This window comes from Lolium perenne, chromosome 1, assembly GCF_019359855.2.
Source record: "Lolium perenne isolate Kyuss_39 chromosome 1, Kyuss_2.0, whole genome shotgun sequence".
Lineage (NCBI taxonomy): Eukaryota > Viridiplantae > Streptophyta > Magnoliopsida > Poales > Poaceae > Lolium > Lolium perenne.
The window spans coordinates 88628505-88700593 of record NC_067244.2 but is presented as its reverse complement, the minus strand read 5'-3'; positions in this window follow the sequence as shown (position 1 = coordinate 88700593).

Below are 72089 nucleotides of genomic sequence, written 5' to 3'. Positions count from 1 at the left end.
TTTAAAACGTTGAGGACGCTGCTGGCTCATGGGTCCCACATGTCAGCGTCTAACATTAAACGCTGAGGATTCTGCTGCCTCATGGGTCCCGCATGTTATCCTCTCAGAACGAAAATGTTTCTTTTCTTGGATTTTGTACCAACAGATTTTTGGTTTATTTTTTCTTTCCATCCCTGCCGCCTTTAAAATGTTGACGACACTGCTGGCGCATGGGTCCCCGATGTCAGCCTCCCCATATAAGAAACATGTGATATCTTGATTATTTTGCAGACAATAAACAGTGTATTTTGCTCTGAGCTATTGCAAAGGGATAAATTAAATCTTTATTTTTACATAAACAAACTTATATGCTGAATCTCCTTGTTTTTTTTGTCTTTGCGAGGCATAGGACTTTCCTGTTTTGGAATGGGCTGAAATTGTACGAATCAAAAGGCGTCCAATGATAGTTTGAAGGCCCGTATGGCTTAAGCAGCCCAATTGAAATATTCCTTTTCTTGGATTTTTTGACACCCTTATTTCTGGAAATTTCCTTTTTCTTTTGGTCATGTGCCGCCTTGGAAACATTGAGACCGCTGCTGCAAAATGGGACCCGCATGTCATCCTCTATGTACAATAGAAGTTTCTTTTCTTGGATTATTTTTGGCTCCTGATATTTGGCACTTGTCTTTTTCTTTCGATCTAATGCCGACTTTGAAACCTTCGGACCGGTCTTGCAAAATGGGACCCGCATGTCATTCTCTATGCACAATAAAGTTTCTTTTCTTAGATTATTTTTGGCTCTGATATTTGGTCACTTTCCTTTTCCTTTCGATCTCATGCCGCCTTTGAAACGTTGAGGAAGCTGCTGGCTCATGGGTCCCGCATGTCATACTCTATGAACAATAAAGTGTCCTTCATTGGATTTATTTTTTACCCCTAATTTCTGGCTATTTACCGTTTTCTTTTGATCCCCTGCCCCCTTTGAAACGATGAGGACGCTACTGGCAGGTCGGTCCCACATCCTCTATGAACAATAAAAGTTTCCTATGATGGATTTATTTTTGACCCCTTTTGATCCCCTCGCCACCTTGGAATCGTTGAGGATGCCGTCGCCTCATGGGTCCCGCATGTCACCTCTCGTAACGGTAAATGTTTCTTTTCTTGGATTTTTTACCAACTGATTTTTGGCCTTTGTCTTTCTATCTCCTGCCGCCTTTAACACGTTGGGGACGCTGCCGGCTCAGGGGTCCCACATGTCAGCCTCTATGAACAATAAACCTTTTGTTTGATTTATTATTGACCCATCATTTCTTGGTATTTGCCTTTTTCTTTCGATCTCATGCCGCCTCTGAAACGTTGAGACGCTGCTGGCTCCTGGGTCCCTCTCAGCCTCTATGAACAGAAAAAGTTTCCTGTGTTGGAGTTATTTTTGACCCTAATAACTCGCTATTTGCCTTTTTTTATCCCCTGCCGCCTTTGAAACTAAGAGGACGCTGCTGGCCCATGGGTCCCACATCTCAGCCTCTCTGAACGATAAACCTTTCCTTTCTTTTTTTTCGATCCCGTGCCGCCTTGGAAAATGTGAGACCGCTCCTGCAAAACGGGACCCATATGTCATCCTCTATGTACAATAAAAGTTTCTTTCCTTGGATTGTTTTTGGCACCTGATATATGGTCACTTGCCTTTTTTTTCGATCCCCTGCCGCCTTTGAAACGTTGAGGACGCTGCTGGCTCGTGGGTCCCACATGTTAGCCTCTATGAACAATAAACATTTCATTTCTTGGATTTATTTTTGACCGCTGATTTCTGGGAACTTTGCTTTTTCTTTCGATCCCCTGCCGCCTTTGTTAAAGTTGAGGACGCTGCTACAAAATGCGTCCAACATGTCAGCTTCTCTGTACGATAATTGTTTCCTTTCTTGGATTTTTTTCCACGGCTGGCCGATGGGTCCACGACGTCAGCCTCTATGTACAAGAAATATGTGATTTCTCGATATGTTTTAACCCGAGATATGTAGGATACTTGCTTTTTTCGATCCCTTTTGTTTGTATTTACCTTCAAATGTTGAGGGACGCTACTGGCAAATGGTTCCTGCTCTAGCATTCTCAACTGAAGGAAAAACTGAAATATTGCCTATTCATTTGTTTTTCGTACTCCATGCACATAATCCATACTAACTGTTGATCCGGGTTTTAGTTCAACTTAATTAGTTCAAATTTGATCTACAAGGAAGTATGTAATATATTTTGGGTTCACAACACTACACTTGTTAACAACAATCTGATGCAGAGGTTTTAAACTACAAATACACTCTAAGATCTTGCAAACTGATAGAATAAATCTTGGAACTTTAAATAATTTATGAAAATTTTGAAATCAACTATATGAATATATCAAAATATAGAGCCCATGTAGATGTGCATACTGGCCATGCGCATTTAAAAAAGAATCATAATCATAATTGATACGAAATAAAAATAACTTTATATTTAGAATCTCGGTTTCTTGAGGGCCAATCATAGGATCTCCGTGTTTAATTAGGAAGGGCCCCAATGGCATGAGTCGGAGGCCCATTAAATGTTTTTGGATTGTTATCAGCGAAGCAAGCAGGCTGACAGCAATCACCATGTACATGGCCGGCGGCAGCCCAAAAGTACAAACAATTGGCCCATGCAGGGAAGGTAGTACTTTTTTTTATTGGGAAGGTTGTCTGGGCTAACCCCAAAAAAAAAAGTGGTGCTACATGGGGTAGCACTTGAACCCGGAATGAGACCATGAACAGTACATATGCTACATGCTACAGTACTTAGTTCTTAGCTATCTATTTTCGATCCAACTTTCAAATCTACAAGTCAACTAACTGTTCATCTGTGCTTGCTGATGTCAAGGCACTGGATCCTGGACGCTTGAACCCATGATCGTTACTGAGGGTTGCCTATTTGCGCATAATATGTTTTGTCAGCGGGCACTTCACTAGTTTGTGCAAAACATATCCAGCGCAGGATTCGAAAAAACAACACGTTTTTTTCTTTACGGAAACAACCGAACATCTCATGTTCATCACAATCCAGCCAACATAAGCACATAATAATTAATAGTACAACTAGAGAGCTGTACATATAAATAAGGTTTGTCAAGCTTCATGCACTAGCCAACGCAACCAAAAAGTCTGAACTGATGGAAAGGGCTAGGCAATCCACTTATACATCTGAACACCCCTCCTCACGTGTGACCGGAAGAAGGGAAGAGGTCAACACAAGGAGACTCTCAAGAGGCATATACGTGGACTCCGAGGAGGGCAACGGAGGGCAGCACCAATTTTTAGGATAAATTACGAAAGCCAGGTCTCGAACTCGAGACCCTGGGCTCTGATACCATGCCAAGCTTCATACACAAGCCAACGCAACCAAAAGTCCGAACTAATGGAAAGGGCTAGGCAATCCACTTATACATATCAACATCCCCCCCCTCACATGTGACCACAATCCAGTAATGGTACCATCATGTTCACCACAATACATCATCATTATACTACAGAACATTTGTAAGACAACTTAATACAGCTGTGATTCATTTTGTTGCCCCAGCGATGGGTGATAACTTGAACACCATATAACCTTCTCACAGCAATTGTAACCAAATATGAGCACCTGCAATGATTTGGTGTCAATCTTCTTGAAGGTCAGGAGGTATCCTACCTTCAAGTCATGTGCTTTGACAAACTCTGGCCATCCTGCGTCCATTAAAACATTGCCATCTTGTTGCTTCAGGTCCACAATCCAGGTGCATGCAGTGGACATCTTCAGGTGATGGACTCTGGACACCCACCGTAAAACGAGGGTAGAACACGACTGGGGATTGTAATCACCTCTAACTCCGATGTACATAGTACCTTGCAGAAGCTGTCAGCGGTATTCTCCTCATCGATGCGCCTAAACACCTTGCACACTGGGGCTGGCTCTACAGATGTCTCCTTCCATGATAAGCTCTCTCCAAGCTTGAGCTTCTTGTTTGAACACTGCAAAAAAGAGGCCTCAATTAGATAATGCCTATAGCTTCTGACCGTAATTCCAAGCAAATGCATAATCAAAGGCACCTAGCAAAGTCAGCGGATCATTGTTCTTATCGAACACACAGTCTGAACAATAAGCTTCTGAATCTAGCTAGGCTGATATGTACAACCTTGTATCATCAAATTATTCAGCATAGTGTATCATTGTATCGCAGAAGCCAAATCGATATAAATAGTAGCTATGAGAATAGAAATCAAGCTAGCATGAGCCATGCATGCTTGCTGGCTAGGTCTAGCATCAGAGTAATGCATCTGCAGTTCATCATCCGCCAGTACAGATCGACCAAGCAAACAAAAAAAAAATCAGCGTCGGCCTAAAGAGTCCATAAGCCAGACATCCATGCTCGGTGTCCTCATATGTGATTATCGGCCGTGGATTGACCAATATCATATTTGAACGATTATTATTGCACACATTAGATCCAGTCCCAACCTAGCTAGCATGCGTGCATGTGTAGCCCGAGTCTTTACCAGAGGATTAATATATACACTGGATGCGAGAAATAGTCTATATCAAACAATGCTAAGCAACCGGCAATACAGCTTAGATATAATAAAGATGTGACCGGCAACCCTAGTGATTCGGGGGAAACATACCGCCATTGCAGCCATGGACCGAGAGAATCGGGGATGCCGCGCCGCCTTAGTGGAGTTTTTAGGTGCGACGTCGCCGCATCCGTAGAGGACGGAGTCCAAGCCGCGTAGTCCGAGCGGTGGTGGACGCCGGTGGTGTAGGGAGAGGACTCAGGGGAGATGGACGGCGAGGGATCTTGGGAGATCTGAACATGAGGGGGCTGTGAGAAACTGAGAATGATACATCAGCAAGGGAATAAATGCGCGTGTCCCCCCGGTCAAAAAAAATGCGCGTTTCTTGGAGGAACGAAGCCAGGTACGCAGGAATCCACACAGAAAACTTCACCCGGCGGGTCACCGGGCTTTATCAAGCATCTCGGTGGGGCCCGGACCTACATACCAGTGAGACTGGTCGTGTGGGTTATGATCGGATCAGTGTGCACACAGAAATGGCAGTCGAGCTAAGGGCCTCGTACTACGTTGTACTATACAAGATATCCGTTTCTTTTGGTAAAATGAAAACGATACTCCATCCGATCCTCATTACTTGATAATAAAATGGATGTCTCTACAACTAATATGTGTCTAGATACATCTATATGAGAGCGTCTGTGTTTGTACTGTGTATCTCAAAAAAATGGATCGGAGGGAGCATTAAGAGGTGTCAAAAAAAACTGCAAACAAACATGGATGTAAGCAGTTGAGTATTAAACCAGTGCGTAAAATACCTTTATATCTCGACCATGTAACAATGAATATGAGAAGTTTTGGGGGTTTGACCATCTGCACTTGTGTTCGCTACAATCGTTCGCTACAATCAGATCAAAAAATTGGTCACTTTTACACTTCCTAAAATAAAATGTATTTTTCCCTGAGATTTTACAAGCTCGTACAAGAAAGCATTGACTACATATGGGATATATCACATTTACACTTACAAATCTATGAATATTTCAAAATGTTGAGCTCCATGTAGCTAGGTATAATACAAATCATCAGACCGCACATTGAAACTACCGCAGCATATCACAGTAAATTAAAGTAAAATAAAAAATGTCAACTAATTACTCAATTAGATAATTAACAAAGTCTCATCACAAAGGTATCTGATCCCCAGTTCAGCTTAATACAAAAACCAAGTTCAAAGCATGAACATCGGCAGGGCACTACCCCAGGTCCAAAAAGCAAGCATCTAGTTAATTCAATAAAATATTAAGGTGTTTCGATCCCCTCTTCCTAAAAGCACCGCAGATCATGCATGCAACTAAGGGTGATCAAGACTAAATATTACCCTCTGGGTGGAGGTGTTACAGTCGTAGATCAACACATTCATCAAGGAAGTGTCTTTCACCTCGAAGACGAGAATGTCATCGAGCTGCAGTTCATGCGCCTCTGCAAACCCGAACCAACCATCCTTCAAGACCAGTTCACCCCGGTACTCATCGATGTGCACATACCGTGCGCAGCCTACGCTCGTCTTGAGCTTGATAGGCCTGGGAAGAATCCCTTTCAGACATTGCTTGAATTCTCCTGGGATGACCAACATATACATGTCATCGTTGCCATCCAGTTGCACATAGAAGCGCGAGGGCTGAGGAGGGTCCGCCGAGTGACCAACCCGTTTAGGGCGGCCTTTCCCTCGCCCTTTTAATATAAAACGTTGAATTGCTGCATCATGCCTGCCCGTCACCTTTGGCTTTTTGGCTAGTGAGTTTCTTTGAATTCTGAACTCGGGGGGTGCGAGAGGACATGTACAATCGACAGTCCTAAGACGTAGTTGCTCATTGACGTTGGAGCGAGTTTGCTTCGCATCTAGTTAAGCACGGTATATATCAATCAACAGATATAAATCAGAACGTAACATACATGGAGAAAATGCATCTAGCTATCTCTTTAATTAGTTTGCACAAAATCTAGCAGCAGCAAGACAATTTGATTTTACAGTATCGAGCAAGCTTTCGGACTTTCAAACAGGTAACATGGAGCATATATTTGTATGTTCAGACTGCCAAACCCTGCTCTGTGATGGATACTATTACTTAACATCTTTTTTTGCCAGAACTAGTACTTAACATCTACTGTTTCCCGTCATTAAAAAAACATTTGCAGAAGAATACTAGTTTCCCATCATTAAAGAAAAAAGAACTTGTTTAAAACCCCAACTATCATTGACTACTTACACCTGCATCCTAGTGAGTTCAGGACAACTTACAGCCACTTTTGGTGGTGCCGCCACCCGAGAAGACCGTGCCGCGGGGGTTGGGGTCGGCGCAGACGGAGAAGCTGGTGCCGCCGCCAGGGAAATCAGTGCGAGGCCGTATGGTGCTTCCAGCGGAGAAGAAAGTACCGCGAGAGATGGAACCGACGCTGCCAAAGGGTAAGAAACGGATGTACTCGTAGATCCTTCTCTAGTCACGATCTGGATAGAAGAGATCGGACGTCCATCAAGCTGCCGGAGGATGCGGTGGATCAAATCGGCTGAGTTCAGGAAATATCGGCGATGTTCATCCGTGTCGGCGATCGTTACGCTGTGCAGCTGCCGGTGGAGGGAGGAGGCGAGCCGTTCATGGCAGTCATTAGTGTAAAAGAGGTGAAGTAGGTGGGAGAGATAGAGGGTTCGGGACTGAAGTAATTGTAGTCTGCTCTCTCATTTTTACAAGCATGCGTCCTCAGGCAGATTTTTTTTAGATGCATACTCAGGCTGCTTTGTCAAACCAGGGCCTCAATGAAGCCCAGTTAACTATTTCTCCGCTAAAAGCGCACTATAGCATATCTAGAGGGTCCACGCTTAGTAATTTTGCACGCTGTGGCGCTATTTGCGAAACGAGATGCTATATCGCCCTACTTCATAGTGTTAGCGCGCTATTTTTTTCAGGCAAGTTGCTTTCACTTTTTCGTGGTGATGAACTACAATCTATTGGTTCCACTTCTAAGTCAGAAGATAATATCGCTCATGCTAATATGTTTTAATAAATAATTTATACTATGTTGTTGCCTTGTGAAATGTTGATGTTAGCCTTCTAAAATACTTGAGATCTATTTCTATATGTGGTTATGTATGTATGATTCAGTCACTTTTGGACTATATATATCTATTCGCTCTAGTAAAATTATTTATTTTTAGGCTATATTTAGTATTATTTTGAAAATGCTATTTAAAATATACCACACTATTACCACGATATAGCGTTCATATCGTTTGAAGGAGGCTGCCGCTAATTCATTTAACACGCTATTTTAAACATTGGTTAAGACGCGTTTGGCGGCTCGCATCCAGGCTGGTGGGGAAATACCGTACCCAAGTGCTTAAAAGATTGCAACTTTTAGCAGGAAAACATTAGGGCACGTCCAACACAAAGCGCTATCGCAAGGGGCGTGAAACTCTTTTCACCAGTCCTAGCTACAAGACCGGAACCAACAGAAGTCGATCGCCATCAAGAATTAGCGCTGTAAGGAGAGTACCTGGAGGATTTTACCATCTTTTCACATTCATTTGTTCTCGATTAGTGCCATATAGTCTATAGCAGTGTAATGCCCTTATACTCCTCTCAACAATAAAAAAAGGTGTGCATATACTAATAATAGTTGCTGAAATGAAACTAAAAATAAACAGACATGCACGGTTTACGAAGGATGGAAATACAGAGTTCATCACCATCCGTTTAAATAAGATTAGATTACTTCAATGTGGGCTACATACACACTAAAATGACTAAACAGACACACTGAAATGGGTCAAGGTATATAAGATTCGAAAAAAGGAAGAGCATATTAAGATACGGAACAGGTTACCGAATTGTTCAAATATATCGTACAAAAAGATTATTTTCTCCGTAAAGATTCATGGCTCAGTTTAGGGTTGCATCAACATGCGGATATTTTTCAGACTAGGCTTAAACCACATTGTCGCCTGTCGGGGAAATCCCCAACCTTCTTTTGGAAGGGTGATAACTCCCATGAGCTCATTTTCCCCTTGCTGCAGGTTACAACGACAAATACAACTAAATGCTGGTTCCCGAAATGCATAGTACGTGATGTACACACAATTTGACCTCATGAATGGAGTCAATGTTCCATCAGAGCATTGCCATCATTTATCTTCGTGTTCATTGGATAATTCAGTCCAATGAACAGAGAGTGTGTGCCAAGGCTGTCAACTCGACTCCAATTGGGTCCAATCAGGGATAGATCTTTCTCAAAAATATGTATGACAGGGGCAGGACACTCCCGCAGGATAAGGCCATTACCATCATGCGTAACTTCGCAGCTCAAGGTGATCATTGCTACGTATATACCGATCTTCATGGATGATCATCAAGCGCTTGCCATCGGCTGATCGAGCTAAAAACCATCTCGCCAAATGGATCCTCCATCGGTGATGGGATCACGAATGGCAGGGCAAGGTGTGCATCCGCATTGTAAACGGAGACCAAAAAAATTAGTGTTTGAATGGCTCAGAAGACAATAATACCAGTAGCTGCAACTTCACATTTGTAGGATCAAATGGAAGATGCAGTCATTATACTTGTATAAAAACTCGAAGAAATAAAATTGTTCCCATTTGAGATGTATGTTAATTACACTCATATTCATTGATGGTAGATACGTGTCTCAACCTTATCTGATCCATGATTGTAAAGCTTTGAGTACATCGAATATTCAAATAAATTGAAAGTTTGCATGCATCAATTGATGAAGAGGCCAGGGCTAAGCTCCTTATTCATATTCTCGACAAGAGCATGCAAGAACTAATTCAGAATGCATTCATATACTCGCAATAATCTGGTTTGGGTTGATGATTAGTGCACTGCATATAGTACTGTAATTCGTTTGTAGCAATGGTTGAGTCAGGTTTGGATAATTAAATGGTGCACAGTCATTTGAAAGGTGAAAAAAATCTTATTGAGCAATTAGTTAATTCAGTTACAATATATCATTAATGCGCTTGATATTAAAATTTATTGCGAAGTATATCATATGGATTGAAGAATTACCGGCCTGTGATTGATCCCAGCAATATGTGGTGCCGGTCCACCCATCCACCGCAACAATGAAGCCATTGTGCTCGATGGCGTCACTGTAATCTACACCCCAACTAGCAAGAGAGAATAACCTCCACTCCTGGCTACCATTAGCTAGGTAAGCGAGTCCAGAATTGAATAGAGCGATGAGCTTGTAATCTGAGTAATGTCCAGCTTTTGTGGGCACTTCGCAAATTACAATCTTCAACAAAAACATGGCACGCCCATACGTCATGTACCTTTCAGAGGCAAGTCGGGAAGCCAATCCATTCCTCCCGAAAAATGTTGCAAGTTTCCGACGATGGTAGGGAGATTTCTTGGTGCGTGTAGATGTTCGCGAGGAACCAGTTCCCACCATCGTCCACGCCGGCGATCCGTCAATGCTGTTGTTCATGCCAACCCAGAATCTATTGTCCATGAACGGCAGATGGATGGCTGTGCGCCGAGGATGGTCGAGGGCACAACGTGGTACACCGTGTGGTGCGCACTACTATCATCATAGTGCCAATGGGCAGAATCAGGCATCAGCAAGCGTGGTCCATCCCAATGGTGTAGATTCATGTTGTCGGCGACATGGCGGCACAAACGTTTTGGAGCATGCGGCCAGCCGGACGTAGACTGTATCGTCCAGTCTCTGGCCAATGAGATTGAACAGCTCGGCGGGGAGCTTCCCCCAGTCGCCATACAGCTGGTCGTCGTTCGATGCCGCCATGGAGACGAGATGGATTTAAGAGGGCGGAAGCAAGTATGTGTGATTGGAGATTTGTAGGAGAGTCGAGCGGGAAGGAGGAGTGCTGTGGTTCTGCGGAGGGGTGAGGAGAGAAAGCTATGCAAATGGGAGATCTAGAGGATGAAAAAATTTGCTAGCAGCGCTTGGCGAGTGGAGAACGATGATGGAAGTCGAGAGCCAAGGATGGAAACGATGGAGGTGAAGAGTAGGAGTGGATATGACTTTTTATTCTTCAAGCAGTGCATCGATGCGCCGAGTAAAACTTCGGCTAGGATAGCACGCCACTACGTCCTGGTGCGATTCTATTGTCTCCACAAATCAGTTTGACCACGTAAAATGGTTTCTTTGTTAGTACAATATAACTTAATTTTTTCGAACAATATATACTAATCCAATTAATATACTCACTCCGATTCATATTACTTGTCAAATGATATGGATGAATCTTGAACTAAAATGTGTCTAAATATATCCATATTATAGTCTACTAATATGAATCGGAGTTTGTTTGGTTCAAAGGATTTCTAAAGGTATCTTGTACGGAGTAGGATTTTTACACATAGGGCTTTTTCCTATAAAGCTTGCTTGATTCAAAGGATTGAGAACCCTCCAAAATACCTATGGATTGCTTTCTCTACAATCCTATCTCTTGGTAATATTGCTATGTGTCTATAACAACTATGAAATGAACTCAATCTCAATAGAAATTTCCTTTGTCTTTCCTAATCAAACAACTAGTTATTTTATGTCTTCGTTTACAAATTAAGATAATTTTTAGGTTATAGGTAATCATCGAGCTTATGTGATCATCTTTTATGATCAAACTTACTTGATCAGCCGCGGAGGTGCAAAGGACTAAAGGAGCAGTGGTGTGCATTAATACGGCCGCATGGGGAAGGCACAGCTAGCGACGATGAGACGTATCGCCAGCATTGGCCTAGGGAACCGTCGCCACCATTAATAAAAGCTATCCCTTTGGGCACCATGTCTCCCACTACTCGTGTCACGCGCGCATGTGGGTTACGGATGGATGGGCTGGGGAAGCCGGACAGAAAACATGACAACCAGGGGGGAAATGAATAAAAATAATACAAAGTCGAAAATATTTCAAAAAATAAACTTTGTAAGAAACTCCATGCGTTTAGAAAATGCGAAGGTAATATGTTGAAACACGTCTAGACCACGTCTAGAACCACCGTCCCAAAGCTTAAGGATTAAATTGATTTTTCAAAAGTCAAACTAAGTTAAGTTTGACTAAGTTTTTACCAAAAGCATTAATATGCAAGATACAAAATCAATATTATTAGATAGAAAATAAATTATATTTTCATATGGTGTCTACAAAATATTATATGTGCTGAAGATTCTTTTAAGAGTTTTGTCGAACTTTACTTGGTTTGACTTTTCAAGATAAATATACTAAGCTTTAAGCATTGGAACGGAGGTATTTTTCGAAGCACCTACATGTCTTTAGAAGACAAAAGAAAACATGGAGTAAGGTTGTTTTTTGTGCAAAAGTTTACGTAAAAATCTGGTTATTTGTGTAAAAAGAATCTCAAATTGTGTTATGTGCAAAAACTGCACCAACAAGTGGTGGTATGTGCAATTTCCTCCGTCACACAAATGGCAAGCCATTGATACATACTTAATTGTGAATAATTACAAAAGTAGTAGGCAACTAATAAGCGCACATGATTAAACTGCTATGCGAGATCTTCAGCCACCAGAAGTCGTTCCCGCGCCTCTCTAGCATTGAAAATCACGCGTTCTGCGACTTCCATCAAAGAGACAAGCTGAGCTTTGATCCGTTCTCCCAGATGAATGGCCTCGTCACAACTCCTACGAGCACAGGCCGTGATCTCATCCACTTCTAGGAAAGACACCGCCTGCCTGTACCGAAATATCTTGATCCCTAACTCTCTGTTCTCCTCCCGCATGCTGGCAAGATCCAACTTCATCCTTCGACAGGATAAGCAAGGGGAGTGATCCTGCCAAAGGTAACAACAAACATATCGAGCGTTACCGGCAAACGAAGGGCACAAATTGGCTGATTAACGAATGTGGTCACAAACATGTAGGACAGACTTAAGTGGTGTCTACATGTCAGTGACTCGAAGTACCCAAAAACCAGCAACCCAAAGTCAGCTAATATTAACCTCCGTCTTCAGCTCCTTCATCCTCTTGAACGGCGGGGAAGCTGGCAACTTATCTTCTTCTACGACCTCTCGCTGGAACCTGACGTCGAAGGATGAGAGATCCTGCGAACGGATGTGCTGCGCCTGCGCGTGCGATTCACCAGGGCGCTTCTGGCGTAACTCGGAGTTCTCGGCGCCGAGATGCGGAAGTTCCGCTCCCGGGGCCTTGTTGACCCTAAGCCGAGATAGCTCCTGTGTAAGCCGACGAAAAACGTTCAAAATGTTACAGATCAGGCATATCTTTACCAGTGCAAACAAGGTAAGTGAATCTCCAGGATCTCGCCCAACGACCGCGGTTGGTCCAATGCCACCACATCTTCTCCGAGATTGACTAACTCCTTTACATCATCTTCTCCGACATTGACTATCTCCTTTACATCATCTTCTGCTCCGAGCTTGACCATCTCCTTTACATCATCTTCTACTGCGAGCTTGACCTCACATCATCTTCTCTGGCGATATCGACACTCTCCTACGGAAGATAACAGATATAAGTCCGAGTATTAGCAGCAAAACGAAGGTAATTAAAAGAGGCGTAGTAACCCTTGTGTCCTGGCTCATCAACGGCGGGGACGCTGAGCCCGCATCGTCTCCTCCGAGATCTCCCTTCGGAGGCAGGATTGTTAGAGACAGTGTACTTCTGGTAGTAGTATTTATGCGTGGGGCGCCAAGGGGTCTAGAAGCTAGGACTGCATCTTCTCCTCCGAGCTCTTCCTTGGTAGACATGACAAATGAAACGAGGTGTGAGGGGCGTAAGGTATAAAAATGGCGGACGGCCGCCCCGCCTCGGCCCTCCAAGGCTTATTTTTTTTGCCTTACTAAACTAAAAAACATATTTTGCGTCTCACACGTCTGCCCTAAGAGCAAGTACAATAAGGTACAGTCAGCTGGCTATAAGAGATAAAATATTATAAGTTTGCTTAGTTGGAGGAGAGAGATTAGGAGAGAGAAGAGAAGTGGGCTCTTATCTTATAGCCAGCTCTAGCACGTGCTCCTAGGCACTATGTGAGACTAAAAAGTGGGCCATGTATTATAAAAGTACTACACTTTCATAGCTTACTATTGTACATGCTATCTATAAGTTGACTATAGATGATGTGGCAAATTGTTATGGCCGGCTGCTGGCTACACTATTGTTCTTGCTCTAAGAGGGTTGCAGGGTCCCATACATGCAGGTCCCACACTTTAGTGAGCACAAGTCATGTGCGGTAGGTAGGCAAACTTCCAACAATCTTCTTTGTCAAGTACTCAAGTGAAAACACGTCGTCAAGACTCTCTCTCTCTCTCTCCCCCCTTTTGTCATTGAAAAAAAAAGAATATTAGACGGGCGCGTAGCCTGCACTGCAGGGGGCGATTTTGACAAAGTAACCCTTTTGGCGAAGAAAAACACAGAATGAGCCACACAAAAAGGTTAGTCCAGTGAAATAGATTGCTCAGAGGCTCAGTCCGTGTTTTTCTTTGCCAAAAGGGTTATTTCTGTCAAAATCACCGCACTGCAGGTTTGCAGCACTGAAAAACCTTGCGTGCCAGTCAACATCACTTCCCGGAAAGGTTGAAGCATTTCGAGGCCGTGACTGCTCTCCCTTCCTCTTCTCCTTCCGTGTGACCCTCTTCCACCTTTTATCTTTTGCAACATTTGCAAAAAATTGTCCGTGACTTGTGCTCACTGAAGTGTGGGACCTCACGCATGGGAACCACACGTAAGTGACAGACCTATTGGTGTAATAATTCGGGTGATCATTATACTGTATTAGAACTCCGTACAAAGTTTCGTATGGATTCAAGGGTAGGAAAGCCAAGTTAACTCATTTACATGACATTATTTTTTCCATGAACCCAAGTTAACTCATCTAACACTTGGTACATTTTGGTTATATATTCGAAATTTTACTTGAAACTTGTTGGTCATGCCATTTTACTACTCGCCTAACACTTTTCCGCGCGTGAAGGGATGGTGGGACCCCAAAAAACTTGCAAATACGAGCTAAATTTGTGGGACCCCAAAAAACTTGCAAATACGAGCGCTTCATCCAAAAGAAACACACTCGTGTCCCCTACCACCACCACCACCCCCTGATTTTGACCTAAATTTGAAATCAAGCCAAAGGTGGTTCAAAACCGGCAATCGGAAAGCATGGATTGTGCGTCTTTTTTCTATATAGCTAGGGAAAATAGCAGACATGCCATACCAATGTTTTAGAAAAGAGAGCTTTTACTTGTGCATTTTGGGTTGTCGTGCATAAATGAGCTTTTACTTGTCTGCCACCAATTAATCCAATTCTCATTTGTGGGGAAACATGACACTAGATGGCCATTTCCAAAGTTTCATGAATTATCTCAATGTGAATCCATATATGTACCATTTTTGGGGGCTAAATTGCTTAAATGCAAATTTGAACAGTGCATAGATGAAGTACATATCAAACAAATAACTGAAAAAAATACAGAGGTGTGTGACCCGAATGTCTGGAGCCATGGTACAAGAGATATAATGGCTAACCACATGAGCCCCTTCGTCCAACTAGCTAGCACAAAACAAGGGTGAGCGTCATGAGATTGATCGACATCAATTTCAGAACATGCCAAAGTTATTGTGGGGCTCGATATAAAAAAGCTCGAAACAAAGCATGAATATTGAGTCATATCATTTGTGGTTTACATACTACCTCTATATATATATGACAATACCAAATGAACGTGTGGCATATATATACACACTTGTATATCCTCTTTTAGAGGAACCCCGCATGATTTCGGCACCACATGTGTGTTTGAGTACAAGTTCCACTCACTTCCCAAAAGTGTGTGAGCATTGTATTAAGTACTACAAGAAAACAATGGCAAACCTTTGAATCCCATGACTGATTTTTTGTTGTAGTGATATATAGATTTATAAGTGTTTAGGGTTAGGGGGTTAGGGTTTATAGAGATGATGCACATATTTTGATTTCACGCTTGTGATGTACAATACTACATAAGTAAGAAATTAATTAAACAAGCATGACCTTTGTTAGAATAACATTTAACATGTTCTCTCACCATTCATATATGTTGGAGTTTGCCTTGCTTCTTCAATTTCCCACGTGCACATGTTACTACGAGAACCAAGGCAAACTTTTAAATCATTGTTGGGACTGGCTAGATGCACCACCATGCCCAATTTGGGCACATTATAATAAAATATGTCACAAATATGGCCATATATAACTATATATATTATTCGGCTTGAAACCCATGAATCTTCATACACGATAGTCCATTTTGTGAAGAAAAAATGTTTTTTATTACCCTATCACGGGTTTCTTATTTTCCCTGTCCACTAGTACACCTATATATGAGCACTCAATGCGGAAGGGTTTCATTTTTTTATTTCAAAACCAGATCAAAATGGCCAACATGATTATCCATTCAAAGGGGTTGAATATTTCAGTACTATCACTGGTTTATGTATATAGTGTAAGTAATATGAATCTAAAAATGATTTTGGGGGATTTCTATGACCAAGTTATAACACACCTACATTTCAAATTTGAATTACTTCCAATAAATCAGCATATAGTCATTTAAATGTGTGAAACTGGCTAAAAACACTAAAAATCGTAAAGAGTTGGGAATTGGCACTAAAATATGGCCTAGTTTATCTTAAAAATGTAGAGGCGCCATTTTGACCCGTATCTTATGTACCCCACTCGAAAATGATAAACTATCATGAATTACCATTTATTGTAGGCATTGCTTTTCACGGTAAAATGATAAACTATATCACGAAGTTCCATTTCCGTCAAGATAGTCCGCATTACTTTTTTGTTGAGATATAAACCCCCACAACGGCGGACACAGATCATGTGACATGCACCTTTTGCATGTTAGTCTAAATTCAAATTTAAACATTGCGAAAAAATCTGGAAAAATCATGCATGTTCACAGCACATATTAAGATAACCCCTAAAAATTTCATATCAAAATTCGAAACATACATCGAGAAACAAAAAAGAGAAACTCAGATGTGAATAGTGTACAGAGAAACTTAGATTTCTCTTTTCTGTTTCTCGATGTATGTTTCGAATTTTGATCTGAAATTTGTAGGGGTTATCTTAATATGTGTTTTGAACATGCATGATTTTTTTCAGATTTTTTCGCAATGTTTAAATTTGGATTTAGGCCGCATGTCCCACGGGACATGCAAAAGGTGCATGTCACCTGATCTCTATCCCACAACGGCCATCTCCTCCTTAATTTATTGTGTAAAACCCCCACAACGGTCACCTCCTCCTTAATTTATTGTGTAAACCCCTACAACGGTCATCTCTTCCTTATAAACAACCACAACGGCCATCCCTTGTGTCAATAGGTTCTGCCTCTCTCTTCTTCGTTCACATACACTTGATCCATTGCCATGGCGTCGTCCACGTCTCGGACACCGACCAGAAGGGGAAGGGGAAGGGGAAAGGGAAGGGGAAGGGGCGGCCGGGGTGATGGATCATCATCATTGCCACCACCACCGTCAACACTGCCTTTGATTATAGAGGAGTTCTTCATCGTCGTCTATGAAGACCCTTTGGTCAAGAAGGTACGTACGCGTTCCCACATATATGATGCATGTGATTAATTATGGGCATGTTCTAAAAAGCATTTAATTTCAAACGATCGGCGCTCGATCTCTTTGCAGGCTCTCCCAAAAAAGTTTGCGGACTATCTTGATGGCCAGGAGCCAGCTAAGGTGTATCTGCGAGCAGCTGACTGCGGTCCTCGTCTCTGGACCGTGGAGGTCCTATTTGACGGACAAGGCCGGATGTACCTCGACAAGGGCTGGGAGAATTTCGCCATCGCGCACGGTGTGGATTTCGGCTGCTTCGTACACTTCAAATATGAAGGCGATGATGTGCTCACAGTGAAGGTGTTCGACGGAACAATATGCAGGAAGCACTACTACTCGGACGACGATGATACTGACGATGAAAGCGACGACGACATGAAGCCATGCATCCATCCTCTTTAGATAAGGGGATTATGACCAAGAATATATATGTAGCTTCATATGCATCGATTTTAGAAAGAGAGAGAGAGAGAGAGAGTCTTGATGCGTCTTCTCTTGACAAAGAAGATGGGAGTTTGCCTACCTACCGCACATGACTTGTGCTCACTGAAGTGTGGGACCTCACGCATGGGAACCACACGTAAGTGACAGACCTGTTGGTGTAATAACTCAGGTGATCATTATACTGTATTAGTACAAAGTTTCCTATGGATTCAAGGGTAGGAAAGCCAAGTTAACTCATTTACATGACATTATTTTTTCCATGAAGCCAAGTTAACTCATCTATCAATTGGTAAATTTTGGTTATATTCGAAATTTTACTTGAAACTTGTTGGTCATATATGCCATTTTACTACTCGCCTAACACTTTTTCCGCGCGTGAAGGGAGGGGGTGGGCATGATGCTACCCTGAATTTTTGTGACCCCCAAAAACTAGCAAATACGAGAGAGGCATCCAAAGAAACACACTCGTCCCCTACCCCCCCCCCCCAATTTGAAATCCAGCCAAAGGTGGATCAAAAAAGGCAATCGAAAAGCGTGGATTGTTCATCTTTTTCTATATAGTTAGGGTTAGGGTTTATGGTTTATAGAGATGCACATATTTTCATTTCACATTTGTGATGTACAATAATACATAGGTAAGATTCCAAGCATGACCTTTGTTAGAATAACCTTTAACGTGTTCTCTCACCTTTAGATTCAAATGGGCATAAACATTCAGAAAAAATCAAAAAAATGAAAAACCAAAGCACATAGTCTTCTTATGTCATATAGTAAAAATTGAAGTTGATAAACAAGGTCTAGACATATTCAAACCAGTCAAATCATGTATCTACACCTAACCCTAAACTTTATCTTATGAAGTCAAGCATGAAGAGAAATGGTTTTGGGTTTCAAACATGGAAATTTCAAAAACCTCCCAAAAGCTTCATTTTAGAGTGACTAAGAAGGATACAGGCTTACCTTTTCATTTTCATGTTTTAAACTTGTTTAAATCCTGGTCAAAACTAGGATTTGAACGAGATTCAAATGGGTATAAAAAAAATAAAAAACGCACATAGCCTTTTTATGTCATATAATGCATGAGCACTCAAGTTGATAAACATGGTCTAGACATATTCAAACTAGAAAAATCATGTATCTACCCTGGCCCTAACCTTAAACTTTGTATTATGGAGTCAAGCATGAAGAGAAGTGGGGTTTTGGGTTTCAAACATGGAAATTTCAAATTGATGAACAAGTTCTAGGCATATTCAAAATAGAAAAAGCATGTATCTACCCCCTAACCATAAAGTCGGTCGATCTTACGAAGTCTATTGGTTTCAAACATGGAAATTTCAAGAACCTCCCAAAAGCTTCATTTTAGAGTGACTAAAAAGATCCATGCTTGCCTTTTCATTTTCATGTTTTAAAATTGTTTAAATCTTGGTCGATCAAACCTAGCTAGTATTCAACCAAGATTCAAATGGGCATAAAATTAAAAAAAAACAGAAAATGAAAACCAAAGCACATAGCCTTCTTATGTCATATATAGTAAGAATTCAAGTTGATCAACAAGGTCTAGACATATTCAAAACAGAAAAAAGCATGTATCGATCTACCCCTAACCCTTAACTTTGTCTTATGAAGTCAAGCATGAAGAGAAGTGGTTTTGGGTTACAAACATTATATTGAGATTTCAAGATCGAACCCCCCAAAAGCTTCATTTTAGAATGACTAAGAAGGATCCAGGCTTGCCTTTTCATTTTCATGTGTTTTAAACTTGCTAAAATCTTGGTCAAACCTAGGACTTGACCAAGATTCAAATGGGCATAAACATTCAGAAAAAATCAAAAAATGAAAACCAAATCACATAGCCTTCTTATGTCATATATATATAGTAAGCATTCAAGTTGATCGATATGAACAAGGTCTAGACATATTCAAAACAGAAAAAGCATGTATCTACCCCTGGCCCTTAACTATATATGTCTTATGAAGTCAAGCATGAAGAGAAGTGGTTTTGGGTTTCAAACATGGAAATTTCAAAAACTTCCCGCCAAAAGCTTAATTTTAGAGTGAATAAGAAGGATCCAAGCTTAATTACCTTTTCATTTTCAGGATTTATGCTTGTTTAAATCTTGGTCAAACATAGGATTTGACCAACACACATATAGTCTTCTTATGTCATATAGTAAGCAATCAAGTTGATAAATAAGCATGCATGTCTAGACATATTCAAATTAACCCGACAAATCATGTATCTACCCCTAACACCCTAAACTCTATCTTATGAAGTCAACCATGAAGAGAAGTGGTTTTGGGTTTCAAACATTGAGATTTCAAGAACCCCCCAAAAGCTTCATTCTAGAATGACTAAGAAGGATCCAGGCTTACCTTTTCATTTTATGTTTTAAACTTGTTTAAATCTTGGTCAAACCTAGGATTTGACAAGATTCAAATGGGCATAAACATTAATTCAGAAAAAAACAAAAAAATGAAAATACAACACACATATAGTCTTCTTATGTCATATAGTAAGCATTCAAGTTGATAAATAAGCATGCATGTCTAGACATATTCAAATTAACCCGACAAATCATGTATCTACCCCTAACACCCTAAACTCTGTCTTATGAAGTCAACCATGAAGATAAGTGGTTTTGGGTTTCAAACATGGAAATTTCAAAAACATCCCAAAAGCTTAATTTTAGAGTGACTAAAAAGGATCGAAGCTTACCTTTTCATTTTCATGTTTATGCGTGTTTAAATCTTGGTCAAACATAGGATTTGACCAAGATTCAAATGGGCATAAACATTCAGAAAAAAATAAAAAATAAAAAACCAACGCACATTAGTAGCCCAAAATCGAACCAGTAGTTGGATATTTTTGAACTTGATCTGTAGTAGTGGGCAAAACCTTAGATTAACCTATTTAATCATAGATTTGTAGGTCGATTTTTCTACTTTTTTATTATTACTATGCAGCACATGTGTGTTTGCCCGTCGAGTGAAACTCGAAGGAAAAAGAGGGATCACTCGGAAGGAGTGAAGAAGGGAGTGCATTATGGTGTCTCCCCTTTTTCGGGTGATGAGGTTGACTGTTGTGCAGGTTTTGTCAGTGAGCAGGAGGTGCGAGCGAGCGAGCGAGCGAGTCGAGCGAGGCCGAGAATGAGAGAGGTTTTTTTTTGTGAGAGGGACAACCGAAGGATCCTGAAGGACCCAGAGACTTCCAATATGCATCCTGATGCGTCTTCTCTTGACAAAGAAGATGGCTGGGAGTTTGCGTACCTACTGCACGTGACTTGTGCTCACTGAAGTGTGGGACCTCACGCATGGGCACCACACGTAAGTGACAGACCTGTTGTGTAAAAACTCAGTTGATTATTATAGTGCATTAGAACAAAGTTACCTATGGACTAAAGGGTAGGAAATCCAAGTTAACTCATTTACATGACATTACTTTTTCCATGAAGCAAAGTTAACACATCTATCAATTGGTACATTTTGGAGTGACTAAGAAGGATCCATGCTTACTTATTCGTTTACACGTGTTAAACTTGTTAAAATCTTGCTCAAACCTAGGATTTCACCAAGATTCAAATGGGCGGGAAAATAAAAAAAGGAAAAAATGAAAAACCAATGCAGATAGTCTTCTTATGTCATATAGTAAGCATTCAAGATGATAAACAAGGTCTAGACATATTGAAACCAGACAAATCATGTATCTACTCCCTAACGACCCTAAACTATGTCTTATGAAGTAAGGCATGAAGAGAAGTGGTTTTGGGTTTCAACCATGGAATTTTCAAAAACCTCCCAAAAGCTTCATTTTAGAGTGACTAAGAAGGACCGAGGCTTACCTTTTCATTTTCATGTTTTAAACTTGTTTAAATCTTGGTCAAACCTAGCTAGTATTTGACCAAGATTCAAATGGGCATAAAATTCAAAAAAATCAGAAAAATGAAAGACCAAAGCACATAGCCTTCTTATGTCATAAAGTAAGAATTCAAGTTGATCAACAAGGTCTAGAAATATTCAAAACAGAAAAAAGCATGTATCGATCTACCCCTAACCCTTAACTCTGTCTTATGAAGTCAAGCATGAAGAGAAGTGGTTTTGGGTTACAAACATTATATTGAGATTTCAAGATCGAACCCCCCAAAAGCTGCTTCATTTTAGAGTGACTAAGAAGGATCCAGGCTTACCTTTTCGTTTTCATATTTTAAACTTGTTTAAATCCTGGTCAAACCTAGGATTTGACCAAGATTCAAATGGGCATAAAATTAAAAAAAAATAGAAGAATGAAAAATAAAAGCACATAGTCTAGCTTCTTATGTCATATAGATAGTAAGCATTCAAGTTGATAAACAAGGTTTAAACATGTATTCAAACCAGACAAATCATGTATCTACCCCCTAACCATAAACTCTCGGTCGATCTTATGAAGTCTAGCATGAAGAGAAGTCGTATTGGTTTCAAACATGGAAATTTCAAGAACCTCCCACGAGCTTCATTTTAGAGTGACTACAAAAGATCCAGGCTTGCCTTTTCATTTTCATGTTTTTAAATTGTTTAAATCTTGGTCAAACCTAGCTAGTATTTGACCAAGATTCAAATGGGCATAAAATTAAAAAAACCAGAAAAATGAAAAACCAAAGCACATAGCCTTCTTATGTCATATAAAATAAGCATTCAAGTTGATAAACAAGGTCTAGACATATTCAAAATAGAAAAAGCATGTATCTACCCCTAACCCTTAACTCTGTCTTATGAAGTCAAGCATGAAGAGAAGTGGTTTTGGGTTTCAAACATGGAAATTTCAAAAACTTCCCAAAAGCTTAATTTTAGAGTGACTAGGAAAGGATGCAGGCTTAACTTTTAATTTTCATGTTTCAAGTTTGTTTAAATCTTGGTCAAACCTAGGATTTGACCAACAAGATTCAAATGAGCATAATAATTCAGAAAAAAACAAAAAAAAAACCAAAGCACATAGTCTTCTTACGTCATATATATAGTAAGCATTCAAGATGATAAACAAGGTCTAGACATTTTCAAACCCGACAAATCATGTATCTACTCCTAACCCTAAACTCTGTCTTATGAAGTCAACCGTGAAGAGAAGTGGTTTTGGGTTTAAACATTGAGATTTCAAGAACACCCCAAAAGCTTCATTTTTAGAATGACTAAGAAGGATCCAGGCTTACCTTTTCATTTTCATGTCTTAAACTTGTTTAAATCCTGATCAAAACTAGGATTTGAACGAGATTCAAATGGGTATAAAAAATAAAAAAATGCACATAGCCTTTTTATGTCATATAATGCATGAGCACTCAAGTTGATAAACATGGTCTAGACATATTCAAACTAGAAAAATCATGTATCTACCCTGCTGGCCCTAACCCTAAGAAGGATCCAGGCTTACCCTTTTCATTTTCATGTGTTTTAAACTTGCTTAAGTCTTGGTCAAACCTAGGATTTGACCAAGACTCAAATGGGCATAAAAACTCAAACCCGATAAACATTCATCTTTTTCTATATAGTTAGGGTTAGGGTTTATGGTTTATAGAGATCGATGCACATATTTTCATTTCACATTTGTGATGTACAATAATACATAGGTAAGATTCCAAGCATGACCTTTGTTAGAATAACCTTTATAACGTGTTCTCTCACCTTTAGATTCAAATGGGCATAAACATTCAGAAAAAATCAAAAAAATGAAAAACCAAAGCACATAGTCTTCTTATGTCATATAGTAAGAATTGAAGTTCATAAACAAGGTCTAGACATATTCAAACCAGCCAAATCATGTATCTACACCTAACCCTAAACTTTATCTTATGAAGTCAAGCATGAAGAGAAATGGTTTTGGGTTTCAAACATGGAAATTTCAAAAACCTCCCAAAAGCTTCATTTTAGAGTGACTAAGAAGGATACAGGCTTACCTTTTCATTTTCATGTTTTAAGTTTGTTTAAATCTTGGTCAAACCTAGGATTTGACCAACAATATTCAAATGAGCATAAAAATTCAGAAAAAAATCAAAAAAAATAGAAAAGAAAAACCAAAGCACATAGTATTCTTAAGTCATATATATAGTAAGCATTCAAATTGATAAACAAGTTCTAGACATATTCAAACCCGACAAATCATGTATCTACCCTTAACCCTAAACTCTTTCTTATGAAGCCAACCATATGAAGAGAAGTGGTTTTGGGTTTCAAACATTGAGATTTCAAAAAAACCCCAAAAGCTTCATTTTAGAATGACTAAGAAGGATCCAGGCTTACCTTTTCATTTTCATGTGTTTTAAACTTGCTTAAATCTTGGTCAAACCTAGGATTTGACCAAGATTCAAATGGGCATAAACATTCAGAAAAAAATCAAAAATTGAAAACCAAAGCACATGAATCTTCATACACACTATAGTCCGTCTTGTGAAGACATTTTGTTTTTTACTACCCTATCACAAGTTTCTTATTTTCCCTGTCAACTAGTACACCTATAAGCACTCAATGCGGAAGGGTTTCATTTTTTAGGTTTTCTTCATTTTCATTTATTTATTTCAAAACCAGGTAAAAATGGTCGACATGATTATCCATGCAAAGGGGTCGAATATTTCAAGGCAGCACATGTGTTTGCCCGTCCAGTGAAACTCGGAGGAAGAGGGATCACACGGAAGGAGACGAAGGGAGAGAAGTGAGTGGGGCCCTCTTATTTATGGCGTCTGACCTTTTTCAGGGTTTGTCAATGCGCAGGAGGTGCGAGCGAGCGAGCGAGGCCGATAATGAGAGAGATGTTTTTTCTTTTTTTGAGAGAGAGAGGGACAACCGAAGGATCCTGAAGGACTCAGACTTCCAATACGCACCAGAGCACAGTTTACAACAAGACACAGAATAAACAGGAAATTTCATCTAAATCCCTAACTTTTACATGGAAGACCCCACGCTGAAAGCAAGAAATGCGATCGGGTCCTTAACAGCCACCGCCCAGATTGATCCTCATCGCAGCCGGGGACGAACCACTTAGCGCGACCAAATCGCCATGGCCTACTGTGCGTGCACACCATGGCCTCCGAGCTGAGGTAGAAACGCAATGCCAAAACCAGCAGCCAGCGGAGGTGGATAACTGGAGAGAGAGAGAGAGAGGGGGGGGGGAGTTTTGATGCGTCTTCTCTTGACAAAGAAGATGGGAGTTTGCCTACCGACCGCACATGACTTGTGCTCACTGAAGTGTGGGACCTCACGCATGGGAACCACACGTAAGTGACAGACCTGTTGGTGTAATAACTCGGGTGATCATTATACTGTATTAGTACAAAGTTTCCTATGGATTCAAGGGTAGGAAAGCCAAGTTAACTCATTTACATGACATTATTTTTTCCATGAAGCCATGTTAACTCATCTATCAATTGGTACATTCTGGTTATATTCGAAATTTTACTTGAAACTTGTTGTTCATGCCATTTTACTACTCGCCTACCACTTTTTCCGCGCGTGAAGGGAGGGGGTGGGCATGATGCTACCCTGAATTTTTGTGACCCCCAAAAACTAGCAAATACGAGAGAGGCATCCAAAGAAACACACTCGTCCCCTCCCCCCCCCCCAATTTGAAATCCAGCCAAAGGTGTATCAAAAAAGGCAATCGAAAAGCGTGGATTGTTCATCTTTTTATATATAGTTAGGGTTAGGGTTTATGGTTTATAGAGATGCACATATTTTCATTTCACATTTGTGATGTACAATAATACATAGGTAAGATTCCAAGCATGACCTTTGTTAGAATAACCTTTAACGTGTTCTCTCACCTTTAGATTCAAATGGGCATAAACATTCAGAAAAAAATAAAAAAAATGAAAAACCAAAGCACATAGTCTTCTTATGTCATATAGTAAGAATTGAAGTTGATAAACAAGGTCTAGACATATTCAAACCAGTCAAATCATGTATCAACACCTAACCCTAAACTTTATCTTATGAAGTCAAGCATGAAGAGAAATGGTTTTGGGTTTCAAACATGGAAATTTCAAAAACCTCCCAAAAGCTTCATTTTAGAGTGACTAAGAAGGATACAGGCTTACCTTTTCATTTTCATGTTTTAAACTTGTTTAAATCCTGGTCAAAACTAGGATTTGAACGAGATTCAAATGGGTATAAAAAAATAAAAAAACGCACATAGCCTTTTTATGTCATATAATGCATGAGCACTCAAGTTGATAAACATGGTCTAGACATATTCAAACTAGAAAAATCATGTATCTACCCTGGCCCTAACCTTAAACTCTGTATTATGGAGTCAAGCATGAAGAGAAGTGGGGTTTTGGGTTTCAAACATGGAAATTTCAAATTGATGAACAAGCATAAAGCATGTATCTACCCCCTAACCATAAAGTCGGTCGATCTTACGAAGTCTATTGGTTTCAAACATGGAAATTTCAAGAACCTCCCAAAAGCTTCATTTTAGAGTGACTAAAAAAGATCCATGCTTGCCTTTTCATTTTCATGTTTTAAAATTGTTTAAATCTTGGTCGATCAAACCTACTAGCTAGTATTCAACCAAGATTCAAATGGGCATAAAATTAAAAAAAAACAGAAAATGAAAACCAAAGCACATAGCCTTCTTATGTCATATATAGTAAGAATTCAAGTTGATCCACAAGGTCTAGACATATTCAAAACAGAAAAAAGCATGTATCGATCTACCCCTAACCCTTAACTTTGTCTTATGAAGTCAAGCATGAAGAGAAGTGGTTTTGGGTTACAAACATTATATTGAGATTTCAAGATCGAACCCCCCAAAAGCTTCATTTTAGAATGACTAAGAAGGATCCAGGCTTGCCTTTTCATTTTCATGTGTTTTAAACTTGCTAAAATCTTGGTCAAACCTAGGACTTGACCAAGATTCAAATGGGCATAAAAATTCAGAAAAAATCTAAAAATGAAAACCAAAGCACATAGCCTTCTTATGTCATATATATATAGTAAGCATTCAAGTTGATCGATATGAACAAGGTCTAGACATATTCAAAACAGAAAAAAGCATGTATCTACCCCTGGCCCTTAACTATATATGTCTTATGAAGTCAAGCATGAAGAGAAGTGGTTTTGGGTTTCAAACATGGAAATTTCAAAAACTTCCCGCCAAAAGCTTAATTTTAGAGTGAATAAGAAGGATCCAAGCTTAATTACCTTTTCATTTTCAGGATTTATGCTTGTTTAAATCTTGGTCAAACATAGGATTTGACCAACACACATATAGTCTTCTTATGTCATATAGTAAGCATTCAAGTTGATAAATAAGCATGCATGTCTATACATATTCAAATTAACCCGACAAATCATGTATCTACCCCTAACACCCTAAACTCTGTCTTATGAAGTCAACCATGAAGAGAAGTGGTTTTGGGTTTCAAACATTGAGATTTCAAGAACCCCCCAAAAGCTTCATTCTAGAATGACTAAGAAGTATCCAGGCTTACCTTTTCATTTTATGTTTTAAACTTGTTTAAATCTTGGTAAAACCTAGGATTTGACAAGATTCAAATGGGCATAAACATTAATTCAGAAAAAACAAAAAAATGAAAATACAACACACATATAGTCTTCTTATGTCATATAGTAAGCATTCAAGTTGATAAATAAGCATGCATGTCTAGACATATTCAAATTAACCCGACAAATCATGTATCTACCCCTAACACCCTAAACTCTGTCTTATGAAGTCAACCATGAAGATAAGTGGTTTTGGGTTTCAAACATGGAAATTTCAAAAACATCCCAAAAGCTTAATTTTAGAGTGACTAAAAAGGATCGAAGCTTACCTTTTCATTTTCATGTTTATGCGTGTTTAAATCTTGGTCAAACATAGGATTTGACCAAGATTCAAATGGGCATAAACATTCAGAAAAAAATAAAAAATAAAAAACCAACGCACATTAGTAGCCCAAAATCGAACCAGTAGTTGGATATTTTTGAACTTGATCTGTAGTAGTGGGCAAAACCCTAGATTAACCTATTTAATCATAGATTCGTAGGTCGATTTTTCTACTTTTTTATTATTACTATGCAGCACATGTGTGTTTGCCCGTCGAGTGAAACTCGAAGGAAAAAGAGGGATCACTCGGAAGGAGTGAAGAAGGGAGTGCATTATGGTGTCTCCCCTTTTTCGGGTGATGATGTTGACTGTTGTGCAGGTTTTGTCAGTGAGCAGGAGGTGCGAGCGAGCGAGCGAGCGAGTCGAGCGAGGCCGAGAATGAGAGAGGTTTTTTTTTGTGAGAGGGACAACCGAAGGATCCTGAAGGACCCAGAGACTTCCAATACGCATCCTGATGCGTCTTCTCTTGACAAAGAAGATGGCTGGGAGTTTGCGTACCTACTGCACGTGACTTGTGCTCACTGAAGTGTGGGACCTCACGCATGGGCACCACACGTAAGTGACAGACCTGTTGTGTAAAAACTCAGTTGATTATTATAGTGCATTAGAACAAAGTTACCTATGGACTAAAGGGTAGGAAATCCAAGTTAACTCATTTACATGACATTAATTTTTCCATGAAGCAAAGTTAACACATCTATCAATTGGTACATTTTGGAGTGACTAAGAAGGATCCATGCTTACTTATTCGTTTACACGTGTTAAACTTGTTTAAATCTTGCTCAAACCTAGGATTTCACCAAGATTCAAATGGGCAGGAAAATAAAAAAACGGAAAAAATGAAAAACCAATGCACATAGTCTTCTTATGTCATATAGTAAGCATTCAAGATGATAAACAAGGTCTAGACATATTCAAACCAGACAAATCATGTATCTACTCCCTAACGACCCTAAACTATGTCTTATGAAGTAAGGCATGAAGAGAAGTGGTTTTGGGTTTCAACCATGGAATTTTCAAAAACCTCCCAAAAGCTTCATTTTAGAGTGACTAAGAAGGACCGAGGCTTACCTTTTCATTTTCATGTTTTAAACTTGTTTAAATCGTGGTCAAACCTAGCTAGTATTTGACCAAGATTCAAATGGGCATAAAATTCAAAAAAATCAGAAAAATGAAAAACCAAAGCACATAGCCTTCTTATGTCATAAAGTAAGAATTCAAGTTGATCAACAAGGTCTAGACATATTCAAAACAGAAAAAGCATGTATCGATCTACCCCTAACCCTTAACTCTGTCTTATGAAGTCAAGCATGAAGAGAAGTGGTTTTGGGTTACAAACATTATATTGAGATTTCAAGATCGAACCCCCCAAAAGTTGCTTCATTTTAGAGTGACTAAGAAGGATCCAGGCTTACCTTTTCGTTTTCATATTTTAAACTTGTTTAAATCCTGGTCAAACCTAGGATTTGACCAAGATTCAAATGGGCATAAAATTCAAAAAAAATAGAAGAATGAAAAACAAAAGCACATAGTCTAGCTTCTTATGTCATATAGATAGTAAGCATTCAAGTTGATAAACAAGGTTTAAACATGTCTTCAAACCAGACAAATCATGTATCTACCCCCTAACCATAAACTCTCGGTCGATCTTATGAAGTCTAGCATGAAGAGAAGTCGTATTGGTTTCAAACATGGAAATTTCAAGAACCTCCCACGAGCTTCATTTTAGAGTGACTACAAAAGATCCAGGCTTGCCTTTTCATTTTCATGTTTTTAAATTGTTTAAATCTTGGTCAAACCTAGCTACTATTTGACCAAGATTCAAATGGGCATAAAATTAAAAAAAACAGAAAAATGAAAAACCAAAGCACATAGCCTTCTTATGTCATATAAAATAAGCATTCAAGTTGATAAACAAGGTCTAGACATATTCAAAATAGAAAAAGCATGTATCTACCCCTAACCCTTAACTCTGTCTTATGAAGTCAAGCATGAAGAGAAGTGGTTTTGGGTTTCAAACATGGAAATTTCAAAAACTTCCCAAAAGCTTAATTTTAGAGTGACTAGGAAAGGATCCAGGCTTAACTTTTAATTTTCATGTTTCAAGTTTGTTTAAATCTTGGTCAAACCTAGGATTTGACCAACAAGATTCAAATAAGCATAATAATTCAGAAAAAAACAAAAAAAAACCAAAGCACATAGTCTTCTTACGTCATATATATAGTAAGCATTCAAGATGATAAACAAGGTCTAGACATATTCAAACCCGACAAATCATGTATCTACTCCTAACCCTAAACTCTGTCTTATGAAGTCAACCGTGAAGAGAAGTGGTTTTGGGTTTAAACATTGAGATTTCAAGAACACCCCAAAAGCTTCATTTTTAGAATGACTAAGAAGGATCCAGGCTTACCTTTTCATTTTCATGTCTTAAACTTGTTTAAATCCTGATCAAAACTAGGATTTGAACGAGATTCAAATGGGTATAAAAAATAAAAAAACGCACATAGCCTTTTTATGTCATATAATGCATGAGCACTCAAGTTGATAAACATGGTCTAGACATATTCAAACTAGAAAAATCATGTATCTACCCTGCTGGCCCTAACCCTAAGAAGGATCCAAGCTTACCCTTTTCATTTTCATGTGTTTTAAACTTGCTTAAGTCTTGGTCAAACCTAGGATTTGACCAAGACTCAAATGGGCATAAAAACTCAAACCCGATAAACATTCACCTTTTTCTATATAGTTAGGGTTATGGTTTATGGTTTATAGAGATCGATGCACATATTTTCATTTCACATTTGTGATGTACAATAATACATAGGTAAGATTCCAAGCATGACCTTTGTTAGAATAACCTTTATAACGTGTTCTCTCACCTTTAGATTCAAATGGGCATAAACATTCAGAAAAAATCAAAAAAATGAAAAACCAAAGCACATAGTCTTCTTATGTCATATAGTAAGAATTGAAGTTGATAAACAAGGTCTAGACATATTCAAACCAGCCAAATCATGTATCTACACCTAACCCTAAACTTTATCTTATGAAGTCAAGCATGAAGAGAAATGGTTTTGGGTTTCAAACATGGAAATTTCAAAAACCTCCCAAAAGCTTCATTTTAGAGTGACTAAGAAGGATACAGGCTTACCTTTTCATTTTCATGTTTTAAGTTTGTTTAAATCTTGGTCAAACCTAGGATTTGACCAACAAGATTCAAATGAGCATAAAAATTCAGAAAAAAATCAAAAAAAAAAGAAAAGAAAAACCAAAGCACATAGTATTCTTAAGTCATATATATAGTAAGCATTCAGATTGATAAACAAGTTCTAGACATATTCAAACCCGACAAATCATGTATCTACCCCTAACCCTAAACTCTTTCTTATGAAGCCAACCATATGAAGAGAAGTGGTTTTGGGTTTCAAACATTGAGATTTCAAAAAAACCCCAAAAGCTTCATTTTAGAATGACTAAGAAGGATCCAGGCTTACCTTTTCATTTTCATGTGTTTTAAACTTGCTTAAATCTTGGTCAAACCTAGGATTTGACCAAGATTCAAATGGGCATAAACATTCGTAAAAATCAAAAATTGAAAACCAAAGCACATGAATCTTCATACACACTATAGTCCGTCTTGTGAAGACATTTTGTTTTTTACTACCCTATCACAGGTTTCTTATTTTCCCTGTCAACTAGTACACCTATAAGCACTCAATGCGGAAGGGTTTAATTTTTGAGGTTTTCTTCATTTTCATTTATTTATTTCAAAACCAGGTAAAAATGGTCGACATGTGTTGGGGGGATGACCCCCGGTATGCCAAAGGCATGCCAAACCGGATGGTTTGAGCCATCAGGATACCGGTTAGATGTTCATGCCGGAGTCTAAGATAGGCGTTTGGCTGAACGGGCTATGCCGGTATCCTCATAGGAGGGATACCGGGACCGGATAGAAAAGGTACCGGGCCACCGGAAGGAAGGGCTTGTCGGCAAGACTGGTCAAAGATCCTCTCCAGAGCTAGAGGACAAGGATGAGCTAAGCAAAGTAGCTTTAAACGAAGGGCTGACGATAAAGAAGAAGATGACGGAGAAAGAAGCCGGAGGACGTCAGCCTCCCTGATTAAAGAAGACCCCGGTGTCATCTATGATTAAAGTAGCTTTGTACAGTAGCCTGGTAAAGTAGTTTGTCTAGTCAAAGATGCCATTAGGGTTTCTTGCACTGTAAGCCACCCTCTCCCCTATATAAGGAGAGGGGGCAGCCCTTCTTCACGGGGATGCATGTATGTAGGTACGCGCGGAACACAGAGAGAGAAAAACCTGTAACTTGTGTGAATCAATGAACATGGTGATCTAGAGTGAGTTCTTCCTTGTGTCTTTCTTCTTCAACCTCTGGCCTTGGCCAAGTTCTTGAGGAAACCATCCGGAAGTTCGTCCCACCTGATCACAAACCCTCCCCCGAATCCTCTTGCGTCCATTCGGCCCCAATCTAAGCCATCCTATGGCATCTGCTCGTTCACCACGACGACAGTTGGCGCCCACCGTGGGGCATGAAGTGGCGCTTGATGGAGTTCACATTCGGGCGGGCGTCCTCGAGATCTCCGGCGAGCGTACGGTGTCCGCGTTGGTGCAGCGCATCTACGCCATGGACTTCATCAACGACAACGCGGGCTGCTTTGCCAACGGCGGCGTCTTCCCCAAGAACGGCCGCATCATCGAGTTTGGCAGCCACCGCGTCTACCTCGGCACCGTCCCCATGCGCCAGCGCCTCTCGCCGGTGCTGGTGGCACCGGACCCGCCAAGATGGCTCTGTGCTGGTCGCGCCGCCGGCAGCGTCGAGGTAATGATGACTGGTGTGGCTGGTGCAGGAAAGGAGGCCGTGGCTGAAGGTGCTGGTCGCGCGGTTTCGACCCGTGCGGCCAAGCCGCCGCTGGAGCGCGACGCAGGCGCAGCGGGAGCGTCATCAGCGCCACCGGAAACACCGCTTCAGGCGGCGATGAACGTCCTCGCCACCCCCATCGCACAGAACGTCGATCCGGCAGCAGCTCAGGCGGAGCTGGAGGCGCAGCGCCAAAAGGTGCTCGAGAGCGGCAAGGACATCGTCAGGGCGCAGCGCGAGCTGAACCTAACCGTACGTGAGTATAACGCTGCCCATGGCTTTGCTTCTGTTAGCGCGCATGCTGCTAGGATACCGGAAAACCGGCTAAAAGCTCGCAACCTAGATCAAGATTTGCGCAAAGAGATTCATGCCGGCAAAAGTACCTCTGCATCTATTAGCATCGTGGAAAAGCCTAAGTATAGCAGCCCGGATAAAACTATAAAAGCTGCTAAAGCTGCGGTAGAACTATGCGAGTCGCTTTCCGGAGATGCTTTGGCAAAACAGCAAGAGCGTGTTAGAGAGCTGCTGGAAACTATTGAGCAGCAAAATGCTGAGCAGCTGGCTAAGCTGAACAAGGCAGCGGCCTCAAAATCCGCGCGTTCAACAAAGAATGCCGGTAGCAAGTCCCATGGGCAGGCTTCGTCCCCCCATCCGGACAGGAGAAGAGAAAAAGAAGTGAATGCGCAGCAGATGACTGTGTACGATCCGGTTCTTGCCGGAAAGCAGCAAGCCGGGCAACATGATGCCGGTAGAAAAGGCCAAGGGGCAGAGCGAGGCTACGCCAGAGGCGGCTATGCCGGAAACAATCATGCCGGTAGATATGAGACCGGGCAAAACTATCGAGTTGCAAGGGCAGCGTACGATGAGGAGGAAATGGATCCCCCGAGGTACCGGCAGGCAAGGGCCGCGGTACCGGAATGTTATGATGAAGCTGACTCTGCAAGACCGGCAGCATACCGGAACCCATTGGGAGAACGCTTGGGAGAGAGATACTTACCGGAACGGGATGCAAGGCACCGTCTGGATAGAGTGTACTTGTCGGAAATGATCGAGGAGGAAGGTCCTCCAGGTCCAAAGTGCTTTGGCCCAAGGATCATGAAAGAAAAACCACCAGTTCGCAACTTTATGTTGCCCCGTGACACAAAGACATACGATGGCACCACGAAGCCGGAAGATTGGCTCGCGGATTACGTGACTGCGGTATACGTTGCAGGCGGTGGAGGAACCGTAGCAGGAGGAGGAAACCGGCGTTGGGCCGTGAGGATCATACCATCGTTTTTGGTTGGACCGGCAAGAATCTGGCTAAACAACTTGCCGGCAGGAAGCATAAATGGCTGGCTGGATTTTGAGGAGGCTTTTGTGAGCAATTTCAGCAGCACCTATCAAAGGCCGAACAGGCCGCAGCAACTTGCTCTGTGCGTACAGCGCCCGAACGAAACAGACCGGGATTATCTGGCCCGGTGGAACACTACAAGGAACTCCTGTGAAGGGGTAATCGAGGCACAAGCCATTGCTTGGTTTAGCAGTGGATGCAGAAGAGGTTCACCGCTATGGCAAAAGTTGCAGCGGAACATGCCGACAACGTTGGCAGAGATGATACGTGTGGCGGATAGCTATGCGTTGGGAGACCCAACGCAGCCGGCAGTGCAACCTGAGCCGGAACAGCTGCGCCACGAACAACACCGGGATAACCGGAATAACAAAAGAAGGGAAGATTTTCCGGATCGAAGGTATGGTCCGCAGCAAGTTGCTGCTGTGCAGGAAAACACTGAGGCCAGCGGCAGTTAGAGGCAAAAAACCGGATCGCAGCCATGGGCGGGTCCTAAGAAACAATGGGTGGAAAAGAAACCCTGGGTCCAGAAAAGAAACTGGCAAGAACCCGCAAAATACACCATGGAAGCTGCCATGGATCAACCTTGCCGGTGGCACACACCGAATCCGGCACACCCGTCAAACCATCTGACGAAGGATTGTACCTGGACCAAGTACTTGATGCAAAAGGGAACGGTAAAAGATGCGCAGCCACCACAAGACATGCCACGGCAGCAACAGCTACCACCACCACCGCCACTTACCGGGGCAAACGCATTACCGGTGCAGCCAAACCGGCAAGAAGATCAAAGAAGTTAACCGGGTGGAGCAAGATGATCAACCGCCTCCACCGGCACCTTTAGGCCGGAATGTTTACGAAGACCCGCATCTGTGCTGTGTTGTCTTTGTCACTGAGCCAACAGACAGGCAAAGTGTACACCGCCGCTCCATGGAGGTCAATGCTGTGATGCCGGCAGTCCCCAAGTACATGCTGTGGTCCAATCAGGAAATTACCTGGTCATTCAAGGATCACCCTAAGATCATGCCGAATCCGGGTGGATATGCTCTTGTTGTGGACCCAATCATGAAGGGGCCGCAAGCTCGAGTAAAATTCAGCAAGGTGCTGATAGACAATGGCAGCAGCATAAACATCATGTACAAGCACACCATGCGTACGTTGGGCATAACAGAAAACATGCTTCAGCCGACGCGCACAACGTTCCACGGGATCGTTCCTGGCTTGTCCTGTGCCCCGATAGGAAAAGTTCGGGTGGACGTGGCATTTGGAGGACGTGACAATTGCCGGGTTGAGAATGTTGAGTTTGAGGTGGTGGATCTAGACAGTCCCTACCATGCATTGCTGGGGAGACCGGCGTTGGCAGCCTTCATGGCCACAACTCATACGGCTTACCTCAAGATGAAGATGCCGGCACCTCGTGGACCATTGACTGTGGTGGGAAACTACAAAGTCTCACTGGAAACTGCGTCTGCCGGGTCAAACCTAGCGGAATCGCTGGTGATCGCGGAGGAAAAGAAAAGAATGCAAACAGCTGTTGCGCTGGCTCAGTCCTCGCAATTGAGCTTAGCGGCAATGAGTGAAAACATGGGCTCACCGGCATTCAAGCCAACAAATGAAACAAAGGACATCGTGCTGGATCCGGCTTACCCAGAGCGCACCGTTCGTATCGGTGCCGGACTTGATCAAGCATAGGAAAGCGCGCTCGTCAGCTTCCTCCGTGAGAATCGGAATATCTTTGCCTGGTCAACTGATGATTTGGTAGGTGTTCCGAGGGAGCTGGCTGAGCACTCCTTAAACGTCCGGAAAGATGCCAAGCCGGTGCGGCAACCACTGCGCCGGTTCGCTGAAGATAGAAGAAAAATCATAGGAGAAGAGGTGACCAAACTGCTTGTTGCCGGATTCATTGTGGAGGTCACGCACACAGAGTGGCTGGCCAATCCGGTAATGGTTGAAAAGAAGAAAGATGAGAACCTGGAGGCAAAGGCTCCGAAGGTGTGGCGCATGTGCATCGACTACACCAACCTAAACAAGGCTTGCCCAAGAGATCCTTTTCCTTTACCACGGATCGATCAAGTGATTGATTCAACTGCTGGGTGTGAGTTGTTGTCCTTCCTGGATGCCTATTCCGGTTTCCACCAAATTCCCTTGAAAAAGGAAGATCAAATAAAAACTGCGTTCATTACCCCGCACGGGGCTTATTGCTATGTCACTATGCCTTTTGGTTTGCGCAACGCTGGTGCAACGTACCAGCGCTGTATGCAAAAATGCTTGTTTGATCAAATCGGAAAGAATGTGCAAGTCTATGTGGATGACATTGTGATAAAAACTAAGGTAAAGAACACCTTAATCGATGACATCCGGCAAACATTCGACAACCTAAGACGGTTCCGAATGAAACTCAATCCGGCAAAATGCACCTTCGGTGTCCCTGCCGGCAAGCTGCTCGGTTTCCTGGTATCAAGCCGGGGCATAGAAGTTAATCCGGTAAAGATCCGGGCAATAGAAAGAATGGCTGTCCCTCGAGAGTTAAAAGATGTGCAAAAGTTTACCGGAAGCTTGGCATCGCTAAGCCGGTTCGTAAGCAGGTTGGGAGAAAAAGCTCTGCCACTCTACGCTCTAATGAAAAAATCTGACACGTTCGTCTGGACCCCTCAGGCAGACGCAGCGTTTAAAGAGCTGAAAACAATGCTAGCCACAGCACCCATACTGGCTTCACCTCTAGAAAGGGAGCCTATGCTGTTATACATAGCAGCAACAAACTGGGTTGTGAGTGTAGTGATTGTAGTTGAAAGAGAAGAGGAAGGAAAAACCGTCCAGAGGCCGGTATACTACCTGAGCGAGGTGCTCTCCCTCTCAAAACAGAACTACCCTCACTTCCAGAAAATGACTTATGGCGTGTACATGGCCGCCACGAAACTCAAACACTACTTTGAGGAGCACCCCATGAAGGTGGTAAGTGAAGCACCAATCTCCGACATCATGTGCAACAAAGACGCCAGCGGCCGGATTGCAAAATGGGCGATCCAGATATCACCATATGTGCCGGTGTATGAAAGAAGAGATGCCATAAAGTCACAGGCGTTGGCTGATTTCCTAGTTGATTGGGCGGAGATGCAATACAAACCGCCGGATCAGAGGATAGAGTACTGGAAGATGCACTTTGATGGATCCAAGCTCAAGGAGGGTCTAGGTGCCGGTGTGGTGCTTACTTCACCAAAAGGAGACCACCTCCGGTATGTTTTGCAGGTGCATTTCAGGGCATCGAATAATGTCGCTGAATATGAAGCTTTGATCCATGGGCTTAAGGTCGCAAAAGAAATCGGTGCGCATCGGATCATTTGCTATGGAGATTCAGACCTTGTGGTACAGCAGTGTTCAGGAGATTGGGATGCAAAAGATGCCAACATGGCCTCGTACCGGTTTCACGTGCAAAAGATTGCCGGATTCTTCGAAGGATGTGAGTTCCACCATGTGCCACGCGCAGAAAATGAAGCCGCGGATGCTTTGTCCAAGCTGGGCTCATCTAGGCAAGAAATTCCTCCCGGAATAGCTTTGGCTCACTTAAGAGTACCATCGATCAAACCAAGCCCGGAATCGGAATCAATTTTTGTACTAGAATCGCATGTCGTACCCATGGATATTGATGAAGGGAACCCGGGGACTGCTCCGGCAAGCTCGAGGACTGCTCCGGCAAGCTCGGGGACTGCTCCGGTAAGCTCGGGGACTGTTGTACCCATACCGGAAGAAATGATGCTGGTAGATAGCATGGAGATAGATGCACCAGTATTTCTGGTTCGAGAGATACCGTCATGGGTTAAACCTATTAAGGAATTCCTGATCAACGGCACCTTGCCGGCTGACGAAAATGAGTCAAGGAGGATACAAAGAAGGTCCAAAGCTTACACATTCATCAATGGCGAGGTGTACAAGAGAAGCGTTACCGGTGTCCTTCAAAGATGTGTGGAACCGGAGGAAGGGAAAGAAATGCTTGAGGAAATTCACCAAGGAGAATGTGGGCACCATGCTTCATCAAGGGCGCTAGTAGCAAAAGTATTCCGGCATGGGTTTTATTGGCCCACTGCTTTGGAGAACGCTGAGGATTTGGTAAGAAAATGCAACGGCTGCCAGAGGTACGCCAAGCAAAATCATACCCCAGCATCCGGTTTAAAGACAATACCGTTAACATGGCCATTCGCCGTTTGGTGCCTTGACATGGTTGGACCATTCAAAACTGCAAGAAGCAGCATGACTCATATCTTGGTCATGGTGGATAAGTTCACCAAATGGCTAGAAGTAAAACCTATCGCAAAATGTGATGGGCATACAGCGGTGAAATTCCTAAAAGATGTCATTTTGCGGTATGGATACCCGCATAGCATCATCACTGATAATGGAACCAACTTTGCTCAAGGTGAGTTCAAAAGGTTCTGTGAGGACAACAACATCCAGTTGGATTTGTGCTCAGTGGCACACCCACAAGGCAATGGCCAGGTGGAAAGAATGAATGCCTTGGTGCTTTCCGGTATTAAGCCTAGACTCATTGATGCAGTGGAAAAGTCACCGGGATGTTGGCTCGATGAGCTACCATCAGTTCTGTGGAGTATAAGAACGACTCCAAACCGGTCTACCGGATACACTCCGTTCTTCATGGTTTACGGAGCGTGCGGTCATACCAACCGACATCATTCATGATTCACCAAGGGTACAGCTCTATACTGAGCAAGAGGTCAAAGAGGCCAGAGAAAATGATGTGGACTTGCTAGAAGAGGCAAGAGAGCTAGCTTTGGCAAGAACAGCCATTTATCAGCAAAACCTAAGACGCTATCATAACCGGAAGGTTAACCCGAGAGTTTTCCGGGAAGGAGATCTTGTACTTCGCCTGGTGCAGCGCACTGAAGGCCGGCATAAGCTTTTGCCACCATGGGAAGGTCCCTTCATTGTAAGCAAGGTGCTTCACAATGATGCATATTACCTGATCGATGCACAGGAGTGGAAAAAAGGAAAGGCGGACAGGTCCGGAGAGGAGAGCAAGCGTCCATGGAACGTAGCTCTGTTGCGTCCTTTCTACTCTTGAAGTGGTGGTGTAAGAAGTTCCTTTTTGTACCTTATATGCTATGAATAAAAGATGCCGGAACCTTGAATGAATCTCGGGGACTACCCCAATAAGGTTGCATGTAACTTGTTTATTTTTTCAGTTTACCGGTTGCTTATTGAATGTTTTTTCTTTCCGGTTTAGTAGTGTGCTAAATCCTACCGGAGTCTTCGACTCTGCTGCTGTCCGCAAACCGGCTTCATGGCAAGCAAGATAAACCGGTAGGGGATAAGCACATGAACTGCGGAGAGGGACAGCAGGAAAGAACAATCCGGAAAATTTAACTAACCCCGGTTAAACCGGTTTTTTGCAAAATTTCAAAGTTATTTCTAAGTTCAAGAAGATGCTTGTTTGGTGAAAGAACCTTGTGCTCATACGCCAAAGAACGCCCAGAGAAGGCAGGCAGAGCCAAGGCAAAAGAACCAAGTATGCATCAAATTGGATGCGGAAACAATTGGGAAATCTTTGCAGTGCAGGATAAAAGCAGAACCAAAAGCAAATATGCTAAGGCAAACTTAGAAATACTTAGCTACCGGTATAACTTACCGGCATAAAATGATGTGCGGCAACCACAAACAAACTTAAGGTTTTACATCATAAGCCCCGGCATACCGGGGTAGAATTTAACAAGCATTGTCTTGAGGCAAACAGGGCCAACAAATAGATCACAGGCAAACATTTGATAGAGGGTCATCAGGCAGCAGGGGCATCGGGTGGAGCAGCACCGGCCTCAGCATCTTCAGGAGGAGCAGCGCCGGTTTCGGGAGCTTCCGGCGGCACGTCCTCGGCAGCCTCATCTTCATCTCCCTCGTCTTCTTCTTCCTCATCGCTGAGGTAGTCCTTGACACCAGGAGGGGGAGGGATGAAGGTGCGGACCTCGGCATACTCAGCAAGCCGGTATGCCCGGTCCCGCCGCTTCGCGGCGAGCGCCGGATCCGTATCCGTGGGAGCATCTGCGCGTACGCCTTGGAGAGCATCCAGATCTAGATCAGGGTACCACGAGCACGCGGAGCGCAGCGCCGTGTCAGCTCCGGCACGAGCCGCGGAGCATTGCCACTCTCGAATCCGGTGCCCGGCATCATTGAGCCGCGCGGCAGTCAGCGTGATGTTCCCCGGCAGCTCCTCCTCAGGCCACAGCACCTTGAAGACTTGGATGGCGGCGGCTGGCAGGTCGGCAAGAAGCCGGTCGACGGAGCGCATATGTTGGACTCGCGCGGAGAGGGCGACAAGATGGTCGTACCCATCCCAGTGCGCGTCCAGATTGGGAAATTCCCGCGCAATCCGATCCTCCCTCACCTTCTTCAAGGCATAGACCTGGGATTCCGGGAAATGCTCTACAGGAAGAAGGAAAAAGCATAAACACAAAACACTGGAAAAAGCATGTCGGAAGAACAAGGAACGAGGGTACATTTTCAAAAGGAGAAAGCTTATAAGCGAAAGAAGGGGCAAGGCAGGAACTTACGGAGAGCTAGCGCGTCTATCTTCATAACCAACCGATCGTATTCCCGGTGATCAGTGGTCATGGTGTCAATGAGGCGCTCCGCTGCTTTCCGCGATTTCCTCTCCTCCTCCAGCTCTGCCGTCAAGACGGTGTTGGAGTTCGTGGAGTCCTCCATGACCTCCGCCAACCTGGCCTCAGCTGCAACCCGGGCGTCCTTCAAGGCTTGCTCATGCCGGAGCGCGGCTTGTATAGCCTGTTCCTTAAGCTCCCCCAAGGCGGTCTTCTGGGCCTCCAGTGCCTCGTTGTGCTCCTTGAGGAGCTGCTCCTTCTCGCCTAAGTACCGGAAAGAAAGGTCTTAGCAAGCAACAATAGATGAAATAAAAAAAAAAGAGGAACGGGTTAGCAGAAAAAGAAAGGATGGTACCTTGAAGCTTGGTAACCTGGGCCTTCAGGGCCTCGATGGCAGCTTCCGGAACAACTGTTAAACAAAAGAATGCGTAAGTATCAAAGAAGGAAACATTCCGGTGAAAAGATGCCGGAGGGAAAAGAAACAAAACAAACCTTGGCAGTGGCTGTGGGCCTCAGCAAGGTCCCGATGCTCCCACAGAAGCTCCTCAAAGAGTTGCTTCCGGGCGTCAGCAGTGCTCTGTTCAAAGGAAGATGGGTGTGAGAAAGAAAGAAACAAGGTTTCAACCCGATACTCGGGGACTGGCTATGCCGGTTTCACATGCCTCTAGTTAAAGTTTCGCGCTGAAAACTGCGTTTTCACCACGAAACTCGGGGACTGGGAGAATAGACAAGATCCGGAAGGAAAAGAAACCGGCATCAACAAAAATACAAGAGGTTTAGCAGAACTTACCACCACGTTGTTGGTAGCATCGTACCAGGCACTGTCGAACTCTTTCACGGCGTGTTTAAGCCGCGTGAAGTGTTCTTCAGTGGACCGAGGCCCAGCAGGGTCTGGTGCCGGAAGGCGGTCCTTCCCCAGGCCGCGGGTAGAGGCAGAGATATCCGCCTTGTTCCACTTTTGGGCGTAGGGGAGGAGGTGCCCCAGGTCCTTGCCCGCGCGTTTCAGCTCAACGATCCGGCCTAGGAGGCCGGTAGGCTTGTCATGTACAGCGACAGCAGCGGGACCGACATGCAGCACCACGTCCCCTGAGCCGCCTGAGGCGGCGCCCTCCACAGCCTTGCCGCGGGAAGCCCCGGGCTTGAGGAACTTGGTGATCTTGGGGGTCTCGGATGGCGCCGGTTGCTTGGCCGCGGAAGGTCCTTGGCTGGGCGGCGGTGTCGGCGTGGCCTCGGGAGGAGGAGAAGATACCGGCGCGGAAGTATCCGGCGCGGTAGGGGAAGAGCTTGATGGCTTCTTCTTTTTCTTCGGGGGAGGAGGAACCAGAGGTTCCGCCTGCCCGGCATCTGTCTGGCCGGCGCCGATGTTGCTGGCGCCGGTGTCTTGGGTCTCTGGAGGGGAGGTGAAGTCCTCCTCCACGCGGTGATCAGGAGGTGTTGGGGCCGCGCGCCCCGAACTTGTAGTGCCTCCCGAGGGGGAGGCAGAGTTGTTGCCGGCACCAGATGGTACCGGACTTGAGTGAGGAGGAGGAGTTGAGGTCCTTGCGGAGCCGGCAGAGCCAAGCTCAAGCGCAGGGCTGAAAGAAAGGAAAAAGAGAGCGAGTTGGAAAAAAGCAACCGGAAAAGAACTCGGTGGAAACAAAGAGAGCATAAAAAGAGATAAAAACTTACCCGGAAGACATCGGCATCCGCTTCTGCTTGTAGCGCTTGGTGCTAACCTGCTTCCCTCCAATGACCTCAGTCCGAGGGCATTTGGCAGAGGGAACATGGCTGGGGCCGGCGCCGGCAGCTGGAGGATCACTCTTCTGGCCTTCGGCCATGAGTTTATCCAGGAACTCATCCCCAACCTCGGCTTGCAGGGGGGGCTCATGCTCATGGACCTGTGGGTTGTTGCTGGCTGAGGGAATGTCTACAGAATGGAAGTAACAAAAAGAATATAAGAAAACGAACGGAAAGGCTACCTCAAGCAAGGTCAAGTCATCAGACGAACCAGCTGGTTCCGGCGGAGACTTGCCGAGGCGAGAAGATGGAGTCCGGCCCATCCTTAGATCCAGCCAATGAATGACGGGATCCGGATCGTATTTGTCCAGAGGCCTCTTCCGGCAAGGGCCTCGTCGGTCTGAGTCTATCCGGGGGAAGCGGGCCTTAGCCTGAAAACAAAGGAAAAAAGGGAGATTAGACACAAGTACAAAAGTTACCGGTAATACGACCCAAGCCGCATATCTTCTTACTTCTTTGGACGGAGGATTCCTGGCGCTGAGAGGGCAAAGGCCCCACTCCCAGTCATCCGGCATGTCCGTTTGGCAGATTTGGCTAGCCTTAAGGACCACATCCTCTTTGCTTAAGGCCAGGCCGGTGATCTTGGTGGGATCGCCAGGGCCGTACATCTCACTAATCTTGTGAGCGCGCTGCTGAAGGGGAAGCACCCGGCGACTGATGAAGGCGCGGATGATATCGTCGGAGCAGATGTTGGTGTCCTTCATCAACTTCATCATGAAGCGCACCACCCGGTTCGTCTCGGCATGATCCGTACCGGGGTTGTATTGCCAGTTGGTCTTGGCGGGCGGCGCCGGGTTGAACGCCGGCAAGTTGATGAGGTCGACGTCGCCCGCGTTCTTCACATAGAAGAACGTCGTCTGCCACAACCGGCAAGACTCAAGGCCGTTGAACTTAAAAAAGGGGCTCCCTTGGCGGGAGCCGATGATGCAGGACCCGCATTGAACGGGGGGTTTGGGCTTGGGAATGTCCTTGCCCTGGACCGAATTGATCCGGAGGGAGAAAAAGCGGGCAAACGTCTCGCGAGCGGGACGGATGCCAATGTAGCCCTCCATGAAGGCCAAAAAACAAGAAAGATAGAAAACGGCATTGCCGGGAAGGTGGTGAGGTTGGAGACGATAGAAGTTAAGGAATTGGCGAAAGAAATCAGAGGCAGGAAGGCCGAAGCCACGCTCAAAATGAGCAAGGAAAACGACGACTTCACCGGGTTCGAGCACCGGTTGGATCTCGTCGCCTGGAAGCCGGCAGATGACTCCTTCCGGAATCCTCCTAGACCGGTAGAGCCAGTCGATCTCGAATTGAGTCATGTCGGAGCCCCTCCAAGCTCCGCGTGTCTTATCTTTTCCGGAGGCCCGGCTAGACGTGCCGGCCTCTTGGCCCCGGCTAGATGCCAGATCCATCCGGGCAAGATCTTCGGTTAGCCCGTCGGAACTACTACCTTGGTTGCTAGATGTGGCAGCGGGGAGAGACCCTTCGCTAGACATAAGAATCTAGGCGACACCGGAATCTATCGAAAAACAGTTTTCCCCAAACAGACCGTCGCGCGAAGATCTACGAGTAAGAGGAAAAGCAAAATAAAGAAGGGATAAATACTCTACCGCCCCCAAGATCCGAAGTGCAAGAAGGAAAGGGGTAAAGGCGCATCGGGCCTAACCTGAGGCGGCGGAGTCGCGGAGGAAAAGGTTCGCTGGAGGTACGGTGAGCCTGCGGCCGGCGAGGAAGTCCGTCGACGGCGAGGCGAGGAAGTTCTCGAGGAAGCACGAATGCAGCGGACGCGGTGAGCGCGCTGCAGAAGGTTCCCGCACGAAGAGGTCCGGCGGAACGGCGGCGTGAGTTCGCCGGGCGACGGGCTCGAGCGAGCGGCGGCGGACGGAGAACGGTGAAGGCACGGAGGCGAAGAGCACTGTGCGCGAGGAAGTGGAGAATGCGAGAAGAGGAAGAAGGGGCGGCGGTTGCGCTTATAAAGAAGAAGGGGAGTGGGCTGAAAACCGCTGGGCCGTGGCGGTTCGCCTCGCGGCCCGCGGCGGTTCGCACCATGGGCCGCCACGTGTCGGAGAGGTACACGCGAAAGGATAGGAGGCCACACAGAGGCACACAGGAGATCCAGAACGGCTAGTGGGATCCGCAGCGGTGCATTAAATGGGCGCGCGGGAGTCGAAGCGAGATGACAACTGACACTGGCGCGTCAGTCACAGTGCGCATGTCTCTGTCAGGCGCAGGGCCCGAGATATTCTCGACTTCGCCGAGGAAGTATTTAATGACTAAGGTACCGGAAGAAAAGATACCGGGGAATGACTTGAAAAGAAAGATAATGAAAATCTGGGCAAAGATGCCGGATCCAAGCCTCAAGCCGGAAGGATCAAACCGGTATCCAAAGACGTAAGAACCTGGCATGGTCTGTTGGATAGGATCCGCCAGACTATACCAGCTTCGGGGACTAATGTTGGGGGGATGACCCCCGGTATGCCAAAGGCATGCCAAACCGGATGGTTTGAGCCATCAGGATACCGGTTAGATGTTCATACACACTATAGTCCGTCTTGTGAAGACATTTTGTTTTTTACTACCCTATCACAGGTTTCTTATTTTCCCTGTCAACTAGTACACCTATAAGCACTCAATGCGGAAGGGTTTAATTTTTGAGGTTTTCTTCATTTTCATTTATTTATTTCAAAACCAGGTAAAAATGGTCGACATGTGTTGGGGGGATGACCCCCGGTATGCCAAAGGCATGCCAAACCGGATGGTTTGAGCCATCAGGATACCGGTTAGATGTTCATGCCGGAGTCTAAGATAGGCGTTTGGCTGAACGGGCTATGCCGGTATCCTCATAGGAGGGATACCGGGACCGGATAGAAAAGGTACCGGGCCACCGGAAGGAAGGGCTTGTCGGCAAGACTGGTCAAAGATCCTCTCCAGAGCTAGAGGATAAGGATGAGCTAAGCAAAGTAGCTTTAAACGAAGGGCTGACGATAAAGAAGAAGATGACGGAGAAAGAAGCCGGAGGACGTCAGCCTCCCTGATTAAAGAAGACCCCGGTGTCATCTATGATTAAAGTAGCTTTGTACAGTAGCCTGGTAAAGTAGTTTGTCTAGTCAAAGATGCCATTAGGGTTTCTTGCACTGTAAGCCACCCTCTCCCCTATATAAGGAGAGGGGGCAGCCCTTCTTCACGGGGATGCATGTATGTAGGTACGCGCGGAACACAGAGAGAGAAAAACCTGTAACTTGTGTGAATCAATGAACATGGTGATCTAGAGTGAGTTCTTCCTTGTGTCTTTCTTCTTCAACGTCTGGCCTTGGCCAAGTTCTTGAGGAAACCATCCGGAAGTTCGTCCCACCTGATCACAAACCCTCCCCCGAATCCTCTTGCGTCCATTCGGCCCCAATCTAAGCCATCCTATGGCATCTGCTCGTTCACCACGACGACAACATGATTATCCATGCAAAGGGGTCGAATATTTCTAGGCAGCACATGTGTTTGCCCGTCCAGTGAAACTCGGAGGAAGAGGGATCACACGGAAGGAGACGAAGGGAGAGAAGTGAGTGGGGCCCTCTTATTTATGGTGTCTGACCTTTTTCAGGGTTTGTCAGTGCGCAGGAGGTGCGAGCGAGCGAGCGAGGCCGATAATGAGAGAGATGTTTTTCTTTTTTTGAGAGAGAGAGGGACAACCGAAGGATCCTGAAGGACTCAGACTTCCAATACGCACCAGAGCACAGTTTACAACAAGACACAGAATAAACAGGAAATTTCATCTAAATCCCTAACTTTTACATGGAAGACCCCACGCTGAAAGCAAGAAATGCGATCGGGTCCTTAACAGCCACCGCCCAGATTGATCCTCGTCGCAGCCGGGGACGAACCACTTAGCGCGACCAAATCGCCATGGCGTACTGTGCGTGCACACCATGGCCTCCGAGCTGAGGTAGAAACGCAATGCCAAAACCAGCAGCCAGCGGAGGTGGATAACTGGAGAGAGAGAGAGGGGGGAGTTTTGATGCGTCTTCTCTTGACAAAGAAGATGGGAGTTTGCCTACCGACCGCACATGACTTGTACTCACTGAAGTGTGGGACCTCACGCATGGGAACCACACGTAAGTGACAGACCTGTTGGTGTAATAACTCGGGTGATCATTATACTGTATTAGTACAAAGTTTCCTATGGATTCAAGGGTAGGAAAGCCAAGTTAACTCATTTACATGACATTATTTTTTCCATGAAGCCAAGTTAACTCATCTATCAATTGGTACATTCTGGTTATATTCGAAATTTTACTTGAAACTTGTTGTTCATGCCATTTTACTACTCGCCTACTGTAACACCCCAAATTTCAATGAAAAGAAAGTTAGAGAATTCCAGAGAAACAAATTTTCAAACCAACAAAAACTTTTCTTTTGCATCTAGTACCATGCATAGGACTTGTGCATTTGAGTGATATGCCATGATGATTGTTATTACTTGTATTTGAATTGCTCTAAAACCCTAAAGTGATCATGTGAAGATCACCAACCAAATAAATCAAAGTGGAAGAAATTCCCATAATTGAAAAACCCTAAAAACCCTCACTTATGCCCTATGGCATTTTTATAAATTTTGACCCTAGACCTATTTGGTCTTCACCATTAGTTGAATAATGTTATCAAACACTTATTACAACTTTTGGAATCAAGAGTTCACAATTCAAATGAATTTCCAACACTTTTCCCACTCACATGTGATGATGACCAAATCTGCCAATTTTAGTCTGATCACCACTTTGAGCCCCTGCAATTCAATTTTCTCAAATCCATTCTTGCTAACTCCTTGCACCATTTCAAAGTCAACATCAAGATGAACAACTTTGATGAAGACCACCCTGCCAAATTCATCTTGGATCACTAGCTATGCTCATCCAAAGTTGCAACTTTTTAACAAGTTCAACAATCTTCACTTAGCCATTTTGGCCAAATTTTGAAATCTAAATTTTCTACCACCACCTCAATTCATCTCTGGTCAATTACAACTTATCTCCACCTTCACATATCACAAACTTTCACCTTTTGAATTATTTCCAATTTGGATAATTTTGTATTTTCCAAATTTGAACACTATTCACACACTATAGCAAATAGTGATCTACTCAAACTAACCTACCCCAACTTGCACCAAATGGTTCCCCTGCCCCCTCTAACCCTAAATGAAACATAGTGGAGCTAAGGAGGAGGAGCTAGCTTGCATGGCATGGCCATGCCGGCCATGGCATCACCATGCCGAGCCTCCCCTCTCCCCCTTGCTCGCCAACCCTGGCCACCATGTCCTTGACCTCCACCTCACTCTACTGGACCACCTAGCACCAGCCATTGTCGAGGAGGAGCCCTGCATCGGCCAGACCAGCACGCGCCCATGGCGCCCTGGACGCCGCTCGCGTCGCACGTGAGCACACCGCGGGCACGCACTGGCCACGCGCCGCGCCACGACCTCGAGCACCCCCTGGACCCCCTGGGAGCACGTTGAGCATCACCGTGACACCGCAACGCTCCCAGACACGCCCTCGACCACGACCCGCAACCGCCGTCGCCGGAGAAGAGAACCCTGGTCCGCCGCGGACGCGACGGACACGGAAGCAATGCGACCTAACCCAACCTCCCCCGACCGCGCTGTCGCCGCCAAACGCATCGCCTGGAAGAGGAGAACCCGACAGCACCCTTGCCTAGCCCAACACCTCGCCGGAATCACCGCGAGCATGTCGACTTCGCCGCAGCCCCCACGGTCGCTCGCTCGCCTATAAAAGGAGAGCTCCGCTCGTCGATCTGAGCACACCATCGCCTTCCCCTCTTCTCACTTGACCGCCTGAGCCACTCCACCGTCGACATTCCCCACCGCAGCCACCCAATCGCCACCTCACTACCGCCGGACGCCGCGGAAGATCGCCGTCGATTGAAGCCGATCCAGGAGACGCCGCCGATGCCAGGAGCTTCGCAGTCGTCCACATCTACATCACGCACACTGCCAGCCACCGCGGGAGCCCTGGTTAGCTCTCCCACCCCCTAGGCTCGCCGCCAGAACCTCTGCTTCTCGCCGGAGAAGACGACGACCGTGTGCCGTCGGATCACCTTCTAATCCAACGCGCCACGTCGCTCGTACCGTTTCGGGTTTTAAACGCCGCTGACAGGCGGGACCCCCCCTGTCAGGCAGCCCACGCGGGCACAGACGCGTGGTGGGCTGGAGTGGGCCGTTTTAATTCAAATCGGCCCAGTTTCGTTTCCCGCCGGCCTGTTTAATTCAAATTCGATTTAAACTTTTCCAAACATTTCCAATACTGCCCAAACTTTGAAATTAAATAGTTTCAAATTGGCTAAACCAAAGTTAGGGAATTTTATATGGTTAGAAAGCCACTGAAATTCTCTACAACATGCCACTGGCCTCTTGGTCAATTTCTTTGTAGAATTAATGTGACAAAAATAACAAGCCAGGGACTTTTCCCTATTCAAATAATTCTTAAAAATCAACCAAAAGATATATTAAGTTAATTCCAACTCTAATAGCTCACATTTGACTTACACTAATTGTTTATGCAATAAAATGGTGTGGTCACTTTGCATGATCATGCCATGATTTAGTGAATGGATATTTTGACTAGTTTAACTAGTTGGTATTATCCAAAACTATTAGAAATAAATGGTGTGAAGTATTACACTTCATTTAAACCTGTCTCACATGAATTCATGGGATGTTTGGACCCCTGGTCCCAAACTCTCTTATATGAATTACTTGAGATTTAAATCAAAGGTAGAGTTTTTAAATGGTATGAGGTGATCCACCTCATTTAAATCATTCTCCCAAATGATGATGATGATGAACAGTTGACTTAGGTGAAGATGAGTTCATCCATGATTGTTGGAGAAATTAAATTTTAAGAAGATTTCAATGAGAGGAAATTATTTCTCAAGAACCCTATGGAAACTATCATTTACATATGGAATACAAATCCTAGTTAAATCCCACCACCCATGCACCCTAGTCTATTTATGTGTGTGCATAGAGTAGTTTGTGTGTTTATTGGTGATGTGTGGAATAGCCATTGAATTAGTGAGTAATTATACTCGTATTCAAATTTAGACGGTAGCACCGGAGAGTACGCCGAAGAAGAAGGTTGCTACCAGGAGGAGGAGGAGGAACAGTTTGAGAACTACCAAGGCAAGCTAAATTACTATGCAAGCTTTTACCCTTGCAAAGTGCAAAGCCCCTTGGGGCATGGCACCATGTTTCTTATCTTTTCTTATGTGAACCCATCCCAAGTTTTTACTTGTTTTCTAAACGATTTACTTTTATAGTTAACTTTGGTCGAAGTACAAGTTGGGTACTAGAGTAGTGAGTTAGTCTCTTCCAAGCAAGGCAAGATAGCACCCCTCATGAATTAGAGCTAGTGCTAATAAACTAAATTTGACTACTCTAGATGGGAGCCTTGTGATTTTGAAAGGATTTTGAAACCTTGGAATGAAGATGCATTCCATTGAATGATTTTTGAAGGTGAATATGACCAAGAGAAGATGGTGATTTTTGCTAAAACATGATGTTGGTTTGAATGCGATACCTTTCCAATTTTCAAGTACCCCCACAATACCTGATTATGGGTAGGGCTTAACTAGAAGTTTATGCGTCTTAGTATGGGTTCCCTCTAAACAAGCGTCATCGGGGTTATGCCGAAAGCTGCCTCTACCACAAAAGAAACGATACGATATGATGCGAAATGAGGTGAATGTCTGGCCCAAGCCCTGTGCAGTTCCCGGAGTTGACGGTTGGTCTTCACCGGGAGGCCAAGCTCATGGGGAGAGGTGCTCATACTAGGGTTCGTAAGTGAAAGGTTATGGTTGATGATCCGCGTGCGTGTTACGATTATTCGGGGAAATCCCGACGGATGAAATCAAATGTTGTGGCACAAGTGTGCAACCTCTGCAGAGTGTAAACCTATTCGAATAGCCGCGTCCACGGTTACGGACGGTTGGAAAGGCCATACAGTTTCCGATGTCATATCTTTGAAAATGATGTTGAAAGGTGATGGTGAAATGATTTGTGGTGGATTGAATTGAAATCACCACTTGAATGGTGGGGATGACACTAATGTTCCCACTTGAGTTAGTTAGCACTTGAGTAAGCTTTTCTCAAAACTTTGTGAACTAAAATTAGCTTTATGCAAATAAACTAGAGCTTAGCAAACCCTACTAGATTGTCTAGCACTTACATTAGATTGAGTTTGCGAGTACTCAACGTACTCACGGCTTTGTCCCTGGCTATTCAAATGGCCAGAGTATGAAGATGAACAAGGAGATGACCAGCAGGACGCCTACGACAACTAAGCGCCTTCCGACGTCAAGCGTTGGCCTGTGGACTCGAGAGTCCTTGTATCTTACGCTTCCGCTATGTTGAACTATGAACTTGTGTTTGTTCGTTGATCAATAGATCAACTATTCGTGTAATATGGATCATGTGATTCCAATTTGTAAGACTTATGGTTTGTAATGAATGATGACTGTGATACTTAACTATTATGCCTCGCAACAACAATATTCCTGGGATTGCGATGTATGACATAATAGGCATTCGGACTTAAAAATCCGGGTGTTGACAAGTTGGTATCAGAGCCATTGTTTGACCTTAGAAGACCTTAGTTAGAATGGGCGTTCTGAAAAATTTAACTTTGAAATCAAATGAAAGAACTTATTTGTGAAAATTTACTACACTCTTGTCTTGAGACTTTGCCAAAATTTGATGAATCATGTTCCATCTTATTTGAATCAACTTAAAACTTTGCCACACTTTGCACTCTCTAACTTACTCATCCAATTCTCTTTCAGATGGAGCCGAATGAACCCCTCAACACCAAGTTTTATCAGCTTGGAAACGGAGGAAGCTTGATCTTCGAGCATGACCTCGACTCCCTGTCGGATCACCTTGGCCGCCCACACCCCGAGTTTCACGGGATTCAGGTGGACGACCAGCCGGGAGGGGAACTGCAGTGGATTATCACTGCCGACTTGAGGGGCAAGCTGGAGCCTCCCACCTCGGAGAGGATCCTTTTCTCTTTCAGTGAAAGCAACTGGCTCGACGGGCTTGCACGTGCTCTTCAGGAAGCACTTGCTCGTCTGTGCGGACAGAATACCGAAGCCCTTCGTGAGGAACGCTTTGCGCATCTCGCAAGGCGTAACTCTGACGGAAGACCCATGGATGTGCCACTCCACCCCCAGTTGAGGCACCATGTGGATCACTTGGACTTCATGCTCTACCAGACTCAGAGGGACCTCAACGCCTCTCGCGCTTACGCGAACCAGACCCATGCTCACATCATCGAGCAGGGTGAGGCGATCAAGCTACTCAACAACGACCGCAGGAACCTTCGCCAGCAGCGTGCCAAGAAGGACGCTACGATTTGCCGCCTTCGCGACCGGATCGCGTCACTTGAGGCCACTGTCAAGGCCCAGGAGGATCAGATTCTTCAGCTGGAGGATGACGATGAAGGCATCGACATTCAGGGAGGAGACGCCTTTCTGAGCGATGACGACGACTTTGAGGAGGACGAGAACACCGAGGAGGAGGACTACGAGTTCCTGGAGGCCGGACAGGATGACTACGTCCCGATCGATATAGATGATGAGGAGTAGTTGCACTAGTATCACTTATAGTAGGTGTGAGTTGTATCCCGTCCTTTGTATCGTAGCATGTGAATGGTTCTTAAAACCATTGGAGTATGTGTGTAGTTTGTACTATGTGTTGCATGAATGAATGAATGTTATGTTTGCCATGAAAAGTTTACAAGTTTTCAAATGTTTTGCAAACTTAACCAAAATGAACCATAGAATGTTCCCTCTTATCTCATGATCTTCTATATCCTCAGATGGCCCCTCCGAATCGCACCAACGACGCGATGATGCAACTTCTGCAAACCTTGCTTGCAGACCGGGAAACCGAGAGAGCCGAGCGACAAGCCAACATCATCGCTTTGCAGAACATCGCCAACCAAGGCCATGGAAATCATGACCACCCCGGATCCAAGCTCAAGAACTTCCAGAACACCAACCCTCCGGTGTTTAGCAAGACCGAGGAGCCCCTCGACGCCGACGATTGGCTCCAGACTATGGAGAACAATCTGGAAGTAGCTGGAGTGGAAGCCAACGAGAAGGTGTTGTTCGCCACTCACTATCTCGCTGGACCAGCTCGCGCTTGGTGGACAAGTACCCGTGCCATGAACGGAGGTCAATTCATGACTTGGGAGGATTTCAAACTCAAGTTCAGCAAGTACCATGTACCCCCGGGTCTTATCAAGAAGATGAGGGATGAGTTCCGTGAACTGAAACAAGGTCGCATGACGGTGGTTGAGTACCGCGACAAGTTTCTCACTTTGTCAAGGTATGCCCCTGATGAGACTGACACCGTTGAGAAGAGGAAGGAGAGATTCCTGAACGGACTGCATGATGAGATGCATCGTCCTCGTCAACATCCCCTTCGCCGACCTCGAAGCCCTTGTTGACTCCGCCATCCAGATGGAGGGCAAGTTAAACCAAGCCAATGAGAACCGCAAGCGCCGCATGGCAAATCAGAGTGGATCAAGCCACCCCCAAAAGTTTCGCCCTAGCTCAAGCGGAGGATTCCCTCCAAGAAACAACAAACCCCCGATGCAGAACTCTCGCCCCGGTTACCAGAACCGGAGTGGAGGAAACTCCAAGCCAGGAGGCTACAACAACAACAACTACAACCGCGCTCCACCCCGAGCCCCGAACACCAACAACACCAACACCAACACCAACACCAACCCCAGAACCGGGAGCAATGCCATTCCCGTTGCGAACAAGCAGGACAAGAGCACTATCACTTGTTATGAGTGTGGTGTAGTGGGGCACTACTCCAACGAGTGTCCCAAGCGTCTTGCCAAGCTCGCCGGCAACACCGCTGCTCCTGCTCAGCAGCAACGCCGTGTCTCCACCGGCAAGAAGTTCGTCCCCAACAACCCCAACAACCGCAACGGCCGCCTCTACCACATGAACGCCGAAGAAGCCCAGGAAGCACCAGATGTTGTGTTGGGTATGTTTTCTGTCAACCACACCCCTGCTAGAGTGTTGTTTGATTCCGGAGCATCGCATTCCTTTGTCACCGAAGATTTTGCATCAACAAGTAAAATTCAACCCCTAGTTTGAAGCATGTTATGATAGTTCAAATCCCCGGATCAACCACCAAAGCCAGAAAATTTTGCAAAAATGTGCCAATCAAAATCCATGATGTAGATTTCTTTGCAAATCTAATCATACTTGGAACCAAAGGTTTGGAAGTTGTCCTAGGAATGGACTGGATGTCCAAGCACAATGGGTTGATAGACTGCGCCAAGAAAGCCATAACCATGACTAGCAGCACCGGTATCGTCGTTGAGCACGTCTCTGAAAAACTACCCAGAAAATTTACCTGCAACCAAAGTGTATCCAAGCCAACTCTGGATCAAATCAGGGTCGTTTGTCGCTACCCTGATGTGTTTCCAGATGATCTACCCGGTATGCCCCCGGACCGGGATATCGAGTTTATCATCGAGTTAATCCCCGGAACTGGACCCATCGCCCAGAGAGCCTACAGCATGAACGCAGCCGAACTTGTGGAGCTGAAGAAGCAAATAGATGACATGTTAGCCAAAGGTTTGATTAGACCAAGTGCATCCCCCTGGAGATCCCCCGTCTTGTTTGTCGACAAGAAGGATGGTGCAAATCGTTTATGCACGGACTATCGTAAACTTAACGATGTCACCATCAAAAACAAATACCCCCTACCCAAGATCGAAGACTTGTTTGACCAACTCACCGGATCCCGAGTTTTCTCGAAGATTGATCTTAGAACTGGATACCACCAACTGAAGATCCGAGCCACCGACATTCCAAAAACTGCCTTTACCACCAGATATGGGTTGTACGAGTACAACGTCATGTCGTTTGGATTGACCAATGCCCCTGCTTATTTCATGAATCTCATGAATAAGATCTTCATGAACTTCTTGGACAAATTTGTCGTTGTTTTCATCGATGACATTTTGGTCTACTCCAAGTCCGAAGAGGAACATGAACAGCACTTGGAGATTGTCCTAGAAACCCTTAGACAGCACCAATTGTATGCCAAGTTTAGCAAGTGTGAGTTTTGGCTGGAGGAAGTTGGATTCCTCGGACACATCTTGTCTGCAGGAGGAATTGCCGTCGATCCCGCCAAGATTAAAACTGTTATGGAATGGAAAGCCCCAACCACACAAACTGAGGTCCGCGCTTTTCTTGGATTAGCCGGATATTACCGCAGATTTGTAGAAGGTTTTTCGAGCATCGCTCGACCAATGACCCAACTGCTGAAAAAGGACAGAAAGTTTGAGTGGACCGACAAGTGCGAAGAGAGTTTTCAACAGCTCAAGAGTAGACTGACAACAGCCCCAATCCTGATCATGCCAGATATCGCAAAACCCTTTGACGTATATTGCGACGCCTCCAAGACTGGACTTGGATGCGTGCTTATGCAAGAAGGAAAGGTTGTATCCTACCTTTCTAGACAACTCAAGCAACATGAGCAGAACTACCCAACCCATGATCTCGAGCTTGCAGCCGTGGTCTTAGCCTTGAAAGTTTGGCGTCATTACCTCATGGGTAATCGATGCGAGATCTACTCCGACCACAAAAGCCTCAAATATATATTCACCCAGAAGGAGTTGAACATGAGACAACGCCGATGGATCGAATTGATCAAGGATTACGACATGGAGATTCACTACCACCCCGGCAAGGCCAATGTGGTAGCGGATGCTTTGAGTCGACTGCCGTGCCAGTTGAACTCCATGCTCGCAACCGAACGGCCCAGTTTGCACCAAGAGTTTGAACAGTTCAGGCTTGAACTTGTTAGTGAAGGATTCCTAGCCAGCATAGAACTACAACCCACCTTGATTGGTCAGATCAAGGAAGCCCAGAAGGACAACGCTAGCATTGACGGAATCAAGAAACAAATAGCCGCAGGAAAAGCCCCCGGATTCACCATTGACGAAGCCGGAGTGCTTTGGTATAAAGAACGTCTCTGCGTACCATCGGACTCTGACTTGAAACAAGTCATCCTGCAAGAAGCCCATGACACCCTTTACTCAATCCACCCCGGAGGTACCAAGATGTACCAGGACCTCAAAGAACAATTTTGGTGGCACGGAATGAAAAGAGAGATCGGTAGCTATATCGCTAAGTGTGACATTTGTCAGAGAGTCAAGGCAGAACACCAAAGACCCGCTGAACTGTTGCAACCCCTTCAGATTCCAGAATGGAAATGGGACTCCGTAGGAATGGACTTTATCACCGGACTGCCTAAATCTAGCAAAGGCAATGATTCCATATGGGTAGTGGTCGATAGATTGACCAAAGTCGCCCATTTCATCGCCGTCAAAACCACCTATCAAGGCCCCAAGTTAGCTGAACTCTACATCTCCAGAATAGTCGCTTTGCACGGAACCCCCAAATCGATAGTGTCTGATAGAGGATCGCAGTTCACCTCAAGGTTCTGGCAGAAGGTGCATGAAGGACTAGGCACTCGCCTAAATTTCAGCACCGCCTATCACCCTCAGACCGACGGACAGACTGAGAGAGTAAACCAGATACTGGAAGACATGCTTAGAGCATGCGTACTGGAATACGGATCCAAGTGGGAAGACTGCCTACCTTACGCAGAATTCTCATACAACAATAGTTATCAAGCCAGCCTACAGATGGCCCCCTTTGAAGCCTTGTACGGAAGGAAGTGCCGTACCCCCCTGAACTGGTCAGAAGTCGGAGAGAGTCAAGTTTTCGGCCCAGACGTTCTTCGTGAAGCAGAAGAGAAGGTTCACAAGATCCGCGAGTATCTCAAGACTGCGCAATCCAGACAGAAGAGCTACGTCGACAAAAGACGTCGGGAGATGACCTTTGAGATCGGAGATTTCGTCTATCTCAAAGTATCCCCCTTGAAAGGGATGCAAAGGTTTCAGCTGAAAGGAAAGCTTGCACCTCGCTATGTGGGACCTTTCCAAGTCCTCAGCCGCCGAGGTGAAGTATCTTATCAACTGGAGTTGCCTGAAGAAATGTCGGCTGTGCACGACGTTTTTCACATCTCACTTCTCCGGAAATGTCTTGAAGTCCCTGAGAAGACCGAAGTGTTCAAGAACATCGATCACCGATCGGTGGATATCAACCAGGATCTGACTTACCGCGAAGTGCCGATTCGCATCCTAGAGGAAGCTTACAGAACCACCCGCACCCGAAGCATCAAGTTTCTAAAGATCCAATGGAGTAATCATACCGAGGATGAAGCCACACAGGAACGCGAAGACTTCATGAAGAAGGAATACCCAGATCTCTTTAGTACCTAACTTTCTTTTTGATCTCGGGACGAGATCTTTTGTAAGGGGGAAGGGTTTGTAACACCCCAAATTTCAATGAAAAGAAAGTTAGAGAATTCCAGAGAAACAAATTTTCAAACCAACAAAAACTTTTCTTTTGCATCTAGTACCATGCATAGGACTTGTGCATTTGAGTGATATGCCATGATGATTGTTATTACTTGTATTTGAATTGCTCTAAAACCCTAAAGTGATCATGTGAAGATCACCAACCAAATGAATCAAAGTGGAAGAAATTCCCATAATTGAAAAACCCTAAAAACCCTCACTTATGCCCTATGGCATTTTTATAAATTTTGACCCTAGACCTATTTGGTCTTCACCATTAGTTGAATAATGTTATCAAACACTTATTACAACTTTTGGAATCAAGAGTTCACAATTCAAATGAATTTCCAACACTTTTCCCACTCACATGTGATGATGACCAAATCTGCCAATTTTAGTCTGATCACCACTTTGAGCCCCTGCAATTCAATTTTCTCAAATCCATTCTTGCTAACTCCTTGCACCATTTCAATGTCAACATCAAGATGAACAACTTTGATGAAGACCACCCTGCCAAATTCATCTTGGATCACTAGCTATGCTCATCCAAAGTTGCAACTTTTTAACAAGTTCAACAATCTTCACTTAGCCATTTTGGCCAAATTTTGAAATCTAAATTTTCTACCACCACCTCAATTCATCTCTGGTCAATTACAACTTATCTCCACCTTCACATATCACAAACTTTCACCTTTTGAATTATTTCCAATTTGGATAATTTTGTATTTTCCAAATTTGAACACTATTCACACACTATAGCAAATAGTGATCTACTCAAACTAACCTACCCCAACTTGCACCAAATGGTTCCCCTGCCCCCTCTAACCCTAAATGAAACATAGTGGAGCTAAGGAGGAGGAGCTAGCTTGCATGGCATGGCCATGCCGGCCATGGCCTCCCCCTGCCGAGCCTCCCTCCCCCTTGCTCGCCAACCCTGGCCACCATGTCCTTGACCTCCACCTCACTCTACTGGACCACCTAGCACCAGCCATTGTCGAGGAGGAGCCCTGCATCGGCCAGACCAGCACGCGCCCATGGCACCCTGGACGCCGCTCGCGTCGCACGTGAGCACACCGCGGGCACGCACTGGCCACGCGCCGCGCCACGACCTCGAGCACCCCCTGGACCCCCTGGGAGCACGTTGAGCATCACCGTGACACCGCAACGCTCCCAGACACGCCCTCGACCACGACCCGCAACCGCCGTCGCCGGAGAAGAGAACCCTGGTCCGCCGCGGACGCGACGGACACGGAAGCAATGCGACCTAACCCAACCTCCCCCGACCGCGCTGTCGCCGCCAAACGCATCGCCTGGAAGAGGAGAACCCGACAGCACCCTTGCCTAGCCCAACACCTCGCCGGAATCACCGCGAGCATGTCGACTTCGCCGCAGCCCCCACGGTCGCTCGCTCGCCTATAAAAGGAGAGCTCCGCTCGTCGATCTGAGCACACCATCGCCTTCCCCTCTTCTCACTTGACCGCCTGAGCCACTCCACCGTCGACATTCCCCACCGCAGCCACCCAATCGCCACCTCACTGCCGCCGGACGCCGCGGAAGATCGCCGTCGATTGAAGCCGATCCAGGAGACGCCGCCGGTGCCAGGAGCTTCGCAGTCGTCCACATCTACATCACGCACACTGCCAGCCACCGCGGGAGCCCTGGTTAGCTCTCCCACCCCCTAGGCTCGCCGCCAGAACCTCTGCTTCTCGCCAGAGAAGACGACGACCGTGTGTCGTCGGATCACCTTCTAATCCAACGCGCCACGTCGCTCGTACCGTTTCGGGTTTTAAACGCCGCTGACAGGCGGGACCCCCCCTGTCAGGCAGCCCACGCGGGCACAGATGCGTGGTGGGCTGGAGTGGGCCGTTTTAATTCAAATCGGCCCAGTTTCGTTTCCACTTGGCTTTGTTTAATTCAAATTCGATTTAAACTTTTCCAAACATTTCCAATACTGCCCAAACTTTGAAATTAAATAGTTTCAAATTGGCTAAACCAAAGTTAGGGAATTTTATATGGTTAGAAAGCCACTGAAATTCTCTACAACATGCCACTGGATTCTTGGTCAATTTCTTTGTAGAATTAATGTGACAAAAATAACAAGCCAGGGACTTTTCCCTATTCAAATAATTCTTAAAAATCAACCAAAAGATATATTAAGTTAATTCCAACTCTAATAGCTCACATTTGACTTACACTAATTGTTTATGCAATAAAATGGTGTGGTCACTTTGCATGATCATGCCATGATTTAGTGAATGGATATTTTGACTAGTTTAACTAGTTGGTATTATCCAAAACTATTAGAAATAAATGGTGTGAAGTATTACACTTCATTTAAACCTGTCTCACATGAATTCATGGGATGTTTGGACCCCTGGTCCCAAACTCTCTTATATGAATTACTTGAGATTTAAATCAAAGGTAGAGTTTTTAAATGGTATGAGGTGATCCACCTCATTTAAATCATTCTCCCAAATGATGATGATGATGAACAGTTGACTTAGGTCAAGATGAGTTCATCCATGATTGTTGGAGAAATTAAATTTTAAGAAGATTTCAATGAGAGGAAATTATTTCTCAAGAACCCTATGGAAACTATCATTTACATATGGAATACAAATCCTAGTTAAATCCCACCACCCATGCACCCTAGTCTATTTATGTGTGTGCATAGAGTAGTTTGTGTGTTTATTGGTGATGTGTGGAATAGCCATTGAATTAGTGAGTAATTATACTCGTATTCAAATTTAGACGGTAGCACCGGAGAGTACGCCGAAGAAGAAGGTTGCTACCAGGAGGAGGAGGAGGAACAGTTTGAGAACTACCAAGGCAAGCTAAATTACTATGCAAGCTTTTACCCTTGCAAAGTGCAAAGCCCCTTGGGGCATGGCACCATGTTTCTTATCTTTTCTTATGTGAACCCATCCCAAGTTTTTACTTGTTTTCTAAACGATTTACTTTTATAGTTAACTTTGGTCGAAGTACAAGTTGGGTACTAGAGTAGTGAGTTAGTCTCTTCCAAGCAAGGCAAGATAGCACCCCTCATGAATTAGAGCTAGTGCTAATAAACTAAATTTGACTACTCTAGATGGGAGCCTTGTGATTTTGAAAGGATTTTGAAACCTTGGAATGAAGATGCATTCCATTGAATGATTTTTGAAGGTGAATATGACCAAGAGAAGATGGTGATTTTTGCTAAAACATGATGTTGGTTTGAATGCGATACCTTTCCAATTTTCAAGTACCCCCACAATACCTGATTATGGGTAGGGCTTAACTGGAAGTTTATGCGTCTTAGTATGGGTTCCCTCTAAACAAGCGTCATCGGGGTTATGCCGAAAGCTGCCTCTACCACAAAAGAAACGATACGATATGATGCGAAATGAGGTGAATGTCCGGCAAAAGCCCTGTGCAGTTCCCAGGTTGACAGTTGGTCTTCACTGGGAGGCCAAGCTCATGGGGAGAGGTGCTCATACTAGGGTTCGTAAGTGAAAGGTTATGGTTGATGATCCGCGTACTGTGTTACGATTATTCGGGGAAATCCCGACGGATGAAATCAAATGTTGTGGCACAAGTGTGCAACCTCTGCAGAGTGTAAACCTATTCGAATAGCCGCGTCCACGGTTACGGACGGTTGGAAAGGCCATACAGTTTCCGATGTCATATCTTTGAAAATGATGTTGAAAGGTGATGGTGAAATGATTTGTGGTGGATTGAATTGAAATCACCACTTGAATGGTGGGGATGACACTAATGTTCCCACTTGAGTTAGTTAGCACTTGAGTAAGCTTTTCTCAAAACTTTGTGAACTAAAATTAGCTTTATGCAAATAAACTAGAGCTTAGCAAACCCTACTAGATTGTCTAGCACTTACATTAGATTGAGTTTGCGAGTACTCAACGTACTCACGGCTTTGTCCCTGGCTATTCAAATGGCCAGAGTATGAAGATGAACAAGGAGATGACCAGCAGGACGCCTACGACAACTAAGCACCTTCCGACGTCAAGCGTTGGCCTGTGGACTCGAGAGTCCTTGTATCTTACGCTTCCGCTATGTTGAACTATGAACTTGTGTTTGTTCGTTGATCAATAGATCAACTATTCGTGTAATATGGATCATGTGATTCCAATTTGTAAGACTTATGGTTTGTAATGAATGATGACTGTGATACTTAACTATTATGCCTCGCAACAACAATATTCCTGGGATTGCGATGTATGACATAATAGGCATTCGGACTTAAAAATCCGGGTGTTGACACCTACCACTTTTTCCGCGCGTGAAGGGAGGGGGTGGGCATGATGCTACCCTGAATTTTTGTGACCCCCAAAAACTAGCAAATACGAGAGAGGCATCCAAAGAAACACACTCGTCCCCTCCCCCCCCCAATTTGAAATCCAGCCAAAGGTGTATCAAAAAAGGCAATCGAAAAGCATGGATTGTTCATCTTTTTCTATATAGTTAGGGTTAGGGTTTATGGTTTATAGAGATGCACATATTTTCATTTCACATTTGTGATGTACAATAATACATAGGTAAGATTCCAAGCATGACCTTTGTTAGAATAACCTTTAACGTGTTCTCTCACCTTTAGATTCAAATGGGCATAAACATTCAGAAAAAAATCAAAAAAATGAAAAACCAAAGCACATTGTCTTCTTATGTCATATAGTAAGAATTGAAGTTGATAAACAAGGTCTAGACATATTCAAACCAGTCAAATCATGTATCAACACCTAACCCTAAACTTTATCTTATGAAGTCAAGCATGAAGAGAAATGGTTTTGGGTTTCAAACATGGAAATTTCAAAAACCTCCCAAAAGCTTCATTTTAGAGTGACTAAGAAGGATACAGGCTTACCTTTTCATTTTCATGTTTTAAACTTGTTTAAATCCTGGTCAAAACTAGGATTTGAACGAGATTCAAATGGGTATAAAAAAATAAAAAAACGCACATAGCCTTTTTATGTCATATAATGCATGAGCACTCAAGTTGATAAACATGGTCTAGACATATTCAAACTAGAAAAATCATGTATCTACCCTGGCCCTAACCTTAAACTCTGTATTATGGAGTCAAGCATGAAGAGAAGTGGGGTTTTGGGTTTCAAACATGGAAATTTCAAATTGATGAACAAGTTCTAGGCATATTCAAAACAGAAAAAGCATGTATCTACCCCCTAACCATAAAATCGGTCGATCTTACGAAGTCTATTGGTTTCAAACATGGAAATTTCAAGAACCTCCCAAAAGCTTCATTTTAGAGTGACTAAAAAAGATCCATGCTTGGCTTTTCATTTTCATGTTTTAAAATTGTTTAAATCTTGGTCGATCAAACCTACTAGCTAGTATTCAACCAAGATTCAAATGGGCATAAAACTAAAAAAAAACAGAAAATGAAAACCAAAGCACATAGCCTTCTTATGTCATATATAGTAAGAATTCAAGTTGATCCACAATGTCTAGACATATTCAAAACAGAAAAAAGCATGTATCGATCTACCCCTAACCCTTAACTTTGTCTTATGAAGTCAAGCATGAAGAGAAGTGGTTTTGGGTTACAGACATTATATTGAGATTTCAAGATCGAACCCCCCAAAAGCTTCATTTTAGAATGACTAAGAAGGATCCAGGCTTGCCTTTTCATTTTCATGTGTTTTAAACTTGCTAAAATCTTGGTCAAACCTAGGACTTGACCAAGATTCAAATGGGCATAAACATTCAGAAAAAATCAAAAAATGAAAACCAAAGCACATAGCCTTCTTATGTCATATATATATAGTAAGCATTCAAGTTGATCGATATGTACAAGGTCTAGACATATTCAAAACAGAAAAAGCATGTATCTACCCCTGGCCCTTAACTATATATGTCTTATGAAGTCAAGCATGAAGAGAAGTGGTTTTGGGTTTCAAACATGGAAATTTCAAAAACTTCCCGCCAAAAGCTTAATTTTAGAGTGAATAAGAAGGATCCAAGCTTAATTACCTTTTCATTTTCAGGATTTATGCTTGTTTAAATCTTGGTCAAACATAGGATTTGACCAACACACATATAGTTTTCTTATGTCATATAGTAAGCATTCAAGTTGATAAATAAGCATGCATGTCTAGACATATTCAAATTAACCCGACAAATCATGTATCTACCCCTAACACCCTAAACTCTGTCTTATGAAGTCAACCATGAAGAGAAGTGGTTTTGGGTTTCAAACATTGAGATTTCAAGAACCCCCCAAAAGCTTCATTCTAGAATGACTAAGAAGGATCCAGGCTTACCTTTTCATTTTATGTTTTAAACTTGTTTAAATCTTGGTCAAACCTAGGATTTGACAAGATTCAAATGGGCATAAACATTAATTCAGAAAAAAACAAAAAAATGAAAATACAACACACATATAGTCTTCTTATGTCATATAGTAAGCATTCAAGTTGATAAATAAGCATGCATGTCTAGACATATTCAAATTAACCCGACAAATCATGTATCTACCCCTAACACCCTAAACTCTGTCTTATGAAGTCAACCATGAAGATAAGTGGTTTTGGGTTTCAAACATGGAAATTTCAAAAACATCCCAAAAGCTTAATTTTAGAGTGACTAAAAAGGATCGAAGCTTACCTTTTCATTTTCATGTTTATGCGTTTTTAAATCTTGGTCAAACATAGGATTTGACCAACAAGATTCAAATGAGCATAAAAATTCAGAAAAAAATCAAAAAAAATAGAAAAGAAAAACCAAAGCACATAGTATTCTTAAGTCATATATATAGTAAGCATTCAAATTGATAAACAAGTACTAGACATATTCAAACCCGACAAATCATGTATCTACCCCTAACCCTAAACTCTTTCTTATGAAGCCAACCATATGAAGAGAAGTGGTTTTGGGTTTCAAACATTGAGATTTCAAAAACCCCCCAAAAGCTTCATTTTAGAATGACTAAGAAGGATCCAGGCTTACCTTTTCATTTTCATGTGTTTTAAACTTTCTTAAATCTTGGTCAAACCTAGGATTTGACCAAGATTCAAATGGGCATAAACATTCAGAAAAAAATAAAAAATTGAAAACCAAAGCACATGAATCTTCATACACACTATAGTCCGTCTTGTGAAGACATTTTGTTTTCTACTACCCTATCACATGTTTCTGTATATAGTAAGTAATATGTATCCAAAAATGATTTTTGGGGATTTATAGGACGAAGTTATAACACACCTACATTTCAAATTGGAATTACTTTCAATAAATCAGCATAAAGTCATTTAAATGTGTGAAACTAGCTAGAAAGCACTAAAAAAACGTAAAGCATTGGGAATTTCCACTAATATGTGACCTTATTTATCTTAAAAATGCAGAGGCGCCATTTTGAGCCATATCTTAGGTACCCCATTCACAAAATAAACCTATTTTGTCATCTAGAAATTGATAAATGAGTTTTATATACCGAAAAGTTGAAAAGTCTAGTCAGCAACATTGTTGGGAATGGCAAGATGCACCACCATGCCCAATTTGGGCACATTGTAACAAACTATGCCACAAATATGGCCATAACTATATCATTTGGCTTGCAAACCAGGAATCTTCATACACGATAGTCTGCTTTGTGTGAAGAAATTTTGTTTTTCACTACCCTATCACATGTTTATTATTTTCCCTGTCAACTAACACATACAAGCACACTCCATGCGGAAGGGTTTCATTTTTGAGGTTTTCTTCATTTTCATTTATTTATTTCTAAACCAGGTCAAAATGGTCGACATGATTATCCTTGCAAAGGGGTTGAATATTTTAGTACTATCACTGGTTTCTATATATAGTAAGTAATATGTATCTAAAAATGATTTGTGGGGACTTGTAGGACCAAGTTATAACACATCTACAAATCAAATTTGATTTACTTTCAATAAATCAGCATACAGTCATTTAAATGTGCGAAACTAGCTAGAAAGCACTAAAAACCGTAAATTTGGGAATTGACATTAAAATATGGCCTAATTTATTTTAAAAATGTAGATGCGCCATTTTGACCCATATTTTATCTACCCCATGCACAAAATAAACATATTTTATCATCTAGAAAATGAAAAATGATTTTTTATACCGAAAACTTGAAAAGTCTAGTCATCAACAGTGTTAGAAATGGCAAGATGCACCACCATGCCCAATTAGGGAACACTATAACAAAGCTGTCCAGGGAGAATCAAACTTGGTAATATTAACTATGAGATTGAACAAAACGTTATATTTGGTTTACCCTTTGAACCTCCTAACTTACCACAACATTGACTTCTTAATTTTATTTACAAATAGATATTTTAATATCCCATTGTTGTGCAATAATATATGTTTTTATCTCAAATCAATTAGCATTTGATTTTAAAAAACTACCATAATAATTTATGAGAAAGCGTTGAACAAGTTTCAGAATGTAATTTTATACTTGATATGACCAATAATAGACTTAAATTAAATTGGATTTCAAAGTTCAGATTTTATAAGCGAATAGAGTTTCATGTTGCAGACTATGTATTAGCTTGACGGGCACCCCTAGAATAAAGTAGGCCGGTCACTTACGTGTGGTTCCCATGCGTGTAGGTCCCACACATCAGTGAGCACAAGTCACGTGCGGTAGGTAGTTAAACTCCCAGCAATCTTCTTTGTCAAGTAAAGATGCATCGTCAAGACTCTCTCTCTCTCTCCCATTTGTCGCTGAAAAAAAAGAATATTAGACGGGCGCGTAGCCTGCACTGCAGGTCTACAGAACTGAAACCCTGTGTGCCAGTCAACATCACTCACCGAAAAAAGTGAAGCATTTCTTTTCACCATAAATAACAGCGGCCCCGTGAGGCACTGCTCTCCCTTTCTCTTTCTCCTTCAGTGTGATCCCTTTTGCACCTTTTATCCTTTGCACGAAACTCCACTTATTGTTGTCATTGTTGCACAGAACACTCAGTTAACCTGTTCTTTTGCACATATCACCAACTCATGTATTTGTTGCACAAAGGTCTAAATCTCTGGCTAAGCTACTTTTCTCTAAGGGCTCCTTTGATTCAAAGGATAGAAAAAGCATAGGAATAGGAAAGTCATAGGATTAAATGGCATGTCTATTTGAATCCCATAGGAAGATGAAGTATGTTTGATTGAAGCAAAAAGGAATTTTTCATGAGGTATGAGCTAATGTTTTTTTCCTATAGGAATTACACTACAAGATTTCAATAGGAATTTTTCCTATAGGATATATCCGTATGAATCAAACAACATGTATAGGAAAATTTTCCATAGGAACCAAATCCTACACAATTACTATGCAAATCCTATGAATCAAAGGAGCCCTAAATCTGATGGCCGGGACCTAGAAGGTAGTGGTAATATCCATTGTCATTGTGTAGTGTGTTTTTAGAACTCTAAAAGAATATGAAAATATTTTAGCAATTGAAATAATATAAATTAACTAATATGGGATATTTATGAAATATATTTTCTACTATCCGGCCAATAGCGAGTGTCATGAAATATATTCATTGTAAACTTAGTGATAATCTCTCGAGTTTGATATGAATGGCCTAGCTAGCTATGGGCATCTCCCACTATATATGTTGTCCACACGACCAACCAACAAGCAAAAGGTATTCCATGAGGAAAGTTTCTTATGGGTGACTTTCGTCTCTGCCGCAAAACACGCGCCGAAATTGTTGGCGCGTCCCATTTTCAAGCTACCCCAAAACCTGCGGTTTGCCCGTCGGCCTATAAAACTTCGGTCAACAGAGGATATTTCCCTGCAGAGCACAATTCGAACACCACATCTTTCTCATGCTTCTACCAGGAACACTCCCACGACGATGGCCGTGCCTACCGCCCCTCCTCACCATCACTGCCTCCTCACCGGCCACCGTAGTGACCGACCACGTTTTACCGGCAGACCTCCCTTGCTGTCTAGCAAGCCGGATTTGCTTCCTCGACGCCGACGTTGACCGCGCCATATCTGCTCCGGATCTGCTTCCCCGACTCTGTAGTCCACCTCACCGGAGATCGAGATGGGCAAAAAACGCGGCCCCAAAGTCAACCACCCCCAACCAAAGAGTAAATCCGCCCTGGCCTCAGACGAAGGTTGATGAATACTTTACATGTCCGCTTTTGTTATATGCATTTGATTTCTGACACTAGTTTTCGTTGCTTTCTTGCAATGCATTCTTGCTGATATTAGATCAGTGTAGATAGTTGTTTGCCGCGTAGCTATATGAGATCTCAACCTTACATCTGCTGATCGAGAGGAAAATCGAGGTTATGTCCGCTTTCGCTATGCATTTCTTTTCCGAGAATCACTTCTGTGTGATATGTTTTGGGGGTTTGAAGTATGCATTTTACAAAGGTTATGATAGCAGTCAAGCTAGCAGAGCAATTTGTTGATAGTATTAAACTGCCTGTATTTTTATCTCGGAACTCTCGATCGTAACCTTACATCTGTTGATGAAGAGGCAGAGCTTATGTCCGCTTTCGTTACGCTTTTCTTTTCCAAATATCACATCTGTGCGGTACTTTTTTGGGGTTTGAAGTATACTACCTCCACCCCAAACCTGAAGGCTTATTTATAAAAGTCAAACCAAGTAAAGTTTGACCAAACTTTCAGAACAATCTATCAAGAAATATAATATTTCGTAGATACCGTACGAAAATATATTCGTTATCTATTTAATGATATTAAATTTGTATTTTGCATGTTAATAATGATTTTTGGTAAAATCTTCGGGATGGTGGTAGTACGTTTTACAAAGGTTATGATAGCAGTCAAGCTAGTAGAGCAATTTATTGATAGTATTAAACTGCCTGTATTTTTTCTATTTGCAACTCTTTGTGCGCCATGTGGAATTGCATGCTCTAGCCAGTTCATCCAATGAGGTTTTATCACTTAACACCAGAAGTTCGGGATTTTATTTTATCACAGAACCACAACCCTATAAATTTGTATCACAAAACACCAACATTTGGGGTAATTGTTTCGCAGAATACATGATCTCTGTTTGATAGCCCATTAGTGACTTCAGGCCACCGTCAGTTTAAGAGTGACAGCAGGTGAAAGACAATTAGACTTTATTTTGTGGTATTTTCTGTTAAACGCTAAATACAAAGCTGTTTGTCAACACTAGTAGTTTAATCTTATGTCCAGACAGTTCAAAAAATCTTATGTCCAGGGTAGTTGTATTGGTACACATTATCAAAACCTTATGCTGGTACAGAATATATTACCCAAATCTCATGTTCTTGTGTGGTTATAATTTCAATGAATATTTGTCATATGGTAATTCATTTTGTGTGTAGCATATGTAACAAGTGTGACTCATATTCTCATTTCCACAGAGTGTCTACAAAATTTCACACCAAAATTCATTTGTTTGTAGCAAACATGCTCACGTACTGTAAATTGGTGTCACGTTGTAGGGTGATGCTCTTGTCAAGCCAACTAATGACAAATAATGTGTTATGTGAAATAATTTCCCCAAATGTTGGTGTTTTGTGATAAAAAATCCCCAACTTGTGGTGCTAAGTGATAAACCGCTCATTCAATAGACCGAGCCTTAGGCATGTATCATTAGATATTTTTTTAGGAAGGCTGGAAATATTTATTTTGAATACTGCGTTGCTACTTGCTAGGATTTGAACTCAGGACCTTGTAGGTCTGATACCATTTCGAATTGCATGCTCTAGCAAGTTCATCCAATAGACCGATCTGTTGGAACTTGGAAGACCCTAGGCAATTATATTAAGCACACGCCATTCCATATGGTTAACCATTGGCATGAAATGACACTTATATGTGTTTGAGTGTATATGTGGATTGCTTAGCCCTTTCCATCAGTTCGGACTTTTGGATGCGTTGGCTACTGCATGAAGCTTGACATTCATACTTATCCTAAAAATTGTTGCTGCTGCCCTCTGTTGCCCAACGTAAATTATTTTTGAGCCATAATTTGTTTGCCCTTTCCATCAGTCTGGACTTCCGGTTGCGTTGGCTAGTGCATGAAGCTTGACAATATGAACATCAATTATTTTTGAGCCATAGTTTGTTTGTCATTACACCTTTTGAGCAGTCTCACTGCTACTATTAATTTGTTCTTACATGCACAGTTCCATGATAAATCTCATCTGCATTTCTCGCCAATGCATGTTAGGTCTTCCACTCGAGAATGAGTACGAAGAGTAACGGAGGCAAACTATCCTGCATAATAGCCGAGTTGCAGCCTCGTTGGGCCTAACACTACATCCTTCTACAAGGTCTAGTGCAAAAACGCCACCCACGTCCCTCACAAAGGATACGGAACATTCCTCTGATTCAGAATTTGATCCTGCTGATTGTGATGGCGAGCTGACTCAGGAAGATGCCCTGGTCGACTATCCTCTGCAACACAACAAGGTGAGTTTTCTCTGTCCTGTCATCGAATTATTTGTCCCAACTTCCATTTGTTGTATCCCAGTCCTACCAAATATGTTACCCATGCCATGTTCAATCTCATTACTACATTTTTCCTGCTTAGTTAACGCATCATATATGTTTTTGCATATGTTGCCTTACTGTTTTTCCATTCCATCTGCATATCATCATCATATAATATTGTACATTGAAATATCATTTATGTGTGACAGGCATCTGCAGATTCGGGCAAGAACTTTTCAAGAACGAACAGGAGGAAGAACACTCAACAGGAACCTCAGGCTGATACCGGAGGATGGGTGACAGTGCGTAATAAAAAAAAGGTTAAGCCTGATGCTCATGCTGGTCCTCCTATTACAAGGTCTAACAAAAGACTGACACGAGGTGGCGAACAGGCCGAGAATGATAACAGTAAAAGGTCTCGTAAAAACCACAAACCATCGAATCAGACAGAAGTAGCCCCAGCATGTACCAGCCCACACATTCCACAACCACCAGTTGCCAATACTGTTTCTCAGCAACAATTGCCAACAGAACCAGTTTCCACAGCAAATTCGAGCCAACAATTGGCATCATCAGGAGTGGTGGTAGGTAATAATGGCCAAGGACACATGATGCTAGTCCCAGATGATACAGCCTCAAATGTCCAAACGGTCTTTGCCACAACACCAGTGACGGTGATGATCTCCCTCCGACCCTTAGTCCTGCGAAAGACAACTCCTCTCCCGATGACGAGACCCACGCCAAAAAAGGTAATACTTTTTTCAAGACTTGTAGTTTAATGCTCCCTTATGTATCTATATACCATGATAGCTTGATGTAATGATTAACTTGGTAGGTTCGCCACGATCAATAAAAACGAGGGGGCCAACGGTAGGAAGAAAACTTGCGACTAAGATTTAGGAATGGGTTCAAGATTTCGCATCACATCTATTGTAGGTGGCAGAAGGCCACTTCATCCGCATGAATCTTCATATCTTGTATCACATATTGGCTATTTTATCAGGAATGAACTTCCTACCTTCCCATTGTGGAAGCAGCATGTTGACACCCCTTCACAGTTCGAGAGTTTAGTGCATAATTTACATGTAAGTCATGCTTCTCCTGGTAATGATAAATTATTCCACATTGATCTATCCCATTTCTTGTAGCTTACTGTTGTTTCTATGCTATATAACTCACCAATCATTCCACCGTTCTGAGCAGTTAAGGTTTGAATTCGATGAGGATAATGAGGATGTAAAGTTTGTCATCGCTTCCATATTCAAAGAATTGTTGCGCCAGCACCGCTATAAGCTTAAGGCGACATACTTCATCGGCCAGATCGCCAATGTTCGAACAAAGTCTCCTGCACCCTGTATGACTGACGAGCAGTGGGGAGATCTTGTCAAGCACTGGTCTGATCCAAAGAATGTGGTATGGCTTATGAGGACCGTGAAACCAGATTAAATTCCGAATACTTATTTTGCGCCAGTGTCTCACTAGTCTCTTTTTGCAGACGTTGTCTAAAAGGAACCAGGCTAACCGCTTGAAACAACGTTTACCAAGCCGTCACGGGATCTAAATCACTTGGTTGGGCATCTCTGGCAAAAAGTAATGCCCCGCTGGTCTGTACTGCTACATATGTTACTCGTAAATTGTGTAGAACTCCATGTGCATGTTATATTTCCATCCTCCATTTTAACCACGTTATTTGATTTCTATATGATTGTACAAAAATGCAGAAAGTAGATCATGCAAACAACATGCAACCAGACAAAGAGATGACTACGGCGGAAGCGATTCGAGGCATGCAGGAAGAACAAACATAATGTGATAGGAGAACTCGCAGAAAGTGTTATTGTAAGTCTTCTTTATGATTTAATTTTTTTAACGACACACTTGCCAATTTGTAGGAGCAATAATGGGCATGTCAATATGATCTTTTAGGCGTTTTTGCGAAAATGCATTTGATGTGTAATCAGGCATACCAACTTGTTGGATTAAAGTAGTTCATACACATTAAATCTACCGTCTGCATGTTTCTCTGTAATAACTTTAATTTTTACACGACTGAAATTTTTTCAGGCAAATATGAAATTGGAGATGGCAAAACCCGGGAAAGACGGTATGGAAAAAACTCTAGAAGAATGTATGGAGACATTTACCATGGTACTTAAAAATAAAGATATCACCAAAAACACTTTCCTGCGAAATGCTGGGTTTTTGCAGTCCAAGTCCAAGTCCAAGTCCAAGTCTTTCTCTGCACAAGTTCTGGAGGAACAACTCCAAATAGAACGAGCTGCAGCAGATGTGTTAAGAAACCAAGTTGATATGTTGAGATCGAGATCAGAAGCATGTGATGCCCCTCTTTGGAGGAGGCCAATCAAGTTCGTTATAATCTCTCAAAGACTAATAAAATGCCATAGATAATTGGAGATGAACAACGACATTGACATGTGAGTACCTTGGTATTGTGAAATTTTCTGAGACTGAGGCAATGTTCCTATTTTGTTCTTGGATGCATTTATCAGCGGCTGGGATCAACTCTGTGGATGTTTTATAAATTGGTTGCCTAGCCTTTTCAATCAGTTTGAACTTAAATGGTATTAGAGCCAAGGTCTCGAGTTTGAATTGTTGATGGTGTGGTTCAATTCATCCTTAATTTGTTGGTGCCCCATTGGCCCTTGTAAAGCTTCATGTGCCTACCTCCAAATCCAGTGTTGAATTTCTCTTGTCACACAGGAGGATGGCTGTTAATGTGTGTATAAGTGGGTTGCATAGCCCCTTTTATATAAGTTTGCAAGTTTCCGTATTGTGTTGTGCCTTTGGGACTCAGCCTGCACTTCTGACTTTTGGTTGCGTTGGCTACTGCATAAGTTTAATATACTAGTTCCATGTGGTTTTTGTTGAGATCTATAATAAGTGGATTGCCTAGCCCTTTCCATCATTTCGGACCTGTGGTGTGCTATTCTCTTTTCCACGTGTTAGACCTCCTCTTCTTAACAAGACTCCATGAGTAGGAGGCACTATGATTTTATTTTTTTGCGCATGAAATTACTCAATTAGACAACTTAATCCCATTTGTTGACTCTCTGTTGACCAGCCACTTGAGGGTAAAACTGAGTATATTGCACTAGCCACTATACTCGAGGGGAAAACTGAGTACGGAGTACATATA